General features: G+C 40.1%; 1 long non-coding RNA gene across 1 annotated transcript; it reads left to right on the plus strand.

Annotated features, from left to right (window-relative positions):
* Positions 1-31008: 31008 nt before the first annotated feature.
* LOC114658200 (uncharacterized) lies at positions 31009-38557 on the plus strand. Its single transcript, XR_003717325.2, has 2 exons — positions 31009-31638; positions 38331-38557. It is a non-coding gene; the product is annotated as an uncharacterized LOC114658200 (long non-coding RNA).
* The last annotated feature ends 33532 nt before the right edge of the window (positions 38558-72089 follow it).

A 72089-nucleotide genomic window follows, 5' to 3' on the forward strand; every position in this document is an offset into this window, starting at 1 on the left:
TATCATTTTATTTACAGGCACATTCTTACGACCAAAGTGATGTTTGCATACAGGCTTTGGTTCGTGATATAATGGATAATGGTTTTATGTTGATGTCACAATTTAACTTGAAAGTGCTAACAAAAAATGAGGTAAAACTATTTGGAACAACTGAAATGTGTGAAATGTTGTTAGCTTAAAAATGTACATTCCTACTTATATTTACCAAGTACATAATACATAAAAGGGCAGCCCAGTATTACTGTGCTGTCTCATAGCTAGGAGACCAGGATTCACATCATGGGTGCTCCCTGCAAAGACCTTGCATATTTTCCTCGTGTCCATGTTGGTTTCTTCCCATAGTCCATACACATGCATGTTAGATAAAATGGTCCTAGTGTATGTGTGTGTGGGGTGTGGGTGTGTGTGTGTGTGTGTGTGTGTGTGTGTGTGCCCTGTGGTGGGCTGGCACCCTGCCCAGGGTTTGTTTCCTGCCTTGCACCCTGTGTTGGCTGGTATTGGCTCCAGCAGACCCCCGTGACCCTCTAGTTAGGATATAGCGGGTTGGATAATGGATGGATGGATGTTTAAAAACTTGGGTTTATACTGCTAATTATTAAGTTTAAGGTAATTAAAAATACTTCGAAATGTAAAAGAAAAGCTAATGAGGCATGGTGGCACTCACATTTCAGGTCCTCCTTGCATGAATTTTGTGTGTTCTCCCTTTGTCTGCATGGATTTCCTCCCACAGTCCAAAAATATGCAGGTTAGGTGATCCCCAGACTCTAAATTGTGTAAATTGGCCCTAGTATGTGGTGTGTGCAAGTGTGTGAGTGTGTTCACCCTGTGATGGAATGGTTCCCTGTTCAGGTGATTGTTCCTGCCTTGCCCCCTATGCTCTTTGAAATAGGCACCAACTCCTCTCAGTCTTGCTCAGGAAGAAGTGGTCTTAGAAAATGGTATGGTATGGAAAAATTAATTCAACTTACTCATTGAAGTTAATTGCAAACTTTTGCGTTAATTATTTTTGTTAACTTGAAACATTTGTTTTTAGAGAAACATTGACTTTATTTATTTACTTAATAATTTTAAATACTTGTATCAGTTTTCTTAACTCACCTGTTGTTATGCAAGATCATATAAATCTAAAATCAAACCTGGCAACATCACATGTTAGACAGACAGACAGACAGACAGACAGACAGACAGACAGACAGACAGACAGACAGACAGACAGACAGACAGATATATAGATAGATAGATAGATAGATAGATAGATAGATAGATAGATAGATAGATAGATAGATAGATAGATAGATAGATAGAACTTTATTTTATATATATATATATATATATATATATATATATATATATTCATTGCATTCGTAGTCTGTGTCACAATCTGATTGTATGGGTGGTTACCTACCAGGTAACACTTGTGGTTGGTCAGCAAGTCAGCTAACATCCGCCACAGTGCCCTCATTTCAGTTGTGAGAAGCAGATCACAGAATGGTTGAAATAGTTTACCGTCAAATAATGCAAAGAGTACGCGGTTCAATTCCCCGAGAGGAGGGTGCAGTGAGTGTGTACACCTGATGAGCCCAGAATTAGGGCAAAACACGTGTCGCATACTCTTTGCATTATTTGACAGTAAACTATTTCAACCATTCTATGATCTGCTTCTCACAACTGAAATGAGGGCACCGTGGCGGATGTTAGCTGACTTGCTGACCAACCACAAGCGTTACCTGGTAGGTAACCACCCATACAATCAGATTGTGACACAGACTACAAATGCAATGAATGTAATTACCCCGATCTACATGCTGTCAAATAAATGAACCACACGCCGTGGCACAACGTTAGAGGCTTCACCTCTGGTGCTGACGTCCGAGGTTCAATTCCCCGTGAGGGGGGTGCAGTGAGTGTGTACGCCTGATGAGCCCAGAATTAGGGAGAAACACGTGTCGCATACTCTTTGCATTATTTGACAGTAAACTATTTCAACCATATATATATATATACCCACACTATGAAGACACATCAGAATTACTTAAAAAGCAAGAATATTAAAAAGAAAGACAACTTCTTTCTTGGCTGTCACAGCACCAGTGAGACATTATGCACACATGACATATTAATAAACACTTTTGTATTAAATGTCTTGAGAAAGCTGTTCTATTTTGGCCAGTTTTAGAGAAAGAACTGAACTTCAAAAATGCCAGTACCTTCCAATCTAAGTGAACAGAATATCAAGGCCCAGTGGTTCTAATGCAATTGAAAAGGTTTCTCTAATAACCAATTAGTATTTAAAAATGACTAATTAAGGATAAACTAAGTTTCCCATTAGTACACTAAAGAAATGGTTGCTAAAAATGGTGCTTTGTAGTCATACATGAATAATAAATTAAAAATTTCAAGCAGTAAAACATATTACCAACACTAGTTTGTCCTGGCTATTTTTAAATGAATTTAACGGTGTGTTGTTTCTAACAGTTTCTAACAAAACATGATAAAATCTGGGGGTGTCCAAAGTTTTGACTGGTGGTGTATCTTCATCAAAACTGTGACAACTGTAAATGTCCGGAACGTATTCTGTGGTTATTTAAAAATATCCCGTATGCTGCTGCAGTGCTGTAAAACTATCCTAGAGCATACATAGTCAACTCTCAAAATGTTGTCATGCATGTTTTAAACACAATTCTTTGATTGGAGAAAGAATCAGTAATATATATTCATAGGCAGTTAGAAATGTAAGTGGAAGAATTGACATCAAATAAAACACACTATTAGTTTTAGGGCTTCACATACTGCAGGTTCTGTGAAGGTTGATTATTGAAGAAGTGGCTGTGAGTGCACGATTCAGACTGGTACAAGAAGGGGATACATGCTGCTCTCTTTTCTCGCTGGCACAAGGCAGTTGAAGGTGATGGAAGTTATGTAGAAAAATGAGCAGCGTTGAATATTCATCTAGTGATCCAAAGAGCATGTTTAGACAACTTTATAATAAATTACTAGTTATAAAATGAAATGTCTTTCTGGGTAACCCCTATAGTAACCCCGCTCAAAAAAACAATGAGCATAAAGAAATTCACCATATGGCATGGACCAAAAGACTTAAAATGTATAAAACAGCATTGTATATAGAGCTCTCAAAATACTAATTTCATGAGACCATTACCATTTGTTAGTTGTGCTGTAGAAAAGCATGAAATAAGTAATTGCTGAAGCCTTGATGAGACTGATCGATAAGGAAGCGCTGAAAATATTAATAGTCAGATTAGAATAGAGTAAATTAACTAAGACAGGCCTGGGGGAGACTGGATAAAGTGAAACCGCCTGGCAGTGCAAATGAAAGGACAGACCATAGATTTCATCAAAAGTGAGATCATCTTTTCAAGGCAACGCTTCCTGATGCATTCCATTATCCTCTTAAGTAACACCACATTGAAAGAATGTCAATATGAAAGGAGCCCAACCTCTTTTCGAAAACATCTTGAAACTGAACGACTCTTGTGATCACAAAAAGTACTCAAAATCAAAGATACTATAATTACTACTGAAACATAGGTGCATGCTAATACTGATATACCAACTGAGGAGCTGTAAATTTCAACCAGCAAAATATCAAATCTAGAAATTAAATTGGATCAGGGTCTCTTAACTAAAGGTCACTTCTGTCACTCTATGTCATCTAGATTAAATGCCATTTCCCTTACTCATCACAGTGTTCTAATTCATTTAATGAATATGTTAAAATTTACTATTTTTAAATTAAACTAAGCTTTACATACTACAGTTCTTTGAAACCTGCACATCAGGCTCCAGAAGATTGTCTTAATACAGACTAGAGGAAGTGGACTGTTTATGTATTTTGCAAAATAAGTCTGAATTGGGTTTTTCTAAAAAAACAATTACCACAAAACAAAAAGCATCTTTGAACGCAAATGCCAGATAAAGTTCCAGTTATGCCCTGATATGTAAAACCATAGCATTTAAAGAGGGTGTGCTGACTTTTTCAGATAATTTTGTGTGTAGCCAGCATAACAGTAAAACATGGTTGGCACACATTATGCAACAGGGCTGAGACTGAGAGGTGCAGCATCTTGCTTAAATTACCTCAGAGCACTTCTTCTCAGAATACTGTCCATAATAGATTAGATGGTGAATTGGTGACAGAAAAGGTTCTTCATAGAAGTGCACAAACTAAATAAATCAATGCCTCAATTTGCCTTTTGGTTCCCTATCGGCTCAAGTTTCCTCACACAGACCAAATATACGTCATTAGTTTTATTACAAGCTTAAATGCACTTTTCTGAGTATGCATATGTGAGCATCTATTGTGCGAGACAAACCAGCATCCCAGCCTGTGTGGGGCTCACTCCCTTACATGGCCAAGAGGCCTTGATAATGGAAGGTCCAGGGATGGAATGACAATATCTCTTTTCCGTGCCTGGATGTGGAAAGACATTACAGCAGCTACACGTCCTAACAACCACTGAGCGACACCTAAGATGAAAGCATCCGGGAAGGACAGCATAGTGGGTGACTACCCACTTACGGTAAGAGTGTCCCCCAGTGCACTGGGTGGCACCATCCCATCTGGCAAGCCCCATTATGGACGCCTGCAGGCCAGCATGAGAGTTGTGCATCACAGGGATCTCTTGAATAGTGATACAAAGACCGCAGTAAACCTGCCAGATGTGCAAGTGCTTCCTGGAGGCAAATGAGTAAGGAATGGAAGTACTGCAGAGTCAAAAGGTAAAAGAGAGCTTTCCACTCAGCTCAGGGAGAAGACAACACTCACTTGGAGAAGTAAAAGAGGGATTAGAAAAGGAACCGGACTGTCTGTGTGTAGTTGTGTCTTGGGTTTTGGGGCTCAGTGACACCACCTACAGGCCACACTGTGTATGTGCTGTCCTGTGGCTTGCCTGACTTGGTGGTTGTTTTTAATATTCTTTGTGTAGTGCAGACCCAACTTTAAGTTGGATTAAAGAGTCACCTAAATTTAACAAAAGAATAATTTTAGGGCACAGTGGTGGCTCTGTGGCCAAAGATCTGCACTAATATCTGGAAGGTTTCCTAAATGTTTGCTCCAGGGGTACTGCACAAAGGCTGCCCCTGTGGTCTAATACCCAAAGGTCATGTAAAAAGACAATTTTTCCCCCGGGGAAAAATAATTTATATCAAATATGTAAGTATGTGATGAACAGTATCTCCTGGAATTGATAGTCATTTTCCAAGTTGGGGCCCTCCCATTCACCTCATATTTTAGATGCAACAGTATAATGAGAGTTTACGTTTACCATTTCAGTCATCAACTTAATCAGTAATGACATTACGTGTCTACTATTCCCAAATTAAGAAATAAATATATTAAATAGGGTATACTGTATATCTATAGTTGTAAAAGCACCCTGGAATGGTGTTCACTGTGCAGGAAGGTGAAGTGCTCTGGAAAGCTGCTATGGTGAAGACAGTAGCTTAAAAGGAAATACCTTTATGCCAAATATCTCCATTTCTTTAAGAACACTGCGAAGTGGCAACTAAATATCATTGTACATTTAATAGCTTTATGTTCCCAGCATCAAAAGACCTTAAACTTATTTTTTTATCCTGTTCCCATATATTTCCATGGCATTAGATCAAAGTAATCACAGATATGTCATTATAAATCCAGTGAAGCTTATTGAAGGACTGTGAAAAAATACAAAACCCTTAGGTCATACTTGTCTATTCAGATGTAATTAAATATGGTTTCACTTTCTGCACTACTGGGTAAAAACTTGACCACTTGACCTGGTTTCCAAATAACCATAAACATTAAGGTTTCTAATTCAGCAGTTTGGTTTCACCCTGTGCCTTCTCACTACTAGAAAGCTATTGCCTTTCCTACCAATCAAAATTTTTTATTATTAATTTTTTCCCTTTTTTAAAGACTAGAGGGGAACAGCCCTGAATATACCATCTATGACTTACTTACTCACTTTCAAAAACAACATTTATCCCATTTCAACCTGAGGCTTCTGTTTTGATCCTTTCATTTCTTTCCTATCTGTCATACAAAGTAATAGCGCCCAGTGTTTCCAATGTCATATCATACTACAACAACTAGGTTGAATTTATGCTCCTTTTAAGTGACTGAACCTCCTCTGGAACAAAAGGTGGCAGTATAAAGCTTCACACTAAACAGGTTAGGTTAGGGTTAGTGGAGGATGCTGTCCGCTATAGGAGAGGGCTAATGCACAGGGACCTGCAATCCAGGATTAAAGAGTAGTCAACTATAAGTATCGGTCTAGGCTAAGGATGAAGAACAAGCAAGGTCTGCTCTAACATGGTGAGCTTGTAACATTACAGGGCTGGATCCTAAAATAATTGTGAAAGTAAAAATAGGTTTATAATTGTGCTTCCCATCCGTGACAAAATTAGATTGGGGTCGAAAGGCTAATGGAATAAAATATTTATTTACTTGGGAAAAGAAACAACAAAGATGCTGAATAAGAGGGACTGTAAATGACACAATTTATATTCTTATTACACACACTTTTAATTACAAGCACAGAATAATTACAAATGTTAATCTACACTCTTAAAAATAAAGGTGCCTGAGTGGTTCTTTAGAGCAGTGCCATAGGGCAGCGGTCTCTAACTTCGGTCCTGGAGGGCTGCAGTAGCTGCAGATTTTCATTGTAACCTTTTTCTTATTTGGTGACCAGTTTTTGCTGCTAATTAACTCCTTTGACTTTCATTTAAATTGACTTGTTTTTTTAAGAATTCTTCTCCTGAATGTCTTCTTCGTTCCTCTGAATTGCTTAATTTCTTTCCTTCAATGGCACCCAAACAGAAATGAAATTTGAATTGCATGAACCAATGGAAGACCATCTAAGTCAGGGCCTCAAACTTCAACCAATTTCACTCCAACCAGATGGTTAATTAGGTGCTGGTTCTTGTTGTTAATTAAACCTGTTCTTTAATTCCATGGATTGTTGCTGCTGTCATTGTGCAATAGCAAACATTTCCGAAACTGTTGATCTTCTCTTTTCTAAAAGGACTGTTAAAATGTTTTAGGGACCAGTTAAGATCAACAGTCCTGAAACCTTCATCTTTCTTTATTTTCAAATATTGTGTGATGGACACAGTTTCCTGGTCATGTTTTGGCTCATTTTGTATCTCATTATTGTTTGGCTGCTAATTAAGGAAAAATAAACAATTAAGGGGTCTGAGTCTTCAAGAACAAGTCAAATAAAATGAATTCAAAAGAAGTTAATTAATAGGTCTTTCCTGAACTTACTTAGTTTTGAAAATACAGCCCTGATTATACTTTGTGCAATCTAATCAAAACGGAAGAGCAGGTGGTTATGACAGACACTTCTTTAACATATCTGTCAGATGTTAGGATCTGTTTTAATATATCAACTACAGATCTAATTACTTTTACATCATAAATTTAACATCCTGCACCATGTCAATACAGCATGTTTTTATCAGTTGTAGAATATTTTTTGACCTAGCAACACACCAAGCAACGTGGGACTACAATATATTGTTGTTTAATTCTCCTGCAAAAATGTAGCTTATGTATCTCTAAAATAGAATGATGGGGAATTATTTACCTACAAGTCTCCAATTTACATGAAAGTTGGTCCTTGATTGGAGGTGTTCTTTTTCTTCAAATTGTCATCAAATTGCAAAAGTTCAAGTTGCCTTAGCAGTGACATGGTTAAGGAAAACAAAAAATATTGGTTGGTCCAGTCCAATCACTTCCACTAATGGTCTATGGTTACTTTTGGTCTAAGGTACAATCCTATATTTGCTTCAGATGCCACAGGTTACAATGTACTTCTAATGACTTATGATGTAACCTTCATACTGCTTTCATTGTTTGAGAAATAATTAGGCCTTAAATGTTGCCTTCTGTACTCCCTGCTTGTTTTTTGTTCATCTGTTAGAAAGGTGACATAACCCTATTATAGGTTCCATTTGCTGCCCGCTTGTGTCTTCTGGAAATATTACAAGCTTCTACACTGGCCAGCACTTTCCGTATTTGTGTAGGTGGGCCTGATTACCTCTGTGGAAGCCACTTGGAAACCCTCCACTAATGTCTGCTGCTTACCTATTTTGGCAGAATATGAGTGCCAATGCGACAGTTTTTTGGGCTTTCAATCTTTATACCCTGCTATTAGTATATCCGTTGAGCTTCCTGTCTCTACCTTTGGTAGTGTTTTTCCCAGTGGTAACCTTTTGTAGGCCTCTTCAAGAACTCACCATAGTTCCACTACAGATTTTGGCTCTTTTACTTGCTTATGTCTCTGCAGGCTGCCTGGATGATATTGAGATCAGGGATCTGTGGAGGTCATACCATTTTTTGCAGGATTCCCTGTTCCTCTCTTCACTGCAGATAGTTTTTTCATGATTTTCCCATGTATTTAGTGCCATTGTTATGCTGTGAAATAAAGCTAGAACTAATGAGCAGCCTCCACAATGATACTGCATGTCGGATAAAAATCTGCCTATACTTCTCAGCAGTGAGGGTGCAATCATTTTTATAAAAATCACCAACTCCATTTATGGAAATGCAGCCCTAAACCTGCAGAAAATGCTCTTCATTGTTGCCTGTAGACATTTGTTCATGTACCATTCTTCAGTCCTTAGGTGGACATATGTACTGCCTTCTATTAGAGCCAATAATGTAAATTTTTGACTCATCATCCTGGTCCACCAAAGTTCTTGTGTTTGTGTTTGTAGGTGAGTTATTTACTTTTATTTCCACCTTGGAGGAAAAGCTTTTTGGTCATAGCTCTTCCATGAAGACCACTTCTGATAAGAATTCCCTTGACTGTGGATGGGTGTACCAAGGTCCCAGTGGTTTCTGCCACTTCTGTGTTGATAGTGGTGATGAATATCTTCTGATTTTGTAGACACACATCTACCATAGCCTCACCTTTTAAGTATGGCTGTCCTGTTTTATTACCACTACACAGCTGTTTCTCTTTCACTATCTCACTTTGGTTTAGTCTACAAATTATTTCACTGTTTTTTTTTTTTATATTTGCTTAATCAAGAACTGGGCGCTATGTTTACAAACATCTCACATTTTTCAACTGGAAAGTGGTTTATTACTATAATGGGCTCTTTTCTTTAAGGACATTCAGATATCTTATAGTATTGCTTCACTCTTTGGAAACGGAATGCTTGGATCTCTAAAATTCACCCTTTTCTACTGACACACTACAGAAGACTTAAAACAACTATCTAGGACAAATTTTCGAGGGATGTTCAAAAAGTTTCCACATTTTCATATTTTTGTTGGAAGCGGTGAAGGCGGGAGGAGTAGTAATTGGGCTTTAAAAAGCTGGTATGAAACTGGAAAAACTCCATCACAAACCATGGTAACTATGTAGAAAACTGATGGCATTTTTTTGAAATTCTTAATAAATAGAGTTAAAAAAAAGTGCAGAAACTTTTTGAATGTCCCTCATATATATATTGTGAAGCCACCATAACCTGGACAAACACAGACAGGATACAAGTTCAACACAACACCCTGTTTATTTACAGCTTAACGTGCACAAAACTATATACAGTCCCTTCCTTGCCACCAGTCCATCCACCTCCACTTCTCCTCAGGCTTTGTCTTCTTCCTTCTGACTATGGCCTTTCAATGGAGTGAGGCGGCTCCTCTTATTCAGGTCCTGGGAGTGTTCGAGGTGACTCATCAGTATTACCTGGAATCACTCCCAGGTGTGCTGGAGGTCCTCTATAGGGCTCTGCAGCTCCCCCAGGCGGCCCCCACAAAACTCAACAGGGCTTCACCAAACTCTCGCTCCTGACATGCCTTGAGGAAAACCGTGGTGCCAGAGCCATCCAGAAAGGATACCCTCTGGTATCCCAGGGGAGGTATTGCTTCACCAATGCCCTCTCCCCTAGTCCTTCCACTCTGTTGACGTCCTGGCCAGGTAGTGGCCGTGGCCGCCCATCACACTATATATACATATATACTGTGTATATATATATATATATATATATATATATATATATATATATATATATAGTATATACTGCTCAAAAAAATTCAAGGAGTAGTTTTTAATACGAGTATAGCATCACGTCAATGAAACTTCTAGGATACTGATCTGGTCAGTTAAGTAGCAGAGGGGGTTGTTAATCAGTTTCAGCTGCTTTGGTGTTAATGAAATTAACAATAGGTGAACTAGAGGGGCAACAATGAGACCACCCCCAAAACAGGATTGGTTTAACAGGTGGAGGCCACTAACATTTTTCCCTCCTCATTTTTGTCTGACTGTTTTTTCACTAGTTTTGCATTTGGCTACAGTCAGTGTCACTACTGGTAGCATGAGGCGATCCCTGCACTCTACAGATGTTGCACAGGTAGCACAAATTTTCCAGAATGGCACATCAATACATGCCATTGCCAGAACGTTTGCTGTGTCTCCCAGCATAGTCTCAAGGGCATGGAGGACATTCCAGGAGAGATGCAGTTACTCTAGAAGAGCTTGACAGGGCCCTAGAAGGTCCTTAACCCATCAGCAGGACTGGTATCTGCTCCTTTGGGCAAGGAGGAACAGGATGAGCACTGCCAGAGCCATACAAAATGACCTCTAGCAGGCCACTGGTTTGAATGTCTCTGACCAAACAATCAGAAACAGACTTCATGAGAGTGACCTGAGGGCTCGACGTCCTCTTGGGGGCCCTGTGCCCACTGCTCGGCAGCATGGAGCTCGATTGGCATTTGCCATAGAATGCCAGGAATGGCAGGTACACCACTGGCGCCCTGTGCTTTTCACAGATGAGAGCAGGTTCACCCTGATCATATGTGACAGACGTGAAAGGGTCTGGAGAAGCCATGGAGAATGTTATGCAGCCTGTAACATCGTTCAGCATGACTGGTTTGGTGGTGAATCAATGATGGTCTGGGGAGGCATATGCATGAAGGGACACACAGACCTCTACAGGCTAGACAATGGCACCTTGACTGCCATTAGGTATCGGGATGAAATCCTTGTACCCATTGTCAGACCCTATGCTGGTGCAGTGTGTCTTGGGTTTCACCTGGTGCACAACAATGTCCAGCCTCATGTGGCGAGAGTATGCAGGCAGTTTCTAGAGGATGGAGGAATTGATACCATTGACTGGTCTCCACGCTCACCTGACCTAAATCCAATAGAACACCTCTATGAAATTATGTTTCGGTCCATCTGACGCCACCAGGTTGCACCTCAGACTGTCCAGGAGCTCAGTGATGCCCTGGTCCAGATCTGGGAGGAGATCCCCCAGGACACCATCTGTTGTCTCATTAGGAACATGCCCCAACATTGTCAGGCATGTACTGTATACAAGCACGTGGAGGCCATACAAACTACTGAGCACGAATCTGATGCTGCATTGAAATTTCGGCAAAATGTACTAGTCTGTCAGGGTGTCTTTGGATTCAGCCCTTTATAGGCTGATAATTTTCATTTCCATCAAATGATGTGGCATCCTTTCGTTCCTAACACATTACCTAGTCCATATCAGTATAGATATCCAGCATGATTTTTTTCCCATTGAGATCTGATGTGTTTTCAAAATGTTCCTTTAATTTTTTTGAGCAGAGGTTAACGTGTTTCAATTAATGTGGCCTGTTGCACGTGTTAAAATATTGTCGTATCCGTCAATGAGTCAAATGCCTCAGGCAGTGCTTTGGTCAGAGCAGCATTTTCTTGTAATTTTTTTTTTTAACATTATGAAACAATAAAAGGAAAAAGTTAATTGTGTTAAAGAATTACATACACAACCAGTACTGTGTTTAAATAATATATTTAAAAATTATGTAAAATAAAATTTTAATTTAAAGGTTTAAAATTCCATATTACACAGTTCAAAACAATATTCCCCATATCTATACATAGCACTGGTGTTCATTTTCTTGATTTATACATATTGACATAGGTGAAAAGGAATTGGAGGAAAGGGTGGGGGTTAAGGCAGTCCTGGTGCAATGCTAGTGAAAAGTTTCAAAGGTAAAAATGATGTGCTCTTTCCTGTTTTTTCATTTTGTGTTTCTGTAGGAAGACTGAATCAATGTTATATCACATAAGTGCTAAATAAGTTTTCTTTGAGTGGCACTGAAACCAAAATAAGTCTCTAGTACCTCTGTAATTAACTCGCCATTCTGCCAGGTGGCTTGCAGTGCTAACTGCCTAAATATAATGACAAAATTCTACAAAATTAAAGTGTAATGATTATCCCTACCCATTATTCCAGTTTGCAGTATATTTGCTAATTTATGTAAAGAACACAACATAACAACACAAGTAATGCATGGTGTCAGTTTTTAACCGAGATAGCAGCTACGGAGATCATTATTAGCATGCCAGGTGCAAACGTGTAGGTACAGCAGTGTTTTCCAATCTTTTTTCTGTGGTGGCACACATTTTGTAACCCACAAAATACCAAGGGACACCACGATTCTACCAACCACAAAGCATTAAATCTACACATGTTCTAAAGTGTCCATAGGGGCAGAACAGGGGCGGCAAAAAAAGCTTGGAGATTGAGAGGAGATTTATGTTCACAGACACAGCGCTAGCACTGCTTTGTCCCTTTGCCCACTCATACAGGCAGTCCTCTCCTTTCTCTTTCTCACTCCATTGATCCAGGGTCAGATGCAACCTGTATGTCTACTGGCCCTTGGCTCTGCATGAGTCACTGGCGAGCATGCACCCAGGCAGATGAACCCCTGACACATATTCTGCCTACTAAAGTTCTCTCTAAGTGTTGTGTCAGCAAAATGGCAATCATGGAGTTACTTTTATGTTGGCTTCTCCAGGCAGACCCATCCTTCTCAGACAGCTCTTGATCACCTGAGGAGTGTGACTCTCTCACGTCTGGACTCAGAGGCACTAAACTGTTATTTCCAATGTACACCAGGTGAAAAAAACTTGTGTATTGTATAATAATCAAGTAGTTGATGGTGATGAACAATTGAGGGTAATATTTATGGAGTTTTACACAAGTTTTAATATATGCCCATTTAAGAGACGTGTAGTCTTTCAATGAAATCGGTTTTTAATAGCACATTCAAAATCAACAGTCATTACGATCATTTACAGTGCATCCGGGAAGTATTCACAGCACATCACTTTTTCCACCTTTTGTTATGTTACAGCTTTATTCCAAAATGGATTAAATTAATTTTTTTCCTCAGAATTCTGCACACAAAACCCCATAATGACAACGTGAAAAAAGTTTACTTGAGGTTTTTGCAAATTTATTAAAATTAAAAAAACTGAGAAATCACATGTACATAAGTATTCACAGCCTTTTCTCAATACTTTGTCGATGCACCTTTGGCAGCAATTACAGCCTCAAGTCTTGTTGAATATGATGCCACAAGCTTGGCACACCTATCCTTGGTCAGTTTCACCCATTCCTCTTTGCAGCACCTCTCAAGCTCCATCAGGTTGGATGGGAAGCGTCGGTGCACAGCCATTTTAAGATCTCTCCAGAGATGTTCAATCGGCTGGGCCACTCAAGGACATTCACAGAGTTGTCCTGAAGCCACTCCTTTGATATCTTGGCTGTGTGCTTAGGGTCGTTGTCCTGCTGAAAGATGAACCGCCGCCCCAGTCTGAGGTCAAGAGCGCTCTGGAGCAGGTTTTCATCCAGGATGTCTCTGTACATTGCTGCAGTCATCTTCCCCTTTATCCTGACTAGTCTCCCAGTCCCTGCCGCTGAAAAATATCCCCATAGCATGATGCTGCCACCACCATGCTTCACTGTAGGGATGGTGCCAGGTTTCCTCCAAACGTGATGCCTGGCATTCACACCAAAGAGTTCAATCTTTGTCTCATCAGACCAGAGAATTTTCTTTCTCATGGTCTGAGAGTCCTTCAGGTGCCTTTTGGCAAACTCCAGGTGGGCAGCCATGTGCCTTTTACTAAGGAGTGGCTTCCGTCTGGCCACTCTACCATACAGGCCTGATTGGTGGATTGCTGCAGAGATGGTTGTCCTTGTGGAAGGTTCTCCTCTCTCCACAGAGGACCTCTGCAGCTCTGACAGAGTGACCATCGGGTTCCTGGTCACCTCCCTGACTAAGGCCCTTCTCCCCCGATCGCTCAGTTTAGATGGCCTACCAGCTCTAGGAAGAGTCCTGGGGCCTCATGTTTAAACGGTGCGTATGTACAGAAATGTTGCGTATGAATGTTTCCACGCTCAAATCGCAATGTATAAAACCTAAACTTGGAGTAAAGCCACGCACACCTCATTCCCTGGCGTACGCAATTTCTCCGCTCGGTTTTGCAGACTGGCGGCACCCAGCGTCAAAGCAGTGCTACTGTTCCTGTGTTGTCACCCTTTCTTTCTTAGACCCACATTCCTGACGCGGCTTTATAAATACACTGAAATTAACTGCATATTGTTTATTAGTGTAATGCATCTGACTGTAATTAACCTGCAGCAATATAATGGTCCAGGGAATAGCCATAGTATTCCAAATACCATAACTGCTTTAGCGTTGTTACGCTCACTGCATCTTCTTCTTCTTTCAGCAGCTCCCATTAAGGGTTGTCACAGCGGATCATCTTTTTCCATATTACTCTCACTGTACCACTCGGAGTATTTATATCACTGTATCTGAGTGGGGAATCACAGCAGCAGCTGATCAGAAAGAGAATTATCGGTATACAGTTTCAAGCACACACTACCTCAGCCACGGCAAAACGTTTCAGAGACTTCCCTGTACGGACTTCGCGGTTTAGAAAAAGTTTCATCCCAAGAACTCTAAACGCACTCAATCAAGTGCTCCTTGTAGAACTGTTTGTACTTATAAGTACAATTACCTCACTGTAAACTTGCACTACAGTTATAATATTGCACAACCTGCGCCACTTTATAAAGCGCATATTTACATATGATGATCATTTTTAAGATGAAATGCAGCAAAATATGTTGATTATATTATACAGATAAAACTTTAACTTCATTTAAATAATCTGTATTGTTAATTATTAAACATGTGAGGACAAGGTGCCGCAGCGCTAGCTAGTTCACGGATAGCTCCTGCATTGTGCTGTATTCTTGCTGGGGCTGACGCGACACTGGAAGGATAGACGGATAGAATAATTAAACATGTACTACAAAGATATTTCAATGTTCCTTAAAAGTTTCGAAGAATCGGCGTTCTAAGCTTATAAATGGCTTCACGTCTATTACAGAGCTGATTGTGTGGCGATTGGGTTTTTGGAGAAAGAAAAGTAAGGACAGGAATTGGAGGTTAGTACGTTTGAAAGGGACAGTACTTCTGTAATAAATTATTTCATCAAAGGTTGTGCGTGGCGCAACAAGCCTCTTGCGTGAGACATGAACAAGCACTGCGCCACCATGTTCCCATGTTTAATAACATGCTTTCATTCCTATCATCATGAACAAGATATCATGTATACATCTCAGTATTTTAATTATTCAGAGAGCTGTAATATCACGAATGTAATGGATTATGTGTCCTGTCAGAGAAAGAGAAAGCCCGTTTAAGAAGGCAGGTAGTGATTCACACACATAGAGCACATAGAAGATCAAATACAGAACAAAGCATTTAATGTGCTACTTTAGTTACAATGGGATTTGAGAAACTAGTAAAATAAACGATTTTAAGAGAAAGTTTATGATGTTCTACTTTAATGGCAAAATAAACTACGTGATTAAAGTGAAAATTTTGAGATTAAAGTTGACATTTCGTGCTTTTTTCCCACTGTGTGCCTATTTCTTTTCTCTGTACCCTAATAAGCTTTCATATGACACTCAGACAGTGGGCTACGACTTGCCTTTTCACTGCAATTTTGATATGTGATTTCTTTTTTATTTTGGGCACTGTGCGACTTTGTGAACTTGAGCTTTCGAGTTTCTCCGACACTATGTCACTCGATCAACTTTCTTTTGTTGATTATACCACTGTTTAAACCAACAAATAGTACGTTTTTCCTTTGCCTCCTCTTGGTATTCGCTGAAATTCTTATATTTTCCCCCTTGCTTTTCCCATTGTCTTTTCACAGAAGGCTATTTATATTGATTTGCATATTCAAAGAGGCATAATTCTGGTAGGAGTTGGGGCGGGACAGAAGGCGCGTGCACGTGCGTTACTTTTGACGCTGATCGGGATTTATGTAGTGGAAGAACGTGGAAGTTTGCGTACGTACAGATTTCTGCATCTGGATTTTTCTGTGCGTACGCACATTCCCGCTTTTGTGCTTACGTCATGTTATAGTGTGAGTTCTACGCATGGCGTTATACATGAGGCCCCTGGTGGTTTCGAACTTCTTCCACTTATGGATGATGGAGGCCACTGTGCTCATTGGGACCTTCAAAGCAGCAGAAATTTTTCTGTAACCTTCCCCAGATTTGTGCCTCAAGAAAATCCTGTCTCGGAGGTCTACAGACAATTCCTTTGACTTCATGCTTGGTTTGTGCTCTGACATGAACTGTCAACTGTGGACAGTATATAGACAGTATATAGTATATAGACAGGTGTGTGCCTTTCCAAATCATGTCCAGTCAACTGACTTTACCACAGGTGGACTGCAATTAAGCTGCAGAAACATCTCAAGGATGATCAGGGGAAACAGGATGCACCTGAGCTCAATTTCGAGCTTCACGGCAAAGGCTGTGAATACTTATGTACATGTGCTTTCTCAATTTTTTTTTTGTTTTTAATAAATTTGCAAAAACCTCAAGTAAACTTTTTTCACATTGTCATTATGGGGTGTTGTGTGTAGATTTCTGAGGAAAAAAATTAATTTAATCCATTTTGGAATAAGGCTGTAACATAACAAAATGTGGAAAAAGTGATGCGCTGTGAATACTTTCCGGATGCACTGTAATTTTTACTTTGATTCAAATTCAGGTTGTACTTGCTAAAGAAGTATTTTGTTAAAAATGGAGCTTAAAGGTCATTGTTTAAGTTTAAACTATGCCATTAATTTTTGTTTTTAAATTCCATTGTGTTGATTCTACATTAATTTTGTAATTCAGTGGGTATTTACTTCATGATTTATGTATTAATTTTATAATTAAATTACATTATATTACATAGATGCGATTAATTTCAATTTATTACATACATCTGTGCAATTAAATATTTATTTAGTCGATTCCCAGCCTTAATATATATAGCAGCAAGCAGCTATACTCCTTTTCTTCTTTTTCAACCTCTCTCTCTCTGCCTCCTCCGCTCCTCCCAGCATGCTTTGCCTCCTTCCACCCAACTCTGGATTCTGGAGTTGTGGCAGGCAGGTCCTTATGTCACACCCAGGTGCACTTCCGGTGTTCTGAAACTGTGGTTCAGAAGCACTTCTGCGTGAGGTGAGAACCCAACAAAGTAGGGATCCCCAGTCCCTGCAGCCCTCCTGGCAGCACCCACAGAATTCAACATGGCTGAGTCAAAGAACTACAGTTCCCTTGAAGCCCAGTGGGAAACCATGGCGCTGCTGCAACCCAGGGGGGCTGCCATCTACTGGTCGAGGGTAGACAATGCTCTGTGCAGGCTGTCTCCCCCTGTCCTTCCACACTGAGGGCTTCCCAGCTTGTAAAGTTTAAAAAAAATGAAGGGAACACTTTAAATAACACATCAGATCTTGATGAACAAAATAGTGGAAAATCTTTACTGAGCAATAGTGTGTAATTTGTTGAGAACAAAATTATTTAACAACAGTCAATGGAAACCACCCATTGAGAACTGGATTCAAGATCACACCAAAAATCAAAGTCAAAAATTGAAATTACAGGCTAATCCAACTCATAACGTGACTCAATATTGTGTATGGCCCCCACATGTTTTTATGTACTCCCGACAATGTTTGGGTATTCTCCTGATGAGGTGATGGATGGTGTCCTGGTGGATCTCCTCCCAGACCTGGATCAGGTCATCAGTGAGCTCCTAGTCTATGATGCTACTTGGTGGTGTTGGATGTACCGGTACATAACGTTCCAGTGGTTCTCAATTGGATTCATGTCTGGGGAAACTGTGAGCCAGTAAATGGCATCAATGCTTTCATCATCCATTAACTGCCCACACACTCTGGCCACAAGGTTGTGCATTGTCCTGGACCAGGAAGAGCCCATAGACCACTGCACCAGTGTAAGGTCTGACCATGGCTTGTAGGATTTCATCCCGGTACCTAACAGCAGTCAGGGTACTATTGCCTAGCACATAGAGGTTTGTGAGATCCTCCAAGGATATGCCTCCCCAGACCACCACTAAACTGATCAAGTTGGATGATGTTGCAGGCTGCATTAACATTGACCAATGCGTCTCCAGACTCTTTCATGTCTGTCACATGTTCTCAGTGTGAACCTGCTCTCATCTGTGAAGAGAACGCAGCGCCAATGGTGGAGCTGCCAATTGTGGTATTCTCTGGCAAATGGAAATTGAGGTGCAGGATGATGAGCACAGGTCACACTAGAGGAATGTCACGTAGTTCACAAAGGTGTGAATGAAGCTGAGGGAGGGGGTGCGACTGGAATTGCCAACTATTCACTATTTCTGATGGAGGTGGCAGCTGTGCAAAGACAGCTTGGTAGCTGGTATGCTGCGTATTCCTGCTGTTCACCGCTGGCAGCTGCACACTGACACTCTGTTAGACAGTATTTCAAAGGGAAACAAGCACACTCTTAACTTGCCCACTGCTGGATCAGCTGCACGTTTACCACATAACATGATTGTCGCACAATGTTTAGAACATTTAAAATCAAGCTCTGACCTTTCCTTTTGCTCAATCTCCTGTCCTCTCTTCTTTAGGCTGTATTACTCCAGATGGTGTTTCCTAGCCGCTGAACCTGTTCGACAAAGAAAGCATTGTGTTCTTTTAATTTGAAGAAGGGATCTAAAGCAGGACGATTGCCTGCGTCACTGCTCATAACTTGTGTGTTTGTGTGCTGAAGAAAAACTCCAATTTTGAATAAAGTATTGAGACTGTTCCTGCCTTCTCAACAATAAAGTTATCTACCCTTGAAAAGCTGGTCTCGCCTTACTGTCTCTCATGCAACTATGTGACTCACGCTTGGCAATATATATATATTGTATATTGTCACACACATGCACCTTGGGGACAGCTTAAAGGCTCTGGTAATAGTCATTTTTCACCAATCCACAGGGTGGCACTGTGTTTTAATGGTTCTTCTCTTCTTTCCTCTACAGACCGGGGGCCTCATGCATAACGCCGTGCGTAGAATTCGCACTATAACATGACGTAAGCACAAAAGCCGAAATGTGCTTACGCACAGAAAAATCCAGATTCAGGAATCTGTGCTTTCGCCAACTTCCACATTCTTCTGCTACATAAATCCCGCTCAGTGTGGAAATAAACACACATGCACGTGCTTGATGTCCCGCCCCAACTCCTCCCAGAATTACGCCTCTTTGAATATGCAAATCAATATAAATAGCCCTTATGCCCACCGTTCTGTGAAAAGGCAATGGCAAAAGTATAAGGAAAAATAGAAGAATTTCAGCGAATACCAAATGGAGGCAAAGAAAAACGTACTATTTGTTGGTTTAAACAGTAATATAATAAACAAAAGGAAGTTGTTCGAGTGACATAGCGTGTCGGAGAAACTCGAAAGCTCAAGTTCACAAAGTCGCACAGTGCCCGAAATAAAAAGGAAGTTGTCACATATCAAAGTCGGCGTGAAAAGGCAACTCGTAGCCCACCGTCTGAGTGTCATATGAAAGCTTATTAGGGTACAGTGAAAAAAAAGTCAAATGTCAACTTTAATCTCGAAATTTCCACTTTAATCACTTAGTTTATTTTGTCATTAAAGTAGAACATCATAAATTTCATCTTAAAATCGTTTAATTTACTAGTTTCTCAAATCCCATCGTAACTAAAGTAGCACGTTAAATGCTTTGTTCTGTATTTGATCTTATATGTGCTCTATGTGCCTAAATCACTACATGCTCTTCCTCCGACAGGACACAGAATCCATTACGTTCGTAATATTACAGCTCTCTGAATAATTAAAATACTGAGAATATACGTGATATCATTTTCATGATGATATGAGTTAAAGCATGTTATTAAACATGGGAACATGAAGATGCTTGCTGTGCCATGCACGACTTTCAATGAAATGCTTTATTACGTTTTCAAACGTACTAACCCCCAATTCCTGTCCTTACTTTTCTTTCTCCAATTACCCAATCCCCACACAATCAGCTCTGTAATAGACGCTAAGCCATCTGTAAGCATAGAACGTCGATTCTTCAAATCTTTTAAGGAACATCGAAATATCTTCGTAATGTTTAATTATTCTATCCATCTGTCCTTCCAGTGTCGCGCCAGCCACAGCATGAATACAGCGCGAGGCAGGAACAAACCGTGAATGAAGCTCAAGCTCGCTAGTGCTGCGGCACCATGTAGTTAAAGTTAGTTTTATCTGTATAATATAATCAACATATTTTGCTGCATTTCATCTTAAAAATGATATCATCATCATATGTAAATACGCGCTTTATGAAGTGGCTAAGGTTGTGCAATATTATAACTGTATCATAAGTACAATTACCTCACGGTAACTTGCAAGTACAAACAGTTCTACAAGGAGCACTTGATGGACTGATTGAGTGCGTTTAGAGTTCTTGGGATGAAACTGTTTGTGAACCGCAAGGTCCGAACAGGAAAGGCTGTGAAGCGTTGGTCGGATGAGAGCAGTTCAAATAGCGAATGGCTGAGGCAGCGAGTGCTTGATGCTGTATACCGATAATTCTCTTTCCGATCGCTGTAGATCTGTGATTCACACTCAGATACAGTGATATAAATACTCCGAGTGGTGCAGTGAGAGTAATATGAAAAAAGATGATCCGCTGTGGCAACCCCTAACAGGAGCAGCTGACAGAAGAAGAAGAAGGCTAAAGCAGTTATGGTATTTAGAATAGTTTGACCATTCTGTGGACCATTATATTGTTACAGGTTAATTACAATCACATGCATTAAATTTATGAACGATATGCGGTTAATTTCAGTGTATTTGATAAAGCCACCGTCGTGATGCTGGGGGCCACCAGTCTGCAAAACCGAGCGGAGAACTTGAGTACGACAGGGTATGAGGTACCGTGGAAAAGTGTGTGGCTTTACGCCAAGTGTAGGTTTTATACATCGCGATTTGAACGTGGAAACATTCTTACACAACATTTCTGTGCGTACGCACCATTTATACATGAGGCCCCAGATGATTGACAGCCTCACCACCTCTAAAGTCAGTTCCAATGTCCTTCCCCCTTTTCCTGCCTGGCCGGCATTTAACCAGAAGTGTCACCATCTTGGATAATCTGATCTGAGACTTGTATCCTTAGTAATGTTTTTTCTTTTTTCTCAAAAGATGCATTTATTTTGTCTTATAATATGAGATGGGGTCATGGTGTTTCCCCAACTCTTTACCTTTGTCTTCGTTATGTTAGGTAGAATGCCCAGAGGGGACTGGGCGGTCTCGTGGCCTGGAACCCCTACAGATTTTATTTTTTTCTCCAGCTTTCTGGAGTTTTTTTTTTTGTTTTTTTCTGTCCACCCTGGCCATCGGACCTTACTCCTTTTCTATGTTAACTAATGTTGTCTTATTTTAATTTCTTATTTTGTCTGTTATTTTTCTTTTCTTCATTATGTAAAGCACTTTGAGCTACTTTTTGTATGAAAATGTGCTATATAAATAAATGTTGTTGTTGTTGTCTTCTTTTACTATATACTGTATATATACTAGGGGGTTCCCCCCTGCTCGTTTCGCTCACCAGCTACTTCGTGTCTCTGCCACTTGCATTGTGAAGAGGGGGTTGAACGCACCCCAAGGAGACACGGTTGCTCCTCCGAAACCCCCTCTTAAACGGTGATACAATGGGAAACAAATAGTTTTTTTTACCTCCTCTTTGCTTGATCAGCTGCTGGGTTGCTGCTGCTGCTGTGCTGTGTGATCTGCATCTCATCTGGCACTTCGATCATTTAAAAGCCTGTATAGCAGCTGTCCTAATGCTTGAGTTTTATTTCTGGCCCCAAGCGTGGTTAAATCTTTTGGCACAAAGTCCCATCTCGCAAGACGTGAGTTCTTGATATTTTTTAGTTTATAATTTTAAAATGGAATAAGAATCTGAAAATCTAACAACATCACATTAAAGTTTGATAAAATCTGAAAAGAATGATACCAAACAGATATATATATAGATTTTAAAATAAGCCTGATTTAAAGTGTGACAAAAGACGTGACATTAAAAACGTCACCGTTGCACTTTTAGGCTTAGGATAGATAGATAGATAGATAGATAGATAGATAGATAGATAGATAGATAGATAGATAGATAGATAGATAGATAGATAGATAGATAGATAGATAGATAGATAGATAGATAGATAGATAGATAGATAGATAGATTCAGTGTACAGTGTGTGCAACCCAGGATATGTTAAGGGCATCAATGTCCCTTTTCCAGACCTCTTAAGGAGGTGGAGCGAGTTGTAACAATATACAGTATAGTGTATATACAGTGTACATTGTATATATTGTAGCAGTAGAGGTTCTGATCCACCTCTTGAACCCTCAGGTACCATTCCAAACACCAGGTAAAAGTCCAAGACTCTTTTATTATACAATAATTACGTGCACAAAGCACCCTCCACTCCACACTTCTCATATACTCAATAAACCAAACACAATACTCTCTCCTCCGCTCCCAGACACTTAGCCATCCTACCTCCCAGCTCAGCTCAGTGTACTGGGCTTTCCCAGAGTCCTTTATACCCCCTGACCCGGAGGTGTTCCTGTTCCATTACCCACAAGTCCTAATTCCTTCCGGGTCAGGGTAGAAATCCTTTTCTTCAACCTGGAAGTACGTCATCTCTCCTGTTCACATGACCAGGACATACTTCCAGGTTATAGGGCACATACGAGTCCATGAGCCTCCCTACAGCGACTCCCGGTGGTCCCCAAGGTATCCAGCAGGGCTGTGTATAAAAACTACATAGTCCATGAGGCCCTGCTGGAATTCGGGGCCCGTCCATGCTGTCGGGAGAGCTCCTCCTGGCGGCCTGAGGGTGAGGGCCGGAATATGAAGCCGGCCATCCATCACAATATAAAATAAAATCTATTGCCCACTGTCACCTTTAGGTTAACTGGGAAAATTTGAGAATGCCATATATATTAGGGGGCATGGTGGTACAGTAATGTAACGTAAATGGGATTCAAATCCTGGATGTCCGTGTGAAGAGTTTGCATGTTATCCCCATGTCTGCGCAGGTTTCTTCTGGATGCTCTGGAAATTCAGGTTAGGTGAACTGGCAATGCAAACTGGCCCTAATGTGTGTGTGTGTGTGTGTGTGTGTGTTCACCCTGTGATGGACCGGTGCCCTGTCCTTATGCCTATTAATTGTTGTGTTAGGCTTCAGCTGCCCCACAACCCTGCCCTGGATAAGTGTTAGGAAAATTAATGAATGGATGTTACGTATACTTAATATGCAGGAATAAGATGCTGGTTTCTGACTGGTTGATACCAGTAAAGCAATTATGCCAAGTTGCAAATTAAATTATTTTAATTTTAGAAACTTATTTCACAAAAAATGTTTCTGATGATAACAGTAAGAATAAATGATCTGGAAATGAAGCTTCAGTCTCAATTAAAATATCAGCCTGTGCTCTACATGAACATGAGACTTGTAACTTGATGCCTGTCTGCTTCTTTGATCACGTGCCATTTTTACCTTCTGGAATGTACAAAAGTGTTTTGTTAGCTGCTTGCCATCTCCTCACCATACACACACACTTTCCTCCCCCATGAAATAAAAGGGGAAACTGTGCTTTTGCATGCTGGGTTTCTGTAACTTGATCACTCAGTACTTGGCTTTGTAAATTCCACGACCTGTATTTTTCTCTGTATTTTCTGCTTTATGGACATCTCCCTCTGCTTAAAGCTTTTCGAGTTTGTTACATGTCTCTCTCTCTCTAATTATTTCCTATAAAACTGGCTACTTAAACTTAATTTTAAATTTTAGTTGGATCTTTATGCAAGAGATACTTTTGTGTATTCAGTAGGTGTTTGCTTACCTGAAAGGTTTTTGTAGCTTACAAACGTTCCTATTCATTTATACCCATAAAAAGCAAGGGGAAAGATGGATAGGGGCTATTTTTTCCATTTAATCACATAGCTTTGCTCAGCTGAGCAATAAAATTTATCCATGCATTAACATCAGTTTGATTTTCAGACGTTATTCTTCACAGTAAGGGGAAAACTGTAGCACCTGGAGGAAAACACACACAGACTAGGGGAGAACATGATAATCAACACAGGCGTAGGTGTGTTGTAAACTTTAAACTGGTCTGTTATGAGTAAGAGACGGTGTATGTGTGAGAATGCCTTGTGATGACCTGGGCTCTCTGTCTGAATTAGTTCTCAACTTCTTGCCAGATTAGGCTCTGGCCCCCTGCCAACCTGAATTAGATAAGGAGGTTAGACAATACATGGTTTGATGGATGGATACAATTTCCACAACTGTACAATAGCCCATTTCCAGCATATTTTATATATTCAGATAATTGTAATATCAATTGTATTATGTGTAACGATTTTATTTTTCATTTTTAACTTTATATGTTGTAGCGGGGCCACATAGTGTTTAAATGTCAGTACTGCGTGCGTCTCGTTTTATTGTCCCGTTTACTGTTTATGTGCATCAGTTAATGCCGTCCCCGATGATGGAAGGAGACCACAGCCGCAAACCTGGAAAACACCTGTTTTCAATCAATCAATCCCAGCCGTCACAGGACTATATAAGCCAGCAGGAGGAGAAGGAAGGGAGGAGAGAAGGAGATTTTGTTTCACCATCATGACCACGAGCAACCTGTACCAGTTATTGTCCACATCGCGCTTGCCAATCCAGTTTGTTTTTCCATCTGCCGGATTTATTTCAAGGACCTCACCACGAGAGACCCCGGGGTAGGACTTAATCATCCACCACACACACGAGGATTCACGGTGAGGCTGTTCCATTTTTTTCCGGGGAGAATCAAACATCGCAATTTCACTAATTCAGTCATCCGCTTTCAGGACAGTTTCTTTATTACCGGACTCACGTTCTCATTCATTTTCAGTTTATCATTCATTGTTATTCGTGTTGTGTGTTTATTTGTTACAGGGACAAGGGAGGGTTTTTGTTGTATATATATATATTTGGTGATGTCTTGTTATTGCTGGGGTGGAGGGATATTTATATTTATATATGTTTCTATTTTTCTATTTCATTTCACTTAATACATATAATCTGTTTAATTTTACATCCTGTTTTTGTGCTCATATTTTTCACCGTCGATTGTGGGGGGGAAAAGTTTAATTGGTAAGAAGTACGGCTTGATAGTTAGATTATCTCTCAGTAAATTATCCAGGCCACTGGTCTTGGAGGTGTAGCTGCCGGCTGGGAAAAAGGGGTCGGCCGTTACATAAAGTGGTGCCCTCTCTGAGGAATCTTAATAAATATCTATCGCTGTCTGCCTTTAAACAATTTCCCCAATTAACATGTCTATAGTGCGTGCCGAGCAGGACGACACCATTGCTTCGCCGCGGTGTGATGATGGAGTAGCCGGGGCATATCACGTCACGGTCAGAGCGTGTTCAGCGGTGCAGGAGGTGGTGGATTCATTGCAGTCGCTGTACCTCGAAGATCACCATGGACCTGAGGAGGAATGCCTGGAGGATGTCTCGCCTCCGTGGGAAGATCTGGCGCAACAACTAACCCAGCTGGATGAGAAAGTCCGCGAGGTTGCTGAAAGTGCGCTCGGGCGCGAAGATGCCTTGCGGGCTCGCATCAGCAGCTCCCAGGAGGAAGTAAAAGAATACATCAATGAACAAGTTCAACTCCTGGGGTGGGAAATCGTGTTGTGCCTCCAGAGGCGGGATCAACGCTGGCAAGAAACTCTTCAGGGGGAGGTCCGAAGGAGTCTCCAGACATTACGTCAGTCACCCCGTCATTCAACGCCGTACGGGTCTCGTGGGGGGGGGGTGAATACATCAATCGGCCCTCTGTTCCTGGGGTGCGCCTTTCCTTTCCCAAGTTGGGGGCCCCTTATAACATCGATGATGTCCTCAACTTTGTGGAAGAAGGGGAGGCGTACCTGGCTGTTAACCCTTTAACCCCAGAAGAGCTTATGGGGGTGATAGGGGCATCCCTCTCGGGGCCGGTGCGGAGCTGGTGGCTGACGGCCAAGAAGAACATTAAAGACTGGGGATCCTTTCGTCGATCTTTCCTCGTGGTTTTTCTTCCGGAAGACTATGAATCTGAACTGGAGAACAAGCTGCGATCCATGGTGCAACTGCCTTCGCAATCCATCTGGGACTTCGCCTATGAATATCGGGCTTTGTGTTTGAAGTGGCGGCCGGCTATGTCTGAAGAAGAGGTGGTCCGCCGCATCCTTAATGCCTGTAACCCGCGGTTAGCTGGGGGTCTCAGGGGGGTTGTGGGGTCGATGGAAGACCTGGTGAAGGTGGGCTCACAAGTGGAACGGGACTGGGGAAACTCAAAAACGTAGTGGAATAAAGTACAAGCCAGTACACGAGAAACCCAGCCCCTAAAACCCCAGCGAGCCAAACCTTGCCGGTCGGAAGCCGATCTCGCCATCATGCAAGCGAGTACATCCCTCCTGATCGTCCCAGTGAAGCTGCAGGGGTGGCAGGTGGATGCGGTGGTGGATACAGGGAGCCATCACACCTTAATCCGCTCAAGCATGTGGAAGAAGATTAGCCGACCGACAGACAACTTAACATCTGCCCCGTCTGTCCGATTTGTATTGGCAGATGGGAGTGAACACAGAGCCCTGGGCAAAGTCCCCTTGAGGTACAGTGTACTTTCCACCACCTGGGAGATGGATACGTATGTCCTGGATGACCGGCACCTGTCCGTCCCGTTACTCCTTGGGCTGGACTCTTTAACCACCATGAGGATGACCATCCATCTCAGTCCCAGGGGGTATACGGTGCCAGGGGAAGGGGTATGCGACTTCATTCATAAATCCAAAGAAGATCTGGGCTCGGAATTCATTGGCTTCTACGCAGCAGTGAGGAGTGACGCAAGCACCTCGGCGGCAGCCCCTGTGGAGGAACAGCCCGAAGAGGTAAGGCCGGTGCTGAAGAAGTGGGCCGAGGTGTGGACTGAGAAATTAGGAGTCGCCCGTGGAGTTACCCACGTGATCCACACCTCGGACGAAGTTCCAATAAGGCACCGAGCCTACCGCATTTCTCCACTAAAGAAGGGCATAATTAAAGAACACCTGGATCGAATGCTCACCGAGGGAATAATCAAACCATCTTCCTCCTCCTGGGCGTCCCCTGTGGTCCTCGTGAAGAAGACGGATGACACCTATCGTTTCTGCGTGGACTACAGGGGGGTTAACGGGAAGACGAGCCTGGACGCATATCCCATGCCCCTGGTTCATGAGATTCTGGAGTCACTGCATGGAGCTGCAGTTTTCAGCACACTAGACCTCCACAGTGGCTATTGGCAGGTGCCGATGGACGAGGGGAGTAAGAAGAAGACGGCAGTCATCACCCCTGAAGGCTTGTTCCAGTTCAAAGTCATGCCTTTTGGGCTTAAAAATGCTGGGGCCACCTTCCAGCGGCTCATGGAGCAAGTCCTGAGGGGGTTGATAGGCAAGATCTGCTTTGTATACATCGACAACGTCATTATTTACTCCCCTTCTATTAAACAACATCTCCAGGACCTGGACACCATCTTCCAACGATTACAGCAAGCGCACCTTACGCTGAACACGAAGAAGTGTACCTTCATTCAACCCCACATACGCTTCCTCGGGCACATTCTTTCATCTGAGGGGGTCGCTGTAGACCCTGAGAAGACCTTAGCCATCCGAGACTACCCCACGCCCACGGATTTGAAATCTTTGCAACGTTTCCTTGGGTTAGTGGGGTGGTATCACAAGTTCATTCCCCGGATGGCTGATATAGCAGCTCCCTTGAACAACCTAAGGAAAAAAGATGTCCCGTGGGAGTGGACAGCAGAGTGCCAGGACGCGGTCGAGCAACTAAAGAGCCACCTTCAAGAGCCGCCCGTTCTGGCCCAGCCAGATCCGCAGCTCACTTTCCAGGTACAAACCGATGCCAGCAACCTGGGGCTTGGCGCCGTGCTCACTCAGAAAATCCATCAGGCTGAACACGTCATCGCTTACGCCTCTCGAGCCTTGCACAGCGCTGAGCTCAATTATTCGACAGCTGAAAAAGAGTGTTTGGCTGTCGTGTGGGCTGTGGAAAAATGGAGACACTATCTGGAGGGGGTTGAATTTGAAGTGTACACCGACCATCACGCTCTGACCTGGGTATTTAATAACCCGAAGACCTCCTCCCGTCTAACCAGGTGGGTGTTACGCCTCCAGAACTTTACTTTCAAGGTGACCTATCGGAAGGGCTGTGGCAATATTGTGCCTGATGCTCTGTCCAGGGTGTCAGAGCCACCGGGGATGGTGTGTTTGGCAGAGGCAAAGAAGATGATCCTCCCTCTGCCAAGAAGCCTGGAAGACCTGGCTCAAGCACAAGCCATGAGTCCGTTCTGCCAGAGCATCAGGGAGGGACTGGAACAGCAGCGTACCGACCGGGTACACTTCGTGGACCTCCAGGGGGTTCTGTACAGGACCACTCCATCCTCCCTTGGGGGTCTGCAACACCAACTAGTCGTCCCGGAAGGGCTCATCCCTGACTTTTTAACTTACTACCATGACAGTCCTTTAGGTGGTCACCTTGGAAGGACAAAAACTTTATTAAAGATCCTGGGGGTTGCGTGGTGGCCGTCTGTCCGGAAAGACGTTTGCCACCATGTGAAGAAGTGCATCACCTGCCAGCAGCTCAAAAACCCACCTGGTAAACCGGCAGGATTTCTGCAATCGACAATCGCGGATGGACCAGGGGAGACTTTGGGAGTCGACCTGATGGGGCCTTTTCCTGTTACCAGCTCGAGGAAGACCGTCCTGATGGTGGTGATTGATTATTTTTCAAAGTGGATGGAGCTGTTTGCCTTAACGGATGCCAAAACTAACAAGATCTGCTCCACCCTGAAGAACGAAATCTTCACCCGCTGGGGGGTGCCGAAGAACATCGTCTCAGACCGGGGTCCGCAGTTCACGAGCTCTCTATTAGATGAACTTTATACAGCCTGGGGAGTGAAGAAAAACCTGACAACAGCTTACCATCCCCAGGCTAACAGCGAATGAACCGGACCCTGAAGAACATGATTGCCTCCTATGTGGGTGAACGCCATCAGGATTGGGATAAATGGCTCCCCGAGCTCCGGTTTGCCCTGAACACCGCTGTGCACGAAGCCACAGGTGAGACGCCTGCTTTGGTTGCGCTGGGCAGACAGCTAAAGGGCCCGCTTGACCGACTCCTTCCCAGAGCCCCTAATCCAGAAACCACCACTTACAATAACTTATTTAAAATTGAGGAATTACGGCGGAGAATCCAACAGAGGTTGGTGAGTTCGACATCCAGACATGCCAAGTTATATAATGCCCGGCGTAAGGAAGCACACTTTCAGCCGGGTGATTTGGTCTGGATTAGAGCTCACCATCTCTCGGATGCCAGCAAAAGGTTCTCCGCCAAGCTAGCGCCTAAATGGTTAGGTCCAGCCAAAATCATATCTCAAACAGGTCCAGTCAACTTCCAGTTTCAAAGGGGTATCGGCACTGACTCCAAGATAGACACAATCCATGTGGCCAATCTCAAGCCGTACTTCGGCCCTCCCTTGTCCAAGGTTGGGGGGGGAGGAATGTAGCGGGGCCACATAGTGTTTAAATGTCAGTACTGCGTGCGTCTCGTTTTATTGTCCCATTTACTGTTTATGTGCATCAGTTAATGCCATCCCCGAAAAAAAGGGGACGGATGATGGAAGGAGACCACAGCCGCAAACCTGGAAAACACCTGTTTTCAATCAATCAATCAATCAATCAATCCCAGCCGTCACAGGACTATATAAGCCAGCAGGAGGAGAAGGAAGGAAGGGAGAAGAGAAGGAGATTTTGTTTCACCATCACCATCACCATCACCATCACCATCACCATCACCATCACGACCACGACCACGACCACGACCATGACCACGACCACGAGCAACCTGTACCAGTTATTGTCCACATCGCGCTTGCCAATCCAGTTTGTTTTTCCATCTGCCGGATTTATTTCAAGGACCTCACCACGAGAGACCCCGGGGTAGGACTTAATCATCCACCACACACACACGAGGATTCATGGTGAGGCTGTTCCATTTTTTTCCGGGGAGAATCAAACATCGCAATTTCACTAATTCAGTCATCCGCTTTCAGGACAGTTTCTTTATTACCGGACTCACGTTCTCATTCATTTTCAGTTTATCATTCATTGTTATTCGTGTTGTGTGTTTATTTGTTACAGGGACAAGGGAGGGTTTTTGTTGTGTGTGTGTATATATATATATATATATATATATATATATTTGGTGGTGTCTTGTTATTGCTGGGGTGGAGGGATATTTATATATGTTTCTATTTTTCTATTTCATTTCACTTAATACATATAATCTGTTTAATTTTACATCCTGTTTTTGTGCTCATATTTTTCACCGTCGATTGTGGGGGGGAAAAGTTTAATTGGTAAGAAGTACGGCTTGATAGTTAGATTATCTCTCAGTAAATTATCCAGGCCACTGGTCTTGGAGGTGTAGCTGCCGGCTGGGAAAAAGGGGTCGGCCGTTACAATGTTAAAGTTATCAGTAAATATAAATGTGACGTCCTTTGGTGAAAGTGTTGGTTTTGAAAGATGCTACACAAAACAAAAGAAGTTCAGATTTCCTTTAATGAATTTAAAATTGATCCGGGCCACATGAAGGTGTGATTGGAATCATTAAGGTATAATTTTTCACAAAATTGAGGAGCACTTCTGTTTTGTTTTTGTATTTATTTATTTATTTCTCTTTACATGGACAATTGCCTCCAGGCGTTCTAAGAGTCTTCGCGCTTTGCAATCTAAAACGATAAAGACTTCTATGAAATGTTCGGCAGCTCAGGTTTGAATTAACAGATTAGGAATATAACGCTGATGCATTGTTGCTGTTGTGCTACTGCTTCAAACACGTCAGCTGGAAATAAAAAAACAGAAGGAATTTCACCCTAAAAATAGGAGTGAACCTAATGGTTGGCCATGAAATAAATAAATAAAAAATAAATACTGACCAGTACAGAGCGGCACTTGAAATCGGACTCAGTTTTAGCCTTTCGCTCGATATTACCGTGATTTGTACTTAAAATAAACTATTACCACCTGTTTCATTGCGACATTCAATCTTCCCAGCAAAACTAAAATTCTCTCGATCGGCTAAAAGCCTTCTAGTGGGGGCCAGTCTGAGTTGGCGCCTTCCATCGTCCCCACCCCCCTCCTGATCCAGTCCGAAATATAAACTTATGTTTATCTAGCCAAGTCCCACTTCGGCGATTGGAAAGCAAGACGTTGGACCGTGCTAGTGTAAAACGTATGGAAAAAAGTGGAAAAATGGAAGAAGGAAGATCTGCCAACCAACAACCTAAAACTTTTCTCATCTGGTCTATTCTTAACCTCCTATGTTGCTGTTTCCCGTTGGGTCTCGCTGCTGTGATTTGCTCCATGAGGGTAAGCATTGTGTATTTGTATTGTGTTTATTATACAAGCAGAAAGATAATTCCGAAGCGTACAAGGGCTGCAAAGTAGAAAATAATTAGGCACATAGTGAAGAAAATGGGAGGTATATTTCGTGATTAAAGTCGAAATATCAAAATAAAATATGATCTAACGATCCGTACATCTGAGGAAACGGGGAAAAACACCTTGTGTATACGAATGTGACAGCTCATACAGGTCTGTCCGGAGATGGGTTGAAAAGATTAAAGATGGGTTTGTGTGTATAATATGGCAGTTTAAACGGTAAACGGTGGTGGGGGGGGGGGGGGGGGGGGGGGTGCATGTAGTATTTTAAAACGAAATATTTCTCACTGAAGTAGCACGTTGAAATGCTTCGCATTCTAAGTGGAGCCCGACCCTGAGTTTACGTGCTTCTTTAACGGGTTCAGTCTTAAGCCGACAGGAATCCGTGGAGGCGATCTCCACAAAGAATGCGTTAAAATTATGACAGCCCTATGATCATTTAGAATACTAAGACATGTATATTATTATATTTTACAGATCAACTGTTAACGTGAGTGTACACACACACACACACACACACACACATATATATATATATATATATATATATATATATATATATATATATATATATATATATATATATATATATATATATATATAATTTTTTTTTTTTTTTTTTAAACTAAACATGTGGGCAGCGCAATAGCGCAGCCGTACTGCGGCTACCTCGCAGTAAAGGGTTCAAGCCTCGGGCGTTTTCCGAAAAGAGTTCGGGTGCTCCCGTTTACTTCCAAAGGCGTGCATTTTAGGTGATCTGGCTAATTTGTTTGTGTTCACCCTCAGATGGGTTGGCGCCCCCTTCAGAGATTATTCTCGTTCTCGGCTCCAGCAATCCCGTGACCTTGCCCCTGGATACGCGGGAATGGAACATGGATGGATTGAATACTTCAACGTGTGTAAAGATGATTTTCCAATTTTCCTTAAGTATTGAACAATTTGTGTTCTAAGCAGCTAGTTTTACTTTCACGATTAGTTATGTGGAGAAAAAAAATAAAAACAAAAGGATATAAACTGGGGGCTGATACGTTTGACTGAGACAGTATGGCTGCAATAAAGAAGACCCACCCTGATTAACATTCATTGAATTCTGTGTCACGAAAGTGGGATACTCCTTCATACAGCCAGTATCTTGGAGCCACATCACATCTGTCATTAAGGTTCCCTGCATTGATTTTGAAATCACTACGGACTTTTTAAAAATACTGTGGCATGGTGTTCTGGGAGTACCAACAGTGTCTTCATTTGTGCCAATTAGAAAGTGTGGCAAGAAACGACGAGTTAAGAGGGTGAACGTCCAATGGGTCTTAGATGGTAGGCTATATTCTGTGTGCTTGTCTGTTGATCACTGTGGCTAACCACAGACAGCGGCCGACAAACAAAGTAAACCAGTACAACAGCAAAGCCGCAGTGTGGTAGAAATCATGGTCGCTGCGGTCCAACATCTATTTTCCAAACCCACTTACCCAGGGTGGGAACTGCGGGGCAGCTGTATCCAGTCTTAGCAAGCATCGGGGAAAAAAGCACACACATATAGGAGTCAATTTAACAATCGTAATTCGCCTAACTGCATGTATTTGGACCATAGGTGGAAACCTACATGCTCACGGGGAAACCATCCAAATATCACTCAGGGATCACCCCAGTTTCCTTGTATCATCTCGCTTTTCTTTTTTCTCTCAGTTGGAAAGGCTGGCTTTCTTGGCATGTGTTCGTCATTTCTTTTCCATTCGTTTCCTCCCACAGTCCAAAACATGCAGTGAGGTGAATTAGCGCTGTCTAACAATGACCCCTAGTGTGTGTGTGTCTGTCCTGCGATTGGCTGGCGACCCCTTCAGGGACTGTTGCTGCCTTGCACTCTTTGTTTGCTGGGATAGGCTGCAGCTGCCGCGTAATCCTGCCCTGGATAGGTGGGTTTGGAAAATTGATGGATGGAGATTATACAATGAAGATATAAACGTGAACATCACAACCTATTTCCTCGCTTTCAGACACATAGACACCAAGCGAACAGCTTAGTGGGAATTTGTACATTCGTTCTGTATCCTTAAATGAATTTAATAAATTGCATTATGTCTTTAAAAATCCCACAGTCATTTGGACGGTGCGAAAGGTGTCCACTTCTCAAATAAAAATGGAACAACTGAAATACAATGAAATGCAATAAAAATAAAAATCAAGATTTATGAAGTGCATTTTACACATACAGTAGCTATTGCCACAGTTAAAGACTGTTATGTACTCCCAGGACATCTTGCCACGATCCCAAAAGAGTCCTTAGTTATTGCAAAATCTGTGCTGAGAACCTTTACGGAAGGTGTGACGAGGCTACAAGAAGCTGGGTGTATGAAGAGGGTTTTGCCACTTGTTTAATTTAAATGACGTGTAAGTGTTGGGTTCGTGAGCTGGTGGTCGGAGACGCTGACGCAAAATATAATGGATGTTCATCTGGGTGGGGTGTCTTTATTACAGCTGTACTGTAACTATCAAATATACGAGCCCCCAATTTATTACAGCCACACTGTCACTATCAAAAGTACGACCCAACAGTTCCTGTCCACACGTTTTTTTTTTTCTCCACATCACCAATCGCCACCCAATAAACGTTTCCATGAAGGTAAAACTAGCTGTAAGCTTAAACCACACATTCTTCCAAACCTGTAATGAGCACCGGAAAACCTTAGTTACACACGTTTAATCAATCCAACCACCCATTAATTTTCAATTCCTGCTTATCCAGGAGCAGGGTCGCGGGGATGCCGGAGCGCATCCCAGGAAACATCGGGCGCAATGCAGAAACAATCCCCGGAAGGGGCCTTTGCCCATCGCAGTGTGAACACACAAACACACACACGCCGATACCAACTTGTCATCACCGGATCACCAAACTTGCATGTCTTTGGAAAGAAACCGGAGCATCCCGAGGATACCAACGGAGAAAACATGCAAACTCAAGGCAGAGAACATCAGGAGCGTGATCATCTTACCGTGAGGGAGCAGCTCTACCGATTTGCCACGTTTAATTAATAACAGTATGAATTATTTAAAAGAAGTTATCTGCTCATCTGTATAATGTAATAATATACACGATTTAATACATTTAATCATGAAATTGATGTTAAGTATAAATCTTAGCAATTTAAATGATCGGAGAGCGGTCATAATTTGAATTGAATACGTTTTGAGTGGTGATCTCCCCCTGTGACTCCTGTCTGAACAAGACGGATCTCGTCTATGAAGCACTTAGCGAAAAAAGGCTGGGTCGGGGAGCACTTAGAATAAGAATCGTTCAACGCTCTACATCAGCTAGGATGGTGCGTAAACATATACGGAGTTTAAAAAGTTCTTAGTGTTAAGTTCTCTTCAGAAACGCAGCTCAGGATAATAAGGCTACAGCGTGCATTGGCTCAAAATAGTTTATACACAAACCGGACGTTACAGTTTAAACTGATCTACTATACACAAACCTATCTTTAATTTAAATTCAGCCCTGAAATGTTGACTTTAAACACGAAATGAACTACGAGATTAAAGTTGAAATTTCGACTTTAATCATGAAATAGACTTTTATCCTCTGCTGTGTCCTTATATTTTTTTTCTCTCTGGTGCTGTCCCGTTATTGTAGATACAATGGGTCAATATTTCAAAATGCATTTTTTTTTCGTTTAAATCTATAGATTAACATCACGGAATGTTTCTATTTTTATATAGTATATATTACTTCAGAGGTGGCACTGTGGTGCAGTGGTAGCGCTGCTGCCTCGCAGTTAGGAGACCTGAATTTGCTTCCTGGGTCCTCCCTGTGTGGAGTTTGCATGTTCTCCCCGTGTCTGTGTGGGTTTCATCCGGGTGCTCTGGTTTCCTCCCACAGTCCAAAGAAATGCAGGTTAGGTGCATTGGGGATCCTAAATTGTCCCTTGTGTGTGTGTGTGTGTGTGTGTGTGTGTGTGTGTGTGTGTGTGTGTGGGTGGGTGTGTGTGTGTGTTACCTGCCTTGTGCCCTGTGTTGGTTGGGATTGGCTCCAGCAGACCCCCGTGACCCTGTAGTTAGGACATAGCGGGTTGGATGATGGATGGATGGATATATTACTTCAATATAAATAAAGAGAAATAAAAATCCTGACACCAATTGTGTTCTCATGAAATAAATGGGCAAAAGAAAACAGTTATAATAATAGCAAAATTACACCCTTCCCCTCAAAATCCCCCAGCTTCTTGCCCACATACAAAATTGACCATGTTTAAAAAGTAAAAAAAAGAGTTTAACTTGTGAAAGCATTGCAAGTTATGAGAACAGAACTTAGTTGTAAGTAAAAGAAAAAGGAGGAGGATGGGATTCCAAACTCCGACCTCAAAGACTGGAATGTTTGGAGCCCAGCATCATTAAACATGTAACCAAGAGCTGAAATGCCTAAGGAGGCCTATGAGGGAAATGTAATGTGACAACCATCTACACATAAAGCAGGATTGTTGGAGATGGGAGTATACAAGTGCCATCTGTGGCAGTAATCCAAAAGTTTTAAAATCCGGAGAGAATGTTTCTATTTTTTTTTCTGTTTTGTTTAAATAATGAAGCTTTATCAAAAATTGCACCTTAGAACACCACCAACCTTTTCGTCCAAATGACATTGTGAAACTTAAAACTTCTATTTAATTCTTCGTATTTTGAGGAGTATTTTTAATCTCACCAAGTTTGGGTGGCATGGGGCACTGAGGTGGGAGGTTTTGGGTAGGGGCTGAGGGGTTTGGGGGGGGGGGGGGGATTTGAATCATTCATTTACCCAGCAAGATTATGCTAGTATATCTGTTCAGTGATGTGACAGTTTTTTTTTGAGGTTATATAAATGATCCATCAATTTCCAAGGTCTCAAAAAAAGTGCTATTCACTATTTTTGTGTGTGTGTAGTGAAGTGTTTAAGTAAAGGCAGCCATAAGATGTAGCAAAATAGAAAAAATTGTAAAGTGTAACGTTGTAAAGTTGTGTATGAATGAATATCTATGTTTTTAGCTGCGTGTGCAAAACACTTTCATGCAGAATAGCTTTTATGTCCCTTTTACATCATTTATTCTCTCACCTACCCACATTTTTTCACCACATTATAAAATGAAAAGAATAAGAGAATAGAATAGTATTTATTTTTTATTATAGTTGTTATAATGTTTTTTAATAATAACTATTTAGCAACTTATTTAGTTATGAATGACAAATGTTTGTCATATTTAAGTGTGCACTAAGAAGAACTAATGTCCTGTCCAGGTTATGTTTACTTTCTTGTGTCTAGAGGTTTGATTACCTTGTCAGTGACATTCATGTCTATGGGGACTCTTCCTGTGAAGTCAGTAGATGGATTGGGAGATCATGGGGGATCATGAGGTCACTGGATAGGGGTGTGTGGTGCTCCAGATAATATCTGCAAAAGGATGAAGGTCCAAGTGTTTAGAGACCTGGTGCTCCCTATTTTGAAATATAGTTGCAAGATATGGACACTATCCATTGACCTGAGACGAAGACTAGACTCCTTCAGTACTGTGTTTCTTCGGAGAATCCTTGGGTACAGCTGGTCTGAATTTGTGTGAAATGAGCAGTTGCTCATTGAGTCCTGAATGAGACACATTACTTACATTGTGAGGGAGCATCAGTAAAGGCACTACAGCCATGTGGCACAATTCCCAGAGGGTGATCTGGTTCACAGGATCCTCATTGCTGAGGACCCGAGCAGCTGGACCAGGCTAAGGGGACACCCATGTAATGCTGGCTACGGCACATAGATGGTCATTTCCTGGGGGTGGGACTGGACTGCATGTCTGCCTGGGGGGTTGATAACCAGGATTCCCGAGCTGTTTTGTTATGTGGTCGGTGAGGCAATGCGCTGTACTAATGCATGCTCCCCAACCTGACCTGACCTACATTCTACACAATATACTGCAGGCTGAAAACTGATTGGTTCTCAACTGTCCCACGCAAAGAGCACACCCCTCCTACCAAAGAGAAAATCAAAATTGTTTGATTTTATCGTAGCCAGTAACAGACTAGTTGGTCTCAGTCTTTGGGTATGTCACATAATCGGAGCACGCCACTGACTGGCTAAGATTATGTAATTGAAGGCTAAGACTGAAAACCGCAGGAAATATCGTCTGTTACGACACCGCCTTTAATTGAAGAAGCATTTGTTAATCCAACAGTTTTCTCGTTTAATATTAACCATTATAGAAACAAGGTGTGTCGCCATCCTGGCAGCTTCAGACTCAAAGCAGTTTACATTTACCTGGATGACTCTGTAGGCTCGGAAATGTCACTGCTGTGCACGTGAATATTCACCCATTTTGGATTTGCCAGTACCTAATTTGCCAATTTTGGGATATTGGAAAGAAAAAGGGTACAAAAAAAAAAAAACAGCTTGGTTAACAACTGCACCACCAGATCCCACAAAAATCCTCTGTGACCCAACAAAGAAAGAGAACACATTTTAACAACATTCTCTTTATTTTATTTACGGATGTTTGACTACGAATGGAAGACTAGAATTTGATGATAGGCACTGGTTACTTAATTTATACAAGTGCAAGGAAAATAATCCTTTTTATATTGCCATATTTCTCACGGATTTCATTGTTTTCCAGGTGGAGAATGCGAACTCTGTGGGAGACGCATCACGAGCAAAGGAGGCGTCTCGAATAGCCAGAGCCCTCAATATCACCGGCTGTGTCCTGGGAGCTTTGATTGTTATAATCGGTGTTGCCTTGTATATTTTTGTCCTGTCAAAGCAGCACTAGCTGTTCACAATAAGGCGTTTATATGCTCCAGATGGCTTTACGCTGCAGCAGCTTGGTTTATATCTTTATTATGTTACTCATTTAAAAATATGACTGCCTCATATTCTATTAAAGTGAAGAAAGCTTTTAACTTGCAGCAGTGGACATGCAAACAGAAGTAAGGTATCACAGTAAAAAAAAAGACAACTGTCAGCAACAGCCATCCTTTCTAAAGAAGCAGGCCAGTATATTTTTTATGGCACTTCACTGATACTTAAATGGAATGAACAAAGTGAGAAAACATAGAAGACAGGAAGGCAGAACAATGGAAAACTAAACCCAAATGTAAAGCTGTCAAAATTGTTACTGACGTTCGATTTTGTAACATGTTTTTTTTCTCATAATTGAGTGTGCATAACAATTGGAAATTTGAACCAATTTAAGTCAAATAAATAATTTCTCAGTACATACATTTTTAGGTGACTAATGGCCGACATCAAGCTTTCCATGGACAAGGACAAAATACACTCTACTTTTCTTTAGTCTAGAAGTTAAAAAGTAGGTTACAGCCTCTGTATTTATATACTGTACTTTTGCCCCACTGAGTTCAAAATGAGGCATTTTACACAATATTTACTCACACTGAATTGTAGTTAAATGAAGTTTCCCAGTTAAGTTAATAAAGTGCTTGTAAACAGCATTTTTGTTATATTCTGCTTTATCACTAATTTTTTATTAACGTTTTTCTAACCATTATTGACATCATTTCTTTAAAATGTTACCCTGTGACAACATCTGCTTACAGTTTACTACTAACTATAACAAAACATAGTGTTGTATGTGTGCTACTGATAAAAGGAAATGTAGTGCTGATTACTTTTTATGATGGCACTTGCAAATCTGACATATGAGGGACCAATCTGTTAGACTGAGGAGAGTTTATAGCCATAATCATAACTGTTGTGTTATTTCCAGTTCATAGCAACTGTATTTTAACTTTAGGCTTTGAGTCTGGTGGATGTTATTTCTGTGTCAAAACAAAATACATCTCTTCTGTTTAGTTTATTATTTAGGAGCCGCTGAAAACTTCCTGAAGTAAAGAACATTTTGATATGGTTTCTGTTGCTTTTTGTGTGATTTAAAACCTCGATTTTCCAGTAAATGCATGATACGTGGACATTGTTTTAAGACTAATGTGAAATGCTATTGTAATTCTCAGCCCTTTAAGAGTTTTGTCTGCCAAAAGAAGCTGGCAGTGAAATATGGAAGAAAAAAAATCAATCCCTGCACTTCCTTTGGGACGAAAATTATACAAACAAATGTAGAGTTTCCTTTTTTGGATAAATGCTATGTTCAAAAAGTAAGGGTTCATGCAATTATTTTAACGCAAGTAGCCTTTCTCTCTTGGTCTAAAGGCAAATCTTAAAAAAAGGTTAACTCCATTCTCTATTTTTCTTGTATTCCTCAAGTAATAAAAATACAGACAATATTATTATTGATAGGTACATAAAAGGAGCAGCCTAACCCTCTTCATTGTGAAGTAAAGTTCAATCCAGTAAACTGGTGCTGTTAAATCCAAAATTTAGAGTAAGAATTTGACAAAGATTTTTCAGACAAGATGCCTGTATTGTGCAGTTATGTGCAACTATTCTTTATTGCTGTGATGAAAGTCACAAATTCAGACATAAATATTCTGTACAATGTTGTAGTTTTGTCTTGTCTGTCTATTGTGCCTATTTAGTGCCAACTTGTACTGTTTTTATTTGCACTGTGTGAATCAATAAATCATTCTGTACATGTAAAATGATAGTACTATTCTTTTGTTTTCAGTGTGAATTAAGAGATAGCGTTAAAGTCCATAATGATAAGTGTTCATCTGAAGTTACATTTGGCACTATTATAAATTAAAGGTGCCAGAGTAGTTCTGGGCGACATCATAGGGGAACCATTTTTGGTTCCCAAAACACCCGTCCACATGAAGGTTCCATCAAGATCCTTTATTTAGATAAGTAACAGGCATCATGCAGTAAATAACCATGACTAGATGCTAACAAATTTGTGCAAAACCAATAGGTTGTGATTTTAAAAGGATTCTTGCTGCAGAAAATAACATGGGCTAAGTGCAGGTTCTCTTAAACTGTTAGTGTTTTGCTAGGTATCCTACCATATCTTAAAGATTTCTGTTTATTTTCTACATATCAGGAAGTCTTTCAACACACAAAGAACCAACATCATATGCAAAGAACCCTTCTATCAATGAAATGGTGCTTTTTCAAGTAATAGCTCTAAGTGGAAGCACACAACCCAGTAAAGCACCATACAATGCCATTAAAGAGTCAGTATTTTTAGAGTGTGCCAGTTGAAGGCGCAGTGGGTAAGGCTGCCTTCCTAAAAAGCCAGACTGGCATCTGTGTGGTGTTTGTGTGTTCTCTTTTAATGTCTTCTTTCTAGTGTATTTCGTCATTCAAAAAGATTGGGTGAAGTGAATCTGCACAATTCCGTTTGCTTCCTGTCTTGGATCAACTCCTGCTAGAAGTGACTTTAGATATTATAACCTACTTTTAGAAAACAAGATAGTTCATTTAATGAATAAAAATTGAGATATGAATGATTGATTACAGCTTTTAAAAGAAAACTGGAACCTATGTTTTCAGTGGAGGAGATTTGCAGTTCAAGCTCAGAGGAGGAGGAGGAGGAGGAAAAAAACTTGAAAGCACCCGCCCCTAAGTAAGTTGAAATAAATACAGATGCCTTTTTCAGAGATTTCATCACTCTAAAGCGATCTCAATATGTCTTCAACAAACTACACTAACGAAGCTGAGCTCCTAGAAACCCTTGATAGCTGGAATGGCGATCTCCTGGTTCTCTCAGACTCGGAGATGTCGGAAGTCCTCCACACCTTAAGGCGTTTTGAAGAACCAGTCTACGATATTGCTGGACAGAGAGCATTGTTTTGGCCGGGCAAACTCCAAACCAATTCTGCCTACTCTGCTCCAGACCAGACAATGACCACTGGTAGCCTCCAAAACAACTCTGGCTACTCTCCTCCAGATCAGATGATGACCACTGGCGACATGTTTTGGTCGGGCAACCTCCAACACCTTTCTGGCTAGGCTCCTCCAACCGAACTCACTCCTGATCAGACTTATTGGCTTGTGGACAAGACGGCAGCCCCCGACTACATGTTTTGGCCTGACAATATCCAACCCAGCTCAGGTTACTCTGCTCCAAACAACTCATCAACCAACTACTCTCCTCCAGACCAGTCATCTAGGCCAGACCTTCTTATGCCTTCAACCGACCATATATATAATCTATAAATGGATATGTTTATTAGATATTACAAAGTTTAACAAAACCTTAGAATAGTAGAAATGATGTTTATTTTTACTGAATTCAAAGACATGCTAGGAGCTCATGGCTCCATTGTTAAAATCCTTGACTAGTCACTGTCTGAGTGGAGTTTGTATGCCATTCCCATTTCATCCTCATTATCCATAAGGTTTTCTTCGAGCAGCTTGTTTCCATACTGTATCCCATATATTGGCCCAGAGTGTGGGTGTAGGCTGATATCATTCAGGGTTGGTTTTTGCCTCATGCTTAAGGATGCTGCCATAGACTACGGCCTACTGTTATCTGCAGGTTGGTTCTACAAATTAAAGAACTGAATGTTATCTGAAAATGGTGGACCTACAGAATCCTGACATGCACTAATATATCTGACTTACATTTAAACTAAGTGACTGCAGTATTTTTAGAGTACTCAGGGTGTACCATACATACTGTACCAAATGCTTAAACAACGTAAGTACTGAATTGTGTTAATGAACTAAAGAAGAGTGCCTAAACTTTTTTTAGTATAATAATTTAAGGGAGGAGAAGAATCACTTGACCATAAAGTTCTGCCATTTGATCCCTTGTGAGAAGAAATGCTGTTGAAGTAGTGTTAGAGGACAACTCTATTCTTCCTTATTCATACTTAAAACATTTTAGTAACACACTTTTCTAATACAGAATCCAGAATTGGATACCAGTTCACAGCAGGGCTCACTCACTAAGTACTGGTAAATTAGGAATTGCAGGTCCACTGTAGGGAAGACTCACACATAGCCACACTTACAGTATTATCGTCATATATATACTCTTCACATTTTATTATTATACTACTCACTCTCTCTCTCTATAGATATATACAGTAGATAGATATAGACATTGTGATGAACAGCCAGTGCCATTGCCTGGCTGGGAGGCCGTTGTAGTTGAAGGACCAGAATAGCAGATGTACACATTAGACCATAGAACCTTCTCCCATTGGTCTTCTGGCAAACTCTAGGTGAGATGACATGTGTGCTTTTTTTAACAGTGGACTTTCTCTTTGCCACTCTCCCATAAATCTGTGACTGGGAAACAGCTGGGCAAAGTAGCTGCATGCACACTCTCTCCCTTCTCAGTCACCATAGCTTGTAACACCTTGCTCAGCCATTCAGTTTTTGTGGTCAGCCTACTCTAGACAGATTCATAGCCATGCTGTATTGTTTCCATTTCTTTATGACTAATTTAATTGGACTCCACTGAATATTTGGCGACTTTGATTCTCTTTGATTGTTCTCTTGTATTCGTTCCCTGACTTGTGCTTTTCAATCACCGTTTCATTGAGTTTCTTGCAGTGTTCTTTTGTCTTTATTGTGTAGGTTAGGGCACGACACTGACTCACCAAAAGGAGGACCTTCCAGATAAGGTACATTAATACTACAATCAGTGGAACCCCAGAACAGTGAGTTGGGTTGAACTAATTATGCGACTTCTTCAAACAATTTGCTGCACTAGTGATAATAAATGTGTTTTATATTAAAGGAGGGTTAAATACTTATGGAATCAATTATTTTGTGTTTTATATTTGTAATTAATATAGATCACTCTGCAGAGATCTGTTTTCATTTTTTACATTAAAGAGTCTTTTTCTATTGTTCAGTTTAAAAAAAAAAACAAATTAAATTGACTACAATTCTATGTTGTATAACAATAAAATGTGAAAACATCTGAGGGAATTAATACTTTCTATAGGCACTGTACTTATGCTAGGCACATTTACAGATATCTGTTAATTTAATAACACAAATATTTGGGAATAGAAGAGCAAATGGAGTACCTATAGATATCCAAGATTAATACAAATTACAAACATACAGATTCTGCAGTAAACATAGCTGGACCTGTAAGGCTGCAGTGCTACTATGCCAATGTGCCATCTAAGGGGTGTTTAGTTCAGGCCTCCAGAAATTGTGTCAGGAATGGGATTGGACACCTCCCTTATGTCCTTCACCTATCCAGTCATAGTCTGTTGTGTAAATTTAATTAGGCAGCAGTCATGTGATGGTAGGGGGGAGAGAGATAAATTTAACAGGAGAAAACCTGAGGCACTTCATTCAAGTACTGTCTCTGCTGCTTCTGTGAAAGTGTATGGTCTAGTGTTCCTAATCTGGCTGTCCAGTGTTTACTGTTTTTAACTCTTTTTGACTTGCCTTGCACTGTGAACCACTGCTTGTTTTACAGGTTCTTGTTTTTAAATTAGAGACCTGAACGCAAAATATTTTTATACTTCCTTATCATGGCTCGTAGGTTTTCAGCTCATCCATGTCTGAATATCAACATTGATGCAGTCTGCCAGCTGTGTGTTATGGGGTGGTATACTACATACTTAAATCTTGCTGCTCAGCCTTGTTTTTCCAGAAATGCCAGCACACATGAACTGCACTGCACAGCAGACCATGCACCTGACACATTGGGGTTGAAGAAGTAAAAACTTTGAGCAAAACAGAAGTCAGTCTAATTCAATTGAAGAGGGAAAAAGTCATGAAAACTATGTGTCCCAGATTGATTCCTGGACATCAGAAGGAGTTGGTTCTAAAGAATAGTTTTGTGTAGTACTTGGATATTTTCAGTTACCTTAATTCTTTTTGAAAGTGAAAAAGTTTAGAAAAATGCTTCGGAATTATTTCTGAGAAGCAGAGATGCGAACAAGATTAAAGAACTGTTGATAGTCCAACAAAGCAAGGATCAGTACAAAGAAAAAATTAACAAACCAGAGCACCGAAATCAAAACAAAAATCACAACACACACTCAAGAAATTACTTGCCTTTGGAAATACTAATTCTTTCCTTTAATAATTAAAGTTTAAATTACAGTTGTTATCTGAGTTTTGGGATCCAGGGAATTTCCCATTTTTAAACTTTCTATAAATGTACGGATATATATTTTATTATTATAAAAGTGGAATCACTGTGATGATATCTTGTTTGCATTTTTTGTTCTTGTTTTGAACACCATGGCCATATTTTTTATGGCAACAATTTACATTGCTATACTCAGCATCAGACGTTGTTGATATGTGTGAATTCATTGTAAGCTTCCTATTTAAGTTGGCAATATGTCTATTATGAATTAGTTAAAGGAAAACAAATCTCAACTTGCTCTCAGCTAAAATTTTCATTTTAGTGTATGGAGCTTTAGATTCTTAAATTTATGGAACATTCTTAACTATCACATTTGAATTTCAAGTGCAGCACGGGTGTCACTAGGTTTAAGTATATGATACTGGATAAGTTATATTGGGTTTCTACTTTCATTTGAACCCCTTTTTAAAAGAACTGTTTAAAGATGGCATTACGTTCCTGGCATTAATAACCTTTTTCATTTTTTTTGTTTTGTGGTGCCCTGTGTCCTTTCCCAACAATTACATGAATCAAAGCTACAATACAGAAGCTCTTTATTACATAGCAGAATGAAATTTGTACTGCATTTCTGCCACAGATTAGTACTAGTATTATAATACAAACTATAGACAATAACTGCAACACAATACAACAAATAAAACACCAGATCATATTCAACAACCTGCTGAGTAGCTTGCCTGGGCATAAAAAACTGACCCAGAACCTATAGGTGTCAGAGCCAATGGTTCTGTACCCTTTTGTCACAAATGATGAGAAAAGCGTCCATGAAGGATGGTATGCTGTTTGCCATTATATGGCAGATAGTGGTATATGCATGAGTCATCAATTTTTAGGTACATCCCCCCCACCCCCACCTTCACACAAATTCTACATTCCAAAATGCCATATGCTACATAAGAGCAGCGTGTGGTATAAATCACACAGGCCAGTGTTTCTAGCAAAAGTTCATATTAAATTGAGAACTGAAATGGGCAAAACAAGTGTCTTTAGTGACACTGAATGTGGCATTATAACTACCACTAGGTGTGTCGCCTCTCCCTAAAAGGTGTTGCTATTGTCTTTTCAAGCACATCTGTTACAAAGATTCACTGAGATTCTTGGGAAAAGGTAAAAAACTACCAGTGATCGTGATCTTGTGACAAAAACAGCTTGTGTATCAGATTAACAAAGAATGGCAAGAATCATAAAAGCAAACAGACAGATCAGATACAAATGAATATTGAGGTGCAGAATGTCATCGCAGAATGCACCAGTAACTGGACTTATACTTATAAGGAAACAACAGCTGAAGACTATGTTGAATGCTGATGTTATCAATGATAAACAAGAAAACGTATCTCCAGTGAACACTGAGGCATCAAAACTTTTGTGGAGTAGGAAAAAGCTACCTGATCAAGTGGATCCAAGTTTTTTGCATCATGCTGCTGGAAGGCCTGGAATTTGACACAAGCAGCATGAATCTATGGAGTCATTCTGTTTGAGCATTAGAACAATTTTGACGAGAAGAGGCTGTAATGCTTTAAGTTAAGTTAAATTCATATTACTGTTTAATAAGTCATAGTCATAGACAATGGTATAGCCTTTTTCCCCCTGTAAGTTAATGAGAGATAGACCTTTCTTGCTATAATTAAGATATAGTGTGATAATTGAGTCAGTTGTTGTTTAGAATTGGTCCCAGTGCACAGGGACTTAAAAGACCCATTTTTAACATAGAAATGGGATAGGCATACAGTTTTCTGACCATTTTGAAATGGCTCAAAAACATTTAGAAGTGATTTTGTAATGATTAGAAATGTAACAAGATTTAAGCTTTGAACAGAACTTCTCTTAAACAAGAACTTTTCTAATTTTTTGCTATTTCAATTTTCTCTTTTTTGTGTGAATTGTTTTACTTTGAATTTTAACTAAAACATTTAAAAACAAAGATGTTTTGTGTGTGGAATCATTTCAACGCGTCAGGCTTTTGCTGAATCACATTTACAAGCTGGAGCTGCAGAATTTTGGTAATTTTGGATAAACGCAGATACAGAGGCTATTTAGTTCATCATCTTGCCTTAATTAACCAAACTCTCCAAAATAACATTAAATTGTTTTTTAAAGATTCCTAAAAGTACCACAATCCATGGTTATTTAATCCATGTGTCCACGGTTCAGTGTGTGAAGAAAAACATGTAACCTTTGCACAATTTGCCCTTAAAACATTTCCATATGTGTCCCCATGTTCTTATTTCAAGAATTCTTATTAAAGTTACTGCTGGGATCCACTGTGCTAATTCCCTTTTTTAATACTCCAGTTGTGTGATCTCTTAATCTCTATTTGCTTAAAATGAAAAGATTCACCTTATCAGAATTGGCTGACATTAAGATTTATGTTCCACAGGGTTCAGTGCTAGGGACACTGCTACTTTTAATATACTGTATATAAATAATTTGGACAGGAATTTAAGTAACAAGCTGGTTAAGTCTGAAGATGATACCAAGATAGGTGGATTGGCAGAATATCTAGAATCTGTTGAATCATTGCAGAGGGACTTGGACAGCATACTGGCTTGGGCAGATTTTGTGGCAGATGAAATTTAATGTCAGTAAATTTAAAGTATTATATGTAGGAAGTAAAAATGTTACGTTTGAATAGACAATGGGAGGTCTGAAAATCAAAAGTTCACCTTATGAGAAGGATTTAGATGTCATAGTGGACTCAACACTATCAACTGCCAGACAGTGTTTAGATACCATTAAGAAGGCTAACAGAAAAGTAGGTTATATAGCACATGCAGAGAACAAGTCAGAGGCTACAAAAAAGGGCATAGTAGTGCTAGAAAAAGTCCAGAGAAGATTGACTAGGCTGATTCCAGCAATACAGAAGATGAATTATGCAGAAAAATTTGAAAGAGCTGAGCCTTTTCAGTTTAAGCAAAATAAGATTAAGAAGAGATGACTGAAGAGTTTAAAATTATGAAGGGAATTAGAACAATGGACAGAGACCATTGCTTTAAAATGAATTCATCAAGAACATGGGGACACAGTTGGAAACTTGTTAAGGGTAAATTTCGCAAAAACATTAGTAGGTTTTTCTTTACACAGAAAACCATATACACATGGAATAAGTTAACAAGCAGTATGGTAGACAGAAGGACTTTAAGGATTTTCAAAACTAGACTTGATGTTTTTTTTGAATAATGAAGTGGATAGGACCGGCGAGCTTTGTTAGGCTGAATGGCCTATTCTTGTCTAGATTGTTCTAATGTTGTAATGGTCAAAAATCTTCCCAAGCACCTCTTTAATGATTTGGCTACTTCTTCATTATCTGCCAACCCACCTAGATTGGTATCAACTGCAAACTTAACTAGCTTGTTATTTGTATTTTTATTAGGCAGTGGCCCCAGAACCAATCCCTAAGGAATACAACATTTTTTACATTATATAATTTTGGAAAGATCCTCTCACCTTAACCTGTGTAAGGTACATACAGTATGTAACAGAAACAAAACACTGCATACACATTGAGCTCAAAACATATTTAGACATCTTCACTTTCTGCACACGTTATTATGCTGTAGATTTAATTTTAAATGGATACATTTGCCATTTTTGTCCATCAATCTACACTCAATAGTCCATAAAGACAAAATAAAAGCAAGTTTTCAGAAAGGTTTGCAAATTATTAAAAAAAAAACCCTGAAATCTATCATTTCTCATTCTCATTTCTCTCTCAGTAAGTATTCAGACTCTTTGCTCTGGCACTCCAAATTTTGGTCAGGTGCATCCTGTTTGCTTTTATTATCCTTGACATACATCTACAAATGGATTGGAGTCCACCTGTGGCAAACTGAATTAATTGGACATTGTTTAGAAGGCCATACACCTGCACATAAAAAGTTCCACAAATGTCAGGACATAAAACAAGCAATGAAGTCCAAAGAATTCTCTGTAGACCCCTGCAATAAAATTGCGGTGAGGCACAGATCATGGCTTGGATATAAAACAACTTCTAAAGCTTTGAGTGTTCCCAGAAAAAAATGGTATTAATAATTGTAAAATGGAAAAAGTTTGTAACTTCCAGGATGCTTCCTAGATTTGGTTGTTTGGCCAAACTGAGTAACCAGGCAAGAAGAACCATGGTCAAGGAGGTAACCAAGAACCTAATTATTACATTAACATTGTTTTAGAGGTCCTCTGCTGAGACTGGAAAACCTGTTGGAAGTACGACCATCTCAGCAGCACTCCATCGGTCTTCTTGGAGTTTGCTAAATGACCTTCAAAGGAATCTAAGAACACAAGGAAAAAGATTATCTGGTTTGATAAGACATAAATTGAACTCTTAGGGCAGAACTCCAAGCACTATATCTGATGAAGACCAAGCCACCTGCTTAACATGATCCCTGCGGTGAAGCATGGTAGAGGCAGCATCATGCTATGGATTTTGCTTTTCAACAGCAGCAACAGGGAAGACAGGTCAGAACTGACACAAAGAAAAATGCAGCCAAATACAGAGAGGTCTTTGAAGAAAACCTGCTTCAGAGTGCATGTGCCTTCAAACTGAGGAAACAGTCTGCATACAACCGAGGCAATGCTGCATTGGCTTTGAGGCAAGTCACTGACTGTGCTTTAATAGCCCAGGCAAGGTCCAGACTTTAACCCCATAGAACATCTGTGGAGAAGCCTGAAGATTTGAAGATTACAGTTTCCAGATGCTTCCTATCCAATGTAATGGAGCTTAGGAGGATCTGTCAGGATGAATGAAATAAACTGCTCAAAATCAAATGTGTAAATCTTGTAGAGGCTTCTACAAAGTACTGAATTAAAGGTCTAAATACTTATATGAATGATAGATTTCAGTTTTTAAATTTTTTAAACTTGTCAGCAAGTTTTAACTTTGTCGTTACGGGTTGCTGAGTGTAGATTGATGGGCAAAAATAGCAAATTAATACTTTCAAAATTAAATCTAAAACACTATATTAAAGTGTGCAGAAAGTGAACGAGTCAGAATACTTTCCAAATTATAATATAATAATAATTATAATTATTATTATATCGTCATCATATGTAAATATGTGCTAAAGTGGCTGAGGTTGTGCAATATTGTGACGTACTGTAATTAATGTTTTCTGTTTACTCTGTTTAGGGACGGCTCCGCGTTTTTATAACTACATAGAAAGAAAGAAGGTGTGTGCGCAGGGGGAGGGAGGAGACAGGAAGGAGGGGGTGTGGGGGAGGTGTGTGTAGTGACCCTAAAAAGAAAAACCAGCAAGTTGGGGAAGTTATGGCTGTTCTGTCCAGTCTTGTTTAATAAACTCAGCATTTTTGGAGCACCACGTTTCCCAGCACTTGTTTTGTGTCTCACCCTCCTTAGTCGCTACAATATTATAACTGTATTTCAAGTATACAGTGAGGTAATTGTACTTATAAGTACAAACAGTTCTACAAGGAGCACTTGATGGACTGATTGATTGCATTTATAGTTCTTGGGATGAAACTGTTTCTGAACCGCAAGGACAGCACAGGAAAGGCACTGAAGCGTTTGCCGTATGAGAGCAGTTCAATAGATAGCATGGCTGAGGCAGCGTGTGCTAGATGCTGTATACCGATAATTCTTTTTCTGATCAGCTATTGTAGATCTGTGATTCCAAACTCAGATACAGTGATATAAATACTCCGAGTGGTGCAGTGAGAGTAATATGGAAAAAGATGAACTGCTGCGGCAACCCCTAACAGGAGCAGCTGAAAGAAGAAGAAGAAGGTGCAGTGAGAGAAATAACGCTAAACCAGCTATGGTATTTGGAATAGTTTGGCCATTCCGTGGACCATTATATTGTTACAAATTAATTACAATCAGATGCCTTAAACTAATAAACAATATATGGTTAATTTCAATGTACTGTATATAATAAAGCTGCGTCAGGGTTGTGGATCTAAAAAAGAAAGGGAAACCACACTGGAACAAAACCACTGCTTTGATGCTGGGTGCTGCCAATTTGCAAAACCGAGCAGAGAACTTGCGTACGTCAGGGTTTGAGCTACCATGAAAATGTGTGTGGCTTTATGCCAAGTTTAGGTTTTATACATCGTGATTTGAGCGTGGAAATGGGGGTACGTAACATTTTTGTGCGTATGCACCTTTTATGTATGAGGCCCCAGATCTTTCTGGAAAGCACTTTCTGTCCAACCTCAAGTATTCTATGTTTGTGTCCTTGGTGGTATTGTTTGTCTTGAACACACTAGCATAAATTTTAGCAAATCCACCTGTGATTTCATGCACCTTCCCAAAAACAACACTGTGGTAACATAACCAGTGGCTGCATGAGATGTGTGTCTGCAGGCAAAAAAATAAATAAATAACAAGAAATTTTGTAATTTTCTCATTGAATAAAACCTTCTCCTTCCCTGTAGCCTTGAAATAATTTTAGGATGACACCATAAAACTCTCAGCTAAGCCATTCGCACCTGGGTGAAAAGGTGTTAAGGTACCTTACTGAATGCCATTCCTTCTCAGGAAGTGTTTGAATTCTTTGGAAGAAATACTTCTGTCCATTATCAGTGACTACCTCCTTGGGCAAACAAAGTGTGCCATCTGTTTCACCTTCTATTACATGTTTCACTGTGAAAATTTCTGGCTGTTTAAAGTGTACTTAAAGTAATATAAGGAACATATGGTCAAGGAAAACTGCTGTATAAACAAGGCAAATTCATTGCCAAAAAATGGATGGCTAGTCCCATGTGTGTACTGGGGCTGTTTGGGGCCTTGAGTGCATTAGCTGACACCATGAATATGTCTTGGCAAAGTTCTCTATTTGATAATTTGGTCCAGGCCACTATTACATACATTCTGGCAATGGTTTTGATTTTAACAATGCCCTGATATCTTTCATGTAGTGCATCTAGTACTTTCAAATGAAGTGCCCTACATGAGACAGCCTTGACATGCAGGCAGTTCCTCATGTCTATATAAATGCTCCACAAGCTGTTGTAGGTCTTTTACAGTCATTTCAATGTCAAAAGAAACTTTTATCACTGGAAACTCCCAAAGTAACTGATCATTTGGTGAACAGCAGAAATGTTTTACAATATTTTATAATAAACTAGGGGGCTCCGTGCCCTGCTCACTTCGCTCGCCTATCCCCGGGTTTGGTTTACCGGATATACAGTGCATCCGGAAAGTATTCACCGCGCATCACTTTTTCCACATTTTGTTATGTTACAGCCTTATTCCAAAATGGATTAAATTCATTTTTTTCCTCAGAATTCTACACACAACACCCCATAATGACAACATGAAAAAAGTTTTCTTGGGGTTTTTGCAAATTTATTAAAAATAAAAAAATTGAGAAAGCACATGTACATAAGTATTCACAGCCTTTGCCGTGAAGCTCGAAATTGAGCTCAGGTGCATCCTGTTTCCCCTGATCATCCTTGAGATGTTTCTGCAGTTTAATTGGAATCCACCTGTGGTAAATTCAGTTGATTGGACATGATTTGGAAAGGCACACACCTGTCTATATAAGGTCCCACAGTTGACAGTTCATGTCAGAGCACAAACCAAGCATGAAGTCAAAGGAATTGTCTGTAGACCTCCGAGACAGGATTGTCTTGAGGCACAAATCTGGGGAAGGTTATAGAAAAATTTCTGCTGCTTTGAAGGTCCCAATGAGCACAGTGGCCTCCATCATCCGTAAGTGGAAGAAGTTTGAAACCACCAGGACTCTTCCTAGAGCTGGCTGGCCATCTAAACTGAGCGATCGGGGGAGAAGGGCCTTAGTCAGGGAGGTGACCAAGAACCTGATGGTCACTCTGTCAGAGCTCCAGAGGTTCTCTGTGGAGAGAGGAGAAACTTCCAGAAGGACAAACATCTCTGCAGCAATCCACCAATCAGGCCTGTATGGTAGAGTGGCCAGATGGAAGCCACTCCTTAGTAAAAGGCACATAGCAGCCCGCCTGGAGAGGTGCTGCAAAGAGGAATGGGCAAAACTGGCCAAGGATAGGTGTGCCAAGCTTGTGGCATCATATTCAACAAGACTTGAGGCTGGAATTGCTGCCAAAGGTGCATCGACAAAATATTGAGCAAAGGCTGTGAATACTTATGTACATGTGATTTCTCAGTTTTTTTATTTTTAATAAATTTGCAAAAACCTCAAATAAACTTTTTTCATGTTGTCATTATGGGGTGTTGTGTGTAGAATTCTGAGGAAAAAAATGAATTTAATCCATTTTGGAATAAGGCTGTAACGTAACAAAATGTGGAAAAAGTGATGCGCTGTGAATACTTTCTGGATGCACTGTATAATTTAAAGAGATTGTTAGTTTCATTGGAATTGTTACATATGCATTATTTTTACTTTTATTTTACAACTTTTGTAAAAACAATACTTGTCCTTTATTTACGGCCCCGGGCATGGTTACATCTCTTTCTCGCAGGACGTATAACGCTGCTCACATTGTGAAGGGGGTGCAGCTGAACACATGCTAAGGAGAAGTGGTCGCATCATCTGCTGCTGGCGAGCTGTGTGTTTTGATTGTCGCTTGTCATTGTTTTAAATGCTGGGAGCGCGTGAAGCATGTCTGCCAACAGCAGTTCAACAACTGCTAAGCTAGATGTCCGTGGACTTGTTTTAAATTATGTCTCACTGCCTTGTCTCACGTGACGTTGTAAAAACAATACTTGTCCTTAATTTCTGGCCCCGAGTGTGGTTAAACCTGTTATTCGCAGGACATAGAACGCTGCTCGCGTTGTCAGGGTGGGCGGCAGAACGCATGCTAAGGAGATGCCGTCGGATCATCTGCTGTCTTTCTGCTGCTGTTGCTGCTGTTGCACTGCCCGTTGATCTTTTAAAAGCCTGTACAGCAGCTGTCCTGTTGCCACTTCGCGTCCCTGTCGCTCGGTTGTGAAGGGGGGGGGTGGTTAGGGGGGCTGATCACACGCAAGGAGAAACGGTCGGATCATCTGCTGGGTTTCTGCTGCTGGCGAGTTGCATGTTTTGCTTGTTGCTTGTCGTTGTTTTAAGAGCTGGGAGCAAGTTCTCTCACGGGACTTCAAACTGTCTTCCGAGAAGATCATGTCTCATCTCCCTAGTCTCCTTCCTGAAATTTTTTTTTATAATAGAGAGATGTGTTATATTATCTTGCTGAGAAACACCTCAGCCACAGTACTTTAAGTATTCTGAGATCTCTGTTCTTACATAAATGGATTGGTAGAATTATAAAAACGGTTCCTCAGGTGACCAGAAAAATTTATTTTTTTGTATTTTTTCATCTTTGGTTCATGAGTTAAATTTAAATTTTGTGTTTGATTTAGAATTTCTATTTTTTTGCATGCTTAGGAAGTTAGGATTTACTCCCTTATAAAGTCTTATAAAGCATCTTTCTAAAACGGAATTTCTGGAAAAACATTATCTAAAGGAACTCATACCTAATTTTGTAACTAAATATATATTGTAGTTATGAGGAACAAACTTGCTTGTATGTCTTAAGGCTAAGGCAGCAATGAGGAGTGCAGGAAAAAAAAAGAAACATTTAGTTCAGATATTTTCTTAGCCTTCATTAAATCATGCTGGTATGTATAATAGACATCTTTGTACAGTGTGGCAGCCTACATTCAAATCAGTCTGCAAACTTAAAGCAGAGCAAGAATGTCTTTAAAAGGGTAAAAAAAGGCTCTAGGAGTCATACTTTACATTAAATGTGTTATTTGCCTTGGGAACAAATGTTGTTCTTTATCTACTATGATCTGCATATTTTCCATTTGAAAGAGGCTGCTGACCTTAGGAAAAGTGAGTTTGGAAAATGGATAGGAGGAGAGATAGACTGATGGCAATTTTTTTTTAAATACTGTGAGATTGATCAATACATTTTTTGCAGTGAATGATCTTCTGCATGATTTATAATCTGTTGTTTGGTACTGTAGGTATTAAAAATTTTTTATGGTCAATAATTGAAATGTATCATTTCAAGATAGCAGTATTCTAGCTAATTTATTTACGGGGTAATTTGCTTAGGTGGTTTAGACCAATCACAAAATATTTGCTTTTGAATTACTGTAATGAAAGTGAGCCAAGTATCTGGCTTATAGCCTACAGGAATAAAAAGGATTGGGAGCCACAGAGCATGAGAGGTTTCAGCTAACTAACTTACTGTAAAGATAAAATAAAATGCTGATTTGTAGACTCTAGTGCCAAAACACTTACAACAATATCAAATCTTTAATTCCACAAAACAACCTGAAATCCATTATCTTTTAATTTAATACGTAGGTTGTAGCAGAGTTCACTTATATGCATACTCTTTGTGGGAAATTGAGCAAAACTATGAATTCTGTTTCTTTCTTATTTCACATTATGCTCTATGATATTTCAATAAGAATCATTTTACTATTGCAGACCTACATGAAAATGAGGTTTAATGTCAATGGTTATGAAATTTACTTTTAAATCAGTTGTTTCATGTTGACTTTAGAAGCATTGTAGATAAAAATTAGAAGAATATCCTGAATTACAGAAACAGTGCATGTCAGTGTGTTGCAGGAAGCGGTACTGCTACGCAGTATTTATCTTTCTTGGCCAAACATGTGTTTTGGTTTATATAACTATGCCAGTGGAAATTTTCATGATTTAAACGGACAAGTTGCAGAAACGGTAATGGCGGCCTGTTCAAGAATCTGGTGCCCATGTAAAGAACAGATCTAATGTAGTTAGCAGAACGTACCTATCCATTCTCCAAAAAAAACTATGCAAATGTTCTTCTGCTAAGTTAATATTATCATAGTGTGACAATGCGGGTTGGCTCCTTTCTTTCTCCCAGTTTAGCATTGGGAGCATCTTGAACCCGACATCATCTATAACTGAATGAGCTGCATGGGCAGATGAGGACAAATACGCACAAAGCAAGGGGATGATGTGCTCAGTACTTTTATTAAAACCAGTTCAAAAATCAAAGTGTTAAAAGGGTACAGTGCTCCAAAATTCAATAAATAAATAATCCAATAAAATAAAGGTGATATAGAGGTTGAAATCCAATAAATAATCCATTAAAACAAGGTTATAAAAAAACACAGTGCAGTAAAGTCATTTAAAATCCACAAGCCCTGGTGCCTTCCTTTAAAACTGACACCTCTCCAGCTTATCCTATTTGGATATGACAGCCCAGATAGATATTGACCAACAGGTGGAGACACCCATCTCGTCCAGGCCGTGTCCCTATCGCCAATCCCGCGGCTAACCACTGAGCCCTGCTCCACCCATAACCGCTGCCGATACTGGCTCCACCTGGTGTGGGCACTCTGTACTCCTACTGTTGCTGTCTCAATGGCTCCTCCCAGCGAGATGACCACTCGCTCCTCCTTGGGGTTTCACTCCTGTCCACCTGCTTCTGTTCTCTCCACCAGCTTGTTTTCATTTTCTTACCTGCCTGCTTTATCGCCTGTCCTATAACTTCCACTTCTTTTCTTGTCTCTTTCTTTGTTTTTCTGATCTTGCACTACCTTTTTTATATGCTGGGGAGTGGATGCAGGTGTGATTGAAGAATTGCCACCCCAGGCTGATAATCAGACCACCCACACTTGCCAGCAAAACAATGCACAGTCAGCCGAGCACCTTGCACCAACCTGGAGATGAGGTGTCTTCAAAGTCGAACACTCACACCTGCTCCACTCCCAGGCTCTAGCGCAACCAATTATGTATTTATTAAAAATGGTCACTTTTTCTGAGCCTCGGACCCATATTGTCCATCTGTCCTTCATAACCTAATTTTCATGTTGATTTAATTTGATTTTGCTTAGACAGTAGTGGCTTTAAAATCATGACGGTTGAGTGACTTATGTTTTAAATACAAATAAGTGTGTGCTAGTTTGGGAAGCTGGGTTGCACAATAATTAGCACAGGTTCCTTACATCTAAAGGACAATATATTCAAACCCTAGTCCCTTTCCGTGTGCAATGTGTACGTTCTCATTGTGTCCTGCTGGGCTTTTCATTTGGTTATTGTAACCAAGGTGTCACGTGGTTAATGCAAATAAAGTACAAATGGCAATATACCAGGAGATGAAGATATAAGTATGGGTTTAAAGAAAAGGGTAGTTAAAAGAGCAGGCATTGTTACTATCAAAAGATCAGTAAAACCAAAATGTGAGACTAAAGGCGCGGTAAAGTAACAAGAGTGTGAGTTCCTAGTCATAACTAACATTTCCTTTCCCTATCTAGATTATTTGCTAATCTTGATCATAAGATTTGCTCTTTTATTGAAACCTTAAATGTCACGTGTTTTGTGGTGCCATCCTAAATAGCATGATGAGGATCACGTCACACACACAACATCGGTTCACTAGAACAATAAACGGTGCCTTTTCCAAGAACAACATGGTATCTATTGTGAGATTTTGTTGTACACAACAGTGCTGCAGTGACGTTAGAACATAATGTGAAAAATATCAAAACAAAATTTAAACATAATTTTAATAAAAAATTAAACATATAAAAGAACCCTCTTTCCATGTCACAAACTTTGGGCACATCCATCAATGATGGAACCAATGATGGAGTTCATTCAGAAGGCAAGGAGCATGTACATCCTTTGCTGGCACCAAATAACAATCCTCTAGTCTGTAAACTTTTTAATGGACCAAATAATAACCAAAATTTGGCATGTGACACAGAATTGGAAACTGATCCACCATTTATTAAGATGCTACACAAACCAAAATACTCTGGATCTAATTTAAAGGACAGAATCCACAGACGTCCTGCATCACAAATAACCCGTTCTGTTCCAGTCTCTAATCTGGGACAACTCTGTACCTCTGTTCAGAAAGTGTGTGTGCAGAGACGCATGCCTTCAACAGGTTCTCCTTAACCAATTATTCTAAAGTTGTTCCAAATATTCATTAAGAAGAGATGATAGAGTTACAGTTAAAATAAGCAGCTTGTAGATACACAGACATGGAAAAATGTATTTTAGCTGCAGTCATGAGTGCAGTCTTTGAAAACTTTTCTTGGATTAATTTTCACTGTTTGGATTGGCACAGTTCACATCACACCTAAATATTTTTCCATTTCTTGATTAATGCATTCAGTCTGACTATTAGTTTCTGGATGATTGCATACAATATCTCCAGAGAAATAAGACATATATCTTAACAAATTCTTTAAAAAAGTCAACAACCAATTTATTTACATTTGTGAGCTTTCTGAATGTAATGCAACGTGTACCTTTGAAAAATTCCTCAACTATCACTAAAATTGCAGTAAAGCCCTGAGACAAAGGGAAATACAAAATTAAATTAAACCCTAACCGTAAACTAACCCTAACCCTAACCCTAATTTCTTTAGATAGTCTGTTTGGCTGGTTTTAAGGTTACAGTAAACCAATTAAAAATTTAGAGGGAGAGTAATTTGTATTAAAAACTTTGCAGGCAGCTGTATGAGCTTTAACATTCTTTCTTAAGAAAGGCTAGTAAAAATAAGGTGTTAATAATTCCACTGACCTCACAGCACCTGAAAGTCCTGCGAGGAGTGAATCATGTCCCCAAAATAAGACACCTTTCCACTATTTCTAAGGGATGGAACATATTCCTTTAGGAGCCCCCAAGGACTTAATGTGGTCAACAGCATTAGGTTCAAGCTCAGCAATGGTGCTAAAAATGTTTTGCAGGGCAAGATGTGTTCTGGTTGTAAATTAAAATATAATTGTTGATGGAATGCAGCAGCTTTAAGATTGTTTTCTACCTACGGAATTCTCTCCAGCATGTCTCCTTGGAACAGAGCAGACCTATCATTCTGGGATGGCCTTTTGGCACTGTGTATCTATCAGGTTGATAGACCTGTCTAGTAATGATATTTTATAAAAAAAATATTCTTTTATATGCAAAAAGTAATGTTCTTTGTAGATATTGGAGAGCAACAGCTGGAGAAAAGAACTAATGATTGCTAGGGCAGTTGTGAAAGGCAGTCTGGTTTTATGCCTCAGAAGCAAACAACAGATGATATCTTTATTGTCAGGCACATCAGGAATAGGAAAATAAGTAGCACTGTGTGTTTTGCAGTTGTGTAGAGGACTTCTGAAAGGGTACTACAAGAGGTGGTGATGTGGGCATTGACAAAGTTAGGGTTGTATGAAGGATTATGCTGCATTCATTTGCTCTCTGACTATTCAGAGCTCAGAATTGTGATGTTCACGTTGATTTCTGGGTGGACTACTTGGATAAGTGCAGATCACTATTGATTTGCTACTTGGTCTGCAAAGATAAATGTCAATTATCCTGAAAATAAAGAGCAAAATAAATGAATTAAATATAGATAGATAGATAGATAGATAGATAGATAGATAGATAGATAGATAGATAGATAGATAGATAGATAGATACTTTATTAATCCCAAGGGGAAATTCACATACTCCAGCAGCAGCATACTGATAAAGAAAATATTAAATTAAAGAGTGATAACAATGCAGGTATACAGACAGACAATAACTTTGAATAATGTTAACGTTTACCCCCCCGGGTGGAATTGAAGAGTCGCATAGTGTGGGGGAGGAACGATCTCCTCAGTCTGTCAGTGGAGCAGGAAATTGACAGCAGTCTGTCGCTGAAGCTGCTCCTCTGTCTGGAGATGATACTGTTTAGTGGATGCAGTGGATTCTCCATTATTGACAGGAGCCTGCTCAGTGCCCGTTGCTCTGCCACGGATGTCAAACTGTCCAGCTCCGTGCCTACAATAGAGCCTGCCTTCCTCACCAGTTTGTCCAGGCGTGAGGCATCCCTCTTCTTTATGCTGCCTCCCCAGCACACCACCGCGTTGAAGAGGCCACTCGCCACAACCGTATGATAGAACATCTGCAGCATTTTATTGCAGATGTTGAAGGACGCCAGTCTTCTAAGGAAGTATAGCCGGCTCTGTCCTCTCAATTGTCTAGCTTGTATTTCTGAGTTGGTAGAGTATTCCCAAGGAATTTCTGTCACTGTATAGGGAAATCCCGACTACGCCACCTAGTGAGATTTGAAAAATCTTTGTTATACATTTTAAATTATTCTATCCATCCATCCATCCATCCATCCATCTGGGGCTGCTCCCGTCGCAGCAAGCATCAGGCGTGAGGCAGGAAAAATCCCGGGATGGGGTGCCATCTCATCACAAGGTTAATACAAGTGTCAATTCAGTATCACCATATTCCCTAACCTGCATGTCTTTTGAAGGAAACTGAAGTACACCAAGGTAATCATTCAGGAGAACATGCAAACTCCAGGCAGGGAACATCCGGGATGTGACCCCCTTACTGAGAATCTGCAGCGCTTCTGCTGTACCACTATGCCCTGACAAGCTTAATTATTAACAGTATACATTTTTTTTAAATAAAGTTAGTAATTTACCTGTAAAATATAATATTTATACAGTATATATAATCTTTAATGTATTTCATCATGAAAATATCACATATAATCCTTAATTCTGTATTCTAAATGTTCATAGAGCTGTAATATCATGAAGTTAATGTACTCCATGTGCCAATTGCTTCCTGCGTGTCCTCTCAGTGCAAGAGGAAGTCTGTTTAAGAAGCACATAGCGATTAATGACTTGAACCCTTAGAATACAAAGTATTTAATGTTCTACATTATTTACCATGGGTTTGGAGAAACTCTAATAAATTAAACATCCATTTTAAGATGAAGTTTATGACGTTCTACTTTAATGATGAAATAAACTGCAAGATTAAAGTGGAAATTTTAAGATTAAAGTTGAAAAGTCGAGTTTAATCACAAAACAGAACTTTTTTTCTTCACTGTATCCCTATTTTTTTCTTCTCTGTGGCCCAAATAAGCTTCTGTAGAATATATATATATTCGCTATGTGCATATAAATATATATACAGTATATATACATACATATACTGTACTTATGAATTGATAAACAATTTACATTAATTTTTTTTTGCTTGAATGGCACCTTTCTAGCAACCATAGTACATTTCTTGCTCAGATTGGTTATTCAGCATTGATGGTATGTGTGTATGTGCAAAGTCATTAATGTGTATCATTAAAAATTACACAACAGCGAACTTGGGCGTGCACTACGCTCAGAATTTGAAAAGCAACCACCTTAGTCAGTTAAGCCACTGACGGCATCTTTTCTTCGTAGCGAACTTGTTACTTTTGTGCTCCACAAAATATTGTAAACTATTAATAAATGAAATATCTCAATATTTGATCGAATAATAACATCTGTGATTTAAGGATTTCACCTTTTCTTTCTCAAATGTGCTTATCTATATCATGGCAAAGTACAGGGATAAACCTTTATTTTCCGTCTACTCCGTTTTAATTAAGTCAGAACAAAGAAAACATTTAAGGCTATTAAATGTGATCTCAAGAAAAGATGAGGGTTAATTATAATACTAAAAACAGGAGCGATAATAATGATACAGTGCAAAAGTGAATATTCATTGATAGAGCCGGGGATCCAAGAGTGATGCGTCTTATTTTGTTTAACTCTTGCTATCGTATAGTACATTCTGCCTGTTGGCGTTAGTTTATATATATATATATATATATATAATAGTCGCAGATTGAGGCCCTTATCGTCCTCTTGAACCCTCTGACTCGACTCCAGACACCAGGTAAAAGTCCAAATATTACTTTTATTTGAACAATACAGTGCACAAAGCACCCTCCACTCCACAATATTCATAAATCAATAAACAATACTCTAATCAATCCTCCACACTCCCAGACACTTTGCCACCCTTCCTCCCAGCTCAGCTCAGTGTACTGGTTTCCCAGAGTCCTTTATATAGTCCATGACCCGGAAGTGTTTCTCCCTTCTGTCCATGTGATCATGAACACTTCCGGGTCGGATAAAAAGCTCCTTTCTTCAACCCGGAAGCACGTCGTTGCCTCTTGTCATGTGATTATGACGCACCTCTGGGTTATAGGGCAAGTAAGAGTCCGGCAGCCTCCCCACAGTGACTCCTGGTGGTCCCCAGGGTATCCAGCAGGGCTGTGCATATAAACTACAAAGTCCATGAGGCCCTGCTGGAATTCGGGGAACGTCCACGCTGTTGGGAGAGCGACACCTGGCGGCCTGGGGGTGAGGGCCGGAATATTTAGCCAGCCATCCACCACAGTACCCTCCCTTTAACGAAGCCAACTGGGGCGGAGCGTCCAGTCCCCCGAGGGACATCCTCCTCCAGCAGGACATGGCCTCCGGGCCGTGGCTCTGTTGTCTAGATCCCCCAGAGAACCTAGGGGGAACGGTGTATCAGTTATTCCTCCACTCCCCTGTCCCCTGAGGACAACCTCGCCAAACGTGGCCCGCTCGATGACAGTTATAACAGAGCTGTCGTCCTCCCGGCTGTCTTGCTCCATGAGACCAGAATTCTGTCAGTTCTGTCTCTGCCTTCTTCTCCACCGAGGGAGGTTCCATAGCCGCCTCTGCGTTTTCTACGCCCTTTACTACTTTATCAGGAGACCCCCGTTTGTCTTTTGGGATCTCCTTTTTACTTTGGGGCTTGTGCACAGCTTGGGTCTCTCTATTGAAAGAAGAGAGCCCCTTTGCTGTTTGCACGCGGGGTGGGGGAAGAGCCAATCAACCCGGAGCAGTTGGAAGGTACTGTCTCTCGGGGTGATGTGGTGCTAAAGACGCCGTTGACCTTTTAGTCGGAGGCGGCGTCTTTAGCACCACAGGCGGCGTCTTTAGCACCACATCGCCCCGAGAGACAGTACCTTCCAACTGCTCCGGGTTGATTGGCGCTTCCCCCGCCCCTTCAGTTTCCAATGACAACTCCCTTATCACTTTATCAGGAGACTCCCGTTTCTCTTTTAGGATCTCCTTTTTAATCTGGGGCTTGTCCGCAGTTTGGATCTCTTTATTAACAGAACAGAGCCCTTTTACTGTCTGAACACCCTTTGATTTTAAATTAACCCAAGGCAGTGTCTTCAGCCCCACATTGTTCCCAGAGACAGCACTTTCTAGCTGCCCTGGTTTGATCGGCGCTTCCCCCACCCCTTCTATCATCGTACCACAATCCCTTGTAGGGCACGCAGTGCTTTGGCACCCGGTACTTATTAAACACGGGCCTGAATCACACTGCGTCCCTATCTATACTAATAAAAGGCAAAGCCCTCACTCACTCACTTACTCACTCACTCATCACTAATTCTCCAATTTCCTGTGTAGGTGGAAGGCTGAAATTTGGCAGGCTCATTCCTTACAGCTTACTTACAAAAGTTAGGCAGGTTTCATTTCGAAATTCTACGCGTAATGGTCATAACTGGAACCTCTTTTTTGTCCATATACTGTAATGGAGGAGGCGGAGTCGCGTATCGCATCATCACGCCTCCTACGTAATCACATGAACTGAAAACAAGGAAGAGTCCCAAAGAGCGCTGAAGAAAACATTCATTACACAATTGAGAAGGCACAAGAGAGCAGCTCACGTGAACTGACTGAATGCAGCACGAGTGATCACTTCGATACTGCGGAAACAAAGCACGGTGTAAAACGTAAGTTTAAATTAAGTTTATAGAAACGCTACCGCTGCCGTTTGCAATACCATATTCGCGAGATACAAGTTTAATGAGAAACGCTCCCGCTGCCATTTGCAATACCATATTCGTGAGATACAAGTTTAATGAGAAGACATGAGGTATAAACGAGACTTTGGATGACTTTATAACGGATTAAAAATTGCTGTAGCAAGAAACTTTTAAGTGCCGGGTCTTAGCTAACATTAAATAAAGCCGTGGACATCGCAACATCACACAAGACAGCGGCTCACCTGAACTGACTGAACGCAGCACGTCGGAAACAAAGCACCGTGTAAACCTAAAGTTTAAATTAAGTTCATAGACCTACAAAAGGTTGCCATTGATTTGAGGCAAGATTGCTTTTCTCCTGTACAACTATACGTTGCATTCTCAAGAGTGTGCTTGCACAGCTTGGTCATATTACAACCGGAGTGCTGAACTGACAACGTGGTATACAAACAGAACTATAACAATCGTAATAAACGAACAAAAAAAACAGCAGACAACCCATGGATTAAATAAAAAGGCTGCTTCCGTTGGCGAAGAAACGAAAAAGGAAGACCTTATATGGCGTTCGTTTATAAAACAGCGGAGAGGCTGTGTGAAGTCTGCTTCACAAAAAAACAGATCCTTAACAAATTGTTATTGGTATATTTTCCCTCAATTTAAAAAGGTTTTCTTTTCTTCTTAATAAAACTTTAAAAGCAGTACTTCGCGGGGATTTAGATATATATGGTGGTGAACGCTGGCGTGACTGCTCGCCGCTGCCTCCCCCCCTTTTTTTTTTTTTTTTAGAGATTAATTCTTAAATACTTTTTAATTAACTTCTCTTAAGCATTTTTTGAACCCATAATAACTTATAACAACTTTTGTGGACTTTCTGTGAACTCTTCAAGTAAACTTTTAGCCAAATTGAACTCGATTTGAAAGCTTATCGGGATTGTCGGGCGCGGTTAACAACTCCTAATGATGGCAGGATCAGTGCAAGGAAACTGGATATGCAGGGCACTTACCTGTCTTGTACTAGCCCTCTGCCTCCTGTCAACGATGATTCAGCCGGTTTTAAGCCTGTATCAATATTCGGCGGCGGATCTTCTTCGACTTCGTCCAAGGATGACTGGATCTCCTGTGGACGTCCTGTTAACTTTCCTGGACATCTTTTTTCGGCCACGACGGAGATATATCCATAGAGGCTCCCGCCGGAATTTTCAACAGGATACACGAGCTCCAATAACCTCTTACTGGTCCACTTCTCGTCCATCGCTGAGGCCATCTGGCAGAACTTCGGATCCGAGTGTGTTAGCCAGCCTAGCTACGGTGGCTAGCGCTCCTGCTCATCTCAGCGAGGATACCATTAACTTTGCTCATCTCAACATCCGTTCCCTTACAGGTAAGACCCATCTCATTCAGGATCTTCTTACGGATCGTAACATCGACATCCTTTCTCTAAATGAGACGTGGCAGCAACCCCAGGACTTTACTTTGCTCAACGAAGCAACACCTCCCGGGTTTGTTTACATGGCGCAGCCTCGCAACTCTGGTCGTGGAGGAGATCTTGCGATATTTTACCGCGAGACAATGCGAGTTACGCCGCTGACAGTCTCTTCCTATGGTTCATTTGAGTCTCTTGTCTGTCAACTACCTGGCTCTATTCCCACCATTGTTGCAACTATTTACCGTCCTCCTAAATTCAACAAAGAGTTTCTGAATGACTTTTCTGCTTTTTTAGCTTATTTGTCCTCGTTATCTTCGACCATAATAATAATGGGTGATTTTAACATTCATTTGGATAACAGTAAGTCCTTGGCGACCAGAGATTTTATTTCTTGCCTTGATAACTTTGACTTTCAGCAGTTTATTGAAACCCCGACACATGTCAAAGGACATATCTTGGATTTGATTTGCTGTACTGGACTTACTCCGAATGACTGTACTGCGGAAGAATTTCCCTCTTCAGATCATTTTCTCCTTACATTTAATATGACTCTTACTGTCTACACCATTAAACCTCTTTGTGTAATAACTTTTAGGAATCTTAAAAATATCAACATGAGCAATTTTCAATTAGGTATTGATATACTTGTGGAATCATTACATACTATTTCTCCGCCAGATTTAGTTAACTTTTATAACGAAGGACTTCTTGACATTTTGAATTCGGTAGCCCCACTCAAAACTCGATCAGTTTCATTTACACACACTGCCCCTTGGTTTACACCAGCTTTGCGCATTTTAAAATCTAAAGGTCGGCAGTTGGAACGGCTGTACAGGAAGACAGGTCTTAATGTTCATAAAGAAATGTATTTTAGCCATATGCATCACTATAGGGGCAGCATACGGCATGCTAAAGCTGCCTATTTTACTGCCCTAATTTCTTCCAACAAGGGGAACTCTGGAACACTTTTTTCCTTGCTTAGATCGCTAACAAGTCCCCCAGACTCTCTTTCCTTGCACTGCCTTTCTAATGAATTTTGTAACACCTTAATGACATTTTTTAATGATAAAATCCAGGCAATACATTATAATTTAGGCTCTGTTGCTATTGACTCCACCATTGATGATTTTCCTCCTCCTACTCATTCATTTTCCATGTTTGAGCTTCCTTCCACCTCAGAAATCATGGATCTCATCAATAGCTCTAAGCCTTCAACCTGTCACTTGGATCCAATTCCCACTGTTCTGATTAAAACCTGCCTTCCCTCGCTAGCTCCTCTTGTTGTTTCAATTATTCACTCGTCACTTTCCACCAGAATTGTTCACCAGTCTATGAAAACTGCAGTGATTCACCCCCTACTGAAAAAACCTGGGGTTGACCCTACTGACTTTAATAATTTCCGACCAATTTCTAATCTTCCTTTTATTTCAAAGGTTCTTGAAAAAACTGTGGCTTCCCAACTTCATCAGTATTTATCTGCCAACAGTTCATACGAACCATTCCAGTCAGGCTTCCGACGTTTTCACAGCACTGAGACGGCACTAGTTAAGATCACTAATGATTTTTTAGTGGCTGCAGACTCAGGCCTAATCACAATCCTTGTTCTTCTTGACCTCAGTGCTGCATTTGACACTGTCTGTCATTTCACCCTACTAAAAAGGCTATCTGCACTAGGTATTTCTCACATTCCGTTAACTTGGTTTAAGTCATATCTTACAGACAGAACTCAATTCATTCAGCTGGATACATGTACCTCCACTCCCACTCCTGTAGTATCTGGGGTTCCTCAGGGTTCTGTCCTTGGCCCCCTGCTGTTTATCATTTATCTGCTTCCTTTGGGTGTCATTTTTCGTAAATGGAAGATAAACTTTCATTGTTACGCAGATGACACCCAGTTATATATTTCCACTTCACCATCTGCATCGATTCCACCATCCTCACTTACTGATTGCCTTGCTGAGATCAAGTCTTGGTTATCTTCCAACTTCTTGCAGTTGAACTCTAATAAAACTGAGGTGCTTCTTATGGGCACGAAATCTGCAATAGCGAAGGCATCAAAGATCTCAGTAGTAATAGACAATACTTCTGTTACCTGTACTGATCAGATAAAAAGCCTTGGTGTAATTCTGGACAGCACGTTATCTTTCCAGTCTCACATCAGTTCTGTTACTCGAGCAGCTTACTTTCACCTGCGAAACATTAATCGCTTGCGTCCATTTTTGTCAAATCACTCTACTGCCATTTTAGTCAACAGTTTGGTCACCTCCCGCCTGGACTATTGCAATTCACTTCTCTTTGGTCTGCCTCAAAAGTTATTACATAAACTTCAACTTGTTCAAAATTCGGCTGCTCGTATAATTACTAAAACACCCTATTCTGATCACATTACACCCGTTATTCAGCAGCTTCATTGGCTGCCAATAAAGTTTAGGGTCAACTACAAAATTTTAGTCCTTACATATAAGGCCATTCATAATCTTGCCCCCACATATCTCTCACAGCTCCTACAAGTCACTAAACCCTCTCGTATGCTCAGATCCTCTTTTTCCATTAACTTAAATAATCCACCAGCACGTCTTGTTACGATGGGATATCGAGCATTTAGCAGATCGGCACCTTCCTTATGGAACTCATTACCTGCTTATCTTAAGAATATGACTACCCTTCACCAATTTCAGGCTAATCTTAAAACTTATCTGTTCAAAATTGCTTATTCATTGTAACTGTTATTGCTGTTTTATCTGATGTTTTATTTGGATTTTAAATTGTCTAGTTATTGAATGTTTATTTTTTAACCTGATTGTACAGTGACCTTGAGTTTTTTGAAAGGCGCTTCAAATAAAATGTATTATTATTATTATTATTATTATATATGTGCCGCTGCAAGTTCCTATATAAAATCTTAAATCTACTTGCCAATTCCTCATCTCCTGCCAGTAGCCATGTATGGTTAAAAAAAAAAAAAAAAAAAACTTTTTTTGAATATTCATCATCTAATCACCATAAAAAATTTTCCCATGTTCCTGAGTAACTTTTTTTACTGCAAACCTCTTGAGAATGAAGGAAACAAAATTTCAGTAAATGTAAACTGGAGTTTAAGTTTAAGTTGTGTTTAAAGCCTGGCCCCCCAAAATAGTTGAACTATGTTACTAACTTAAAACTCAAATAAAGGGTATTTTATTTAATTTGTTTAAGGACACAGTTAATGCAAATATGTTAGTAATCAATTAATTAAGTGCACAGTTGCACAACCATTGTTTTTTCCTTAAATGCTAAAATCCACACCATATCTAAATGGAGAACTAGTGGGAGAGCTCCAGCAATTCAGGAGGATCATGTGGTGAGCATTCAGAGTGCATCGTATGATTTCAGTGATGTTGGTCAAAAGATGAATGTGAAATTTAACAACAGAGGGAAGTGATTACACCATGTTTTCTACTTTCAGTCATAACACATTTTTCAAATATGCACCACAAAGATGTTGTTATTACAGATTGCCCATAAAACACTAAGGGATAGGCATTCAAGGTGCTCTGGGACAAGCAACAGGTGTGGAGCCCCCCGGAAGAGAATGTCAGAAATTGAGTACAATTGTTTTACAGACACTAGAAGTCAGTCAAGACTATGAGTAAAGAAATGGTTTTTAGTGTAGGCGGGTACACAGAAAGAGATGTAAACTTCAGTAGACACCAAAGTCAAAAGCAAGCAGAGATAATTGAAAGACATAAGCTTTCCTAGAGTAACATGTAAGAAATCAGATGAGATATGATGCAGAAGACAACGAACCACTAGTATGAAGATTGCACACAAATGAATTCCACTGACATGAATCAGAAAGAAAACAGCAGGTATGCCACAATAATAATTACTGCTATGATGTGACGTTAAATTCCAGTTAGGTAATACAATAAAGATTGTTTGTGGTGAACAATGCTGCACTAAAAGCTATTAACAGATTCAGCTCTTATTTAAGTGGGAAGTTTTGCTTATTACTAATGAGGGTGCTTCTTTTCAGCCTCTTGGAGCATATTCACTGGGCAATTGTATCACTCTTCTGGATTACACATCACAGGGTATTATTTTTTTTAAAGGTCTACTCTATACTGACTCTTTCAATTCCAGTTGCTAGTGGTGTGTTACAAAATGGTAGACCTTTACGGTAGGACAAGTGCCCAATAACCAACCGGATAAACAGGAAATCTGAAATGTTTGTTATAATTCCACTTAATATTAGTAGCAAATATTTTATTAATTTCTTTAATGATAAACATAAAAAATATACGACTAAAAGACTGGGCAGTCAGACTGATGATAAAAGTAGAGACTGTACACTATGGCTACTGGTCGTTTTTCCTCAGGTCTAACTAGTTTATGGAAACACTTTCTTTGTAATAGTTGTAGAACCAACGCCACACCAAATAATAAGTTGAAAAATAAATAAATTTCACCTGACTAATAATTGTTACTTAAAAGTAACAGTTCTTCAGAGTAACCATTGTTAAAGTCAGTATTAGATCCAAAAGCTATTGGGAATGATAGCTTAATTTACAATTTATCATGCAACATGAAGCTTATTTTTTGAAAATATAGTCTTTCTGAAATATTTCATTCATAGCCTGGCCAAAGACGAGAAGCTGTTTTAAATTGTTGTAAATGGTATTCTAGGTAGATCTTTTAGATATACAGTACTTTACTTGTCCCTAGGGGTGAATTTGGATTTTAACAGAAGCTCTTTAAATTCATAAATACATAGACAAATAAATACACACACACACACGCACTATGGTATGAACACACACCAGAATGACTTAAAGGGAAGAAAAATTTTAAAAAACAGAAAATTTCTGACCTTGCAGTCACAGTGAGACATTATGCAGGCATATTGCTGTTGGAATAAAGGTGCCCCAGTAGTGTTTCTTGACACAGTTCTACTGACTAATTTGTTGGCTGAAAGTCCTCAGTATTAGTGTGTCACAGAGATGATGTGCAGCATTGTTCACAATGGCACTCAGCTTTCATATATACAGTATATTGCCATTAGGAAATGTAACTCGGAAACAAAATATTAAAGTTTATCGGTTTGCTAATTGCACTCAGCTGTATTTATCATTTATTCCTTATGCTTCTTCAGCTACTTTATTAATTAACCACGTTATTGAATTATTTGTGTTTGATCTACAGGATGGTAGTGGGACCAGCTATGTTATTTGGGTTGGAGACGGTGGCCCTGACCAGAAAGCAGGAGGCAGAGCTGGAGGTGACAGAGTTACAGATGCTAAGGTTTGCACTGGGTGTGATGAGGATGGACAGGTTTAGAAATGAGTACATTAGAGGTTCGGCTCAGGTTGGAAGTTTGGCAGACAATGTCAGGGAGGCAAGATTGCGTTGGTTTGGATATGTGCAGAGGAGAGATGCTGGGTATATTGGGAGAAGGATTCTAATGATAGAGCTGCCAGGGAAGAGGAAAAGAGGAAGGCCTAAGAGAAGGTTTATGGATGTGGTGAGAGAGGACATGCAGGTGATGGGTGTAACAGACCAAGATGTAGAGGACAGAAAGATATGGAAGAAGATGATCCGCTGTGGCAACACCTAACGGGAGCAGCCGGAAGAAGAAGAATGGAATTATTTGTGTTTAAATTAAGAAAAAGAATACGTTCTTTTGGTTGGTAGCTCCTCTGGGAATAGTAAATCAATACTAATAACTGTTAATTAAAAGTTCTTGAATTGTGTTTAAGCTGAATACACCTGATATGTAGGTGTCATCTTTGTCATGATTTTTTCATTCATTTATCATAATTGAGCCTTTTTACCAGACTTGACACGTTGCACCATTTCAGTGGTTTCTTAAGCTGCAGGAATTTGAAAAGGTAGTTCATTCATTTGTCCCAAGCAGAATTGACTGTTTTATTGATTTATGGTTAGGTTGTTCAAATTGTTCTGTTATTACACTACAGTTTATTCAAAACACACCAGCAAAGATTATAACTAGAGTTACAAGTATAACCATATACAGTAATCATTGGCATAGAGGATGTCATAGTAAAGTCAGCCACAAAAATGTATTTAATTTTTGTTTAACAAAAAAAAAGATTGGTGCATTATTTGGCTAAACAAAACAGTGAAAAACTCTGGTGTCACATCGCGTGAGGTTACAGAAAACAGAAGGATGAAAGCCAGAAAATCTGAATTGTAAATGCTTTTTTTTTGTTTTATGGAGGGGCCCCCACCTTTGTTACTCTGGGGGGATCAACAAGATCTGTGCTCCCCTACTGGATATATAACTCCAAATCAATGTACTGTTCTCCGATTAAGGTTTCTAGCTGATTTTAAAATTCCATTCCTCACAACTAATTAGTCCCAGTACTCCAGAACATAGTTTTTGATCTCAAGATGCAGGCATTCTTAAAATTCTGAAAACTGAGAGGACTTCATTAGTGTTTCATCCTGTTATTTTATCCTGTTATTTTATATTCTTAGGGTTCCCAATCTCTTAACTGAAACCATGTTGTAACTCTACTTTAGTGACTCTGGGGAAGGTAAGCAGGCCTTTATGTAATAGTAAAGGATCATGAGATAAAAATGTTAATAAAGGCACAACTGGGGAATCAAAGCCAGAGAATCAAATGGTCATTTATAAAAACCCCAAACCGTTATTCAAAAAAAGTATCAAGAACCTAATAATAAGATGAAGTACCCAGTAATCTATTAACTAAACATGAATAAAAAGTTTTTTAAAAAGTATCCACAGATTTCACCATTAACCACGATGCTCTGATATGTGGTGGCCATGCCTAGGTGACGGGTACACAAAATCATGTCATGGTAGATCCAAAATATTACAGTAAAAAATCTTTAATCAAAATAAAAGTTAACAGCGGCACTAATTCTAGCAAGTTTCAAAACTCTAGAAAAACAATTAAGCTTAAGACTGATTAAGCTTTTTCAAAAATCCATAAAGAATAATAAGAGTTATAAAGTTTGCAGGGAAAGAAATTGTGTTAAATTAGGGCTTTAAGGCGATGCAGTTACCTGACTGGGCTATATAAGACTCTCCTGTGAAATTAGTTACATTAGCTACTATGATCAGGAATTTTTTAATTTTAAAGGTTTATTCCAGTCTTTGGGCTTTCTGGTTTGAGTTTCGGTTGCTTTTTCACTTTATGTAAGATTTTCTTCTTTAGGTTTTGTGAATTTAGATTTTTTATCTAAAGTTTAGGTTTCTGGTTTTAACTATTCATTTTGTTTATAGAAGTTCCTTTTATTGCTTGGGCTTTGTCATTTAAGACATTTCTGTTTTTACCATAATGTTAATTTTTCTATTATGTTTAAATGATGTTTTTGTTTCATTCATTGGATTATATTTACATTCTTCTTGGACTTTTTCATTGTTTATTTGAAAGATACATAATTTTTGTTATTTAATGTAACTTTTGTGTAAATAAATTAAATAAACAAT

The sequence above is a fragment of the Erpetoichthys calabaricus genome, chromosome 9 (genome assembly GCF_900747795.2).
Source record: "Erpetoichthys calabaricus chromosome 9, fErpCal1.3, whole genome shotgun sequence".
Taxonomy (NCBI): Eukaryota; Metazoa; Chordata; class Cladistia; order Polypteriformes; family Polypteridae; genus Erpetoichthys; species Erpetoichthys calabaricus.